This window comes from Rhinatrema bivittatum, chromosome 11, assembly GCF_901001135.1.
Source record: "Rhinatrema bivittatum chromosome 11, aRhiBiv1.1, whole genome shotgun sequence".
NCBI classification, from domain to species: Eukaryota; Metazoa; Chordata; class Amphibia; order Gymnophiona; family Rhinatrematidae; genus Rhinatrema; species Rhinatrema bivittatum.
In genome coordinates, this window is record NC_042625.1 from 94763946 (window position 1) to 94836034 (window position 72089).

Genomic DNA, 72089 nt, shown 5'->3' on the forward strand with positions numbered 1-72089 from the left:
GTTTTAGAATCTGTTGTAATATGTACTGTGTTGCCTTTTCATCAATAGGGTTGTTAGTATTGTTCTGGTATGGATGTTTTTTTTATTATATTGTAATTATATTTTGTTCATTGTTTTTGTATTACAATAGGCCTAAAACCATGGTTTTTTTAATTGTAATTTTTGCACGGTTTTCTGTTTAACCCCGCCCATCACTGACCCATAGTTTTTGTACAAGCTGTTGGAATGTGCCTATGTAATTTCTGTTCAGAGAGAGTATGCTTATTGTTAATGACGCAAGGGAAAGGTAAAAGTAATGCTTAGGTGCTTTTTTTTATTTCATCCGTGTTTGCAATGAGTGAGCAGTGTGTCCTGCACGTGAGCATTGTCTATCAGGTGTGTCATGACAGGAAAAAGGTTGAGAACCACTGCCTTACAGGAATAGACGGAGTGGCCTTTCAGTTTTGCAGCCTTAGTATCAGGGCTTCCGATTTTTACAGTGAGAAACTTGTGATTTCTTCCAGTAAAAGCGGATTGAGATGTCTGGGTTCTGCATATATACCGTGCTTTCATTTCCTGATTTCCATTAGTAATATGTTGTCATGATTTTTGATCCTGTGGGCATGGGTTCCCTGACCAAAGCAAATAGCATAGGAAATAGAGGTCACTCCTGTCTTGTTCCTCTGAACAGCTCCAACTCCTCAGAGGTGGTTCTGTTTATTTTCATTATTGCTTTGGGCCAGCCTATGACATTGTCACTGAAATTCTGTGAGTTTAGGAGAATGAATAGAACGTCCATTCTACTCTGCCAAAAGCTTTTTCTGCAACTAGTGACAACATTGTTCCTTTGATTTAATTTGTTTGGGCTCCATGTGTAATGCGGATCAGTCTCCAGTTATTGTCTGTCTAATATGAAACCATTTGGATTGTGGTGGACCAGCTTAGACAAATGATCTTTTCATGGCTTTTCACAGTTTTATAGAGTTACTGCTTAGTATTTCTTTACAGTCATCCTAGGTTTTTATTTTGTTTGTGGATCACTTGATCTGATCAGTTTACAGTCCATGAATCATGCAAACTCTGGGCATGGGTTATTTTTCCCATGATGTGTGAGTCACTGTGTATTTTTGCAAACCTGCTTGCAATCCAGATAAAGAACTATAAAGACTCACAATGGTACATAATTAGGATTCAGGTGAATGGACAACTGTTAGAGAGTAGCTTTAGACCAGAGGGAATGATGAGGGGTAGCCTAGTAATTGAAGCAGGGGCTGAAAACCAGGTAAGCCAGGGTTCATATCTTGCTGCCACCCCTTGTGACCTTGGGTAGGTCACTTTACCCTCCATTGCCTCAGGTACAGACTTACAGGCCGATACAGTAAGGGCGCGTAAGAAAAAGTGCGGCAGTGCCGGGCGCACAGTCCGGATCACATACTGCTCGATACAGTATTTAAATGGCATGCAAATGCAAGCCGCGTCCGTGAAGCGCAATCCGTTTTACTGTATAGAGCGCTATACAGCGCCTATACAGTATCCTGGGTGCGCTGGAACCTGTCATTTCAAATGACGTTTGAAATGACAGGTTCCAGGAAGTGGATGGCTCTCCTACAGACCCCGCTGCCTTCAGCGCCCGGCGCCAGCAAGCCCCAGCAGCCGGCGATCGGAGGCAGGGAGCGCAACAAAGCACCCTCCTTCGGACGGGCAAGAGAGACGAAATTTCACAGTCCCAAACCAAACCAATCCAAGCCCCAGCAGAGAGAGACAAAATTTCACAGTCCCGGGCAAACTTTCCCCCAGTCCCCCGCTCACCTCCCTGGCTGCGGCCACGCAAGCCCCCAGCAGCAGCAGCAGCAGTAGAAGGGCGTCGAGAGAGAGCGGCTTCAGCAGCCCAGGGCGGATCGGGTGCTCCCCATGCGAGGCGGCTTCCAGCAGCCCCACCGGCAAAGGTGAATACGTTCACGCCTGTACGTCCAATATGGGCGCTCAAGGCAGCAGGCGCATGAACGCACGCCGTGACCTGAGCGCCCGGCTGGACGTCGGAGGTCACGGCGTGTGCATATTCACCTTCGCCAGCGGGGCTGCTGGAAGCCGCCTCGCATGGGGAGCGCCCGATCTGCTGAAGCCGCTCTCTCTCGCTGCCCTTCTACTCCTGCTGCTGGGGGCTTGCGTGGCCGCAGCCAGGGCAGGTGAGCGGGGGCTGGGGGAAAGTTTGCCCGGGACTGGGAAATTTCGTCTCTCTCTGCTGGGGCTTGGATTGGGTTGGTTTGGTTTGGGACTGTGAAATGCCGTCTCTCTCTGCTGGGGCTTGGATTGGGTTGGTTTGGGACTGTGAAATGCCATCTCTCTCTGCTGGGGCTTGGATTGGGTTGGTTTGGGACTGTGAAATTTCGTCTCTCTCTGCTGGGGCTTGGATTGGGTTGGTTTGGTCTGGAACTGTGAAATTTCGTCTCTCTCTGCTGGGGCTTGCCTGATGATTGGGTTGGTTTGGTTTGGTTTGGGACTGTGAATTTTCGTGTGAAATTTCTTGTGAAATTTTGTAATTTACCGCCTACCCTGACCCTGGCATTAGTGTGAAACCACACTAATGCGGTAAATTAGCAGGTAAAAGATGCGGCAAGATAGGTTAAAAAGGAGATAGTCGGGGCACACGTTACTGTATGGGAGGGAATAGCTAATCGGATCGTTTACATGCCGCGGGCGGAAAGGGATACGCGTCGGGTTAAAGAAGCGGTAAGGATCGGTAAAAACAGATAGTGAATCACGGGTTAGACTTACGCGGCCAAATTGTGAGTAAACAGCGGGTTAGAAACGGGGTAACTGCGGCCGTGCTTTACTGTATCGGCCTGTTAGATTGTAAGCCCTCTGGAAATAGGGAACAGTCCTGCCAAGGGGTGGAGAGAGATCTCTGGCCTGGCTGTTGTGGATGCACAGCCACTTCTCCTGGGCACCTGATGCAGAGCACTAGGGACGCACAAATTATCCATTTTGGGTCCCTTTTAGCATTGCAGCTCATTTGCGTATTGCATCAAGTGCCCAGGAGAGGTGGATGTGTGCGTATTCAAAAACCGTGCATCCACTTTGGACACACATTTTTTACATTCGTAATATTGCATTGGCCTGAAAATGTGGAAAACATGAGGAGGGATCTAGTGAATCTTGAGGAATGGCAGCTGAGATTTTATGCTAAAAAAAAAAATGCAGGGCTGCAAAACCCTGAGGGAGTGGTACAGTATCAGGGATGAAGTTTTTCTGTGCACAAAACAAGAGCGGGATCTGGGAGGGATCATATCTAATGATCTTAAGGGGGCCAAACAGGTACACAAGACAATGGCAAAAGCCAGAAGGATACTTGGGTGCACATGGGGCGGTATAGCCAGCAGGAAAAGGTGGTGATAGTGCCTAATTTGACTTCTGTGTACAGTTTTGGAGACTGCACCTTCAAAAGGATCATTATCTATCTATTTTTATTTATTTATCAGCTTTTATAATCTGAAGTTTCTGCAATGCATTCAATGTGGATAACAATAGCCAGATTTATAATTTATCCACAATTACAATAAAGCTTTAACAAAACTTATGTACATTAAAAAGAGTAAAACCTGGATGGAGTCAATCCAGAGGGCAGCTACTAAAATACTCTATGGTCTCCATCACATGGAAGCAGACTTCAAGATCTAAACCCTGGAGGAAAGGAGAGAGACATTGAAATACCTCCAAGGACTAAGTGCACAGGAGGCGAACCTCTTTCAATGGAAGGAAGGCTCTGGAATGAGATCATGGGATGAGAGTAAAAGGGGGTAGACTCTGAGGTAATCTAGGGAAATATTTCTTTACAGAAAAGATGGTGGGCATATGGAACAGACTCAACAAAAGGGATGGTGGAGACATGATAATGCCTTTTATTTTATGCAATCTGCCTTGGGCCTTCATTTAGGAAAAGACACACTATAGAATGCTTTGCAAAAGAAAGAACAAAAGTATGGTACTAGAATTCAAGAGCACATAGGACAAACACAGAGGATTTCAGAGGGAAAGGACTACAAAGCTGAGCAGGAGGCTGGATGGGCCATAGGGTCTTTATCTGCCATCATGGTCTGTGCTTCTATAATTATGTGGCTATGGTTTTAACCTTGGATAGCAAAGAGTGCCAGGCAGTCTCCCATCCAGCTCCCCTCAGTTTGATTCAAGCTGATTCATTCTGGGTGTGCTAGTGAGGCTAAGGAGCAGCTTATTATACTTAACTTCAGCATGAGAACTAGTGTGTTTTACTTGTGCAATCTAATATCCATGTGTATGTGCCTCATGCAGTCTCCGACTCCTGTGCCACACCTCCAGTGAATCAGCTGTAAACATGCACTTGAAAGGAATGACATCAGGGGTTATGATTAATGGATGTTTCCTGGGATCATCCTCTTTCTCCTCTCACATTTAAAGCAAAAGTACTCACTAGAGTTTCAAGTTCCAAATAGCATCTCACATATTTCTTGTTTCTCATGCTTCCTTGTTTTGATCTGATTCCTGGGTCTCCTTGCAGTTTTTTGTTATTTTTAGATATATTTTCACAGCTTTCGAAATTCAAGGTGTATACATGTGTTGGTTTTTTTTTATAGCTGCTTTTATTAAAGCTTTCCTTGCCAGGTCTGCTCTTCAGCTGTTTGTGCTGCCTTTATGCCTTGCCTGTAATTGATGTGAGAGAGGTTCTGAGCAGCAGTGCCTTGCAAATTGTACAGAATGTAGCAGCATGGATTGTTACCGTGTATTTCCCCTATATTGCAGAAACTGCAATGGTTGCCTGTTACCTGGAGAGTAAAACTTAAACTACTGTCATTGGTGTTTAAAGCCATCCCTAGGATCTATCAACTTATAAGTTCTCTATGACTGGCTTCTCAGAATTTGTTCACGTCCCTTCGATAAGATAGGTTGGGCTCACCAAGTCCCAGGTATTTCTCTTTTGTGTAGTTAGGCCTAATTTGTGAAAGCATTTGTCTGATGAGCTTAAGGCCGAAACCTCACTTATGAGGTTTAGGAAGCTGAAAAAAGCAGGCCTTATAGGCAGCCTGTTCATCTCTGAATGATCACTCTGCATTAGCTCGTACTGTAAGATTATGAGAATTATAAACGCGTTAATTACTTTTAATATTTGTGTTGCTTATTGATTGTTATGGTTTTATGCCTTGTTTTATTTTGTTCAGTTGTTTTTTATGGATATATTGTTGTGAACAGCCTAGAAATGTTGACAGTGCAGGTTAGACAGTTTTGTAAATGAATACATGTATTTAGGTGAATCTCGGTGGCAATAGTTAATGCAAGCAGAAAAAGCATTCAGAAATTCTGACCTGTAACATTATCAGGAGTTAATCTAAAATCAGACTGAAGAAGAGGAATGTCGAAGCTTTTTTTTTTTTATTATTGCCAATTGCATGAGCTTGTAAAGTTGCTATACCAGCAACCATTATATTTCCATGGGAAGCAATATGAAACACCAAGGTTTATCAGAAGAAATTCCATCACCACTAATGGATTTTTTGAAACTTTATTCTTTGCATAAAGTGCACTTGATATCAAACTTCCCAGTAAAGTGGTCCAAGGCATAAAAGCGAATGTGTACATCCTCATCATCCGCATGGAAGGGCTCTGTATGTTTCAAAAACCTCGCTGTCGCTATCTGACCAGCTAAAAAACAAACAGAAAGTGTGCACAGGCCGCACTGTCTTCATTTTTCATGTGCTGAAATGGCCCAAGATATGACGCCACAGGAGACTACCATCCTGCAACGTTGCTGCTATTGTATTGCATGGCAACGGAGCAGTGCCCTGTAAGTATGGATGCGATTCTGCTGTTCGGCGCACTCGTTCTAGACCTCTCTGATGTCCCCCAAGCTGAACATCCCTGACCTCCTTAGCCTTGCCTCAGTTTTTCTTACAAACTACTCCGAAAGCACGAGCCCGGAAACAATGCCTTCCAGCATTTCTGCATTTGGGAGTTTGCCTGCGGACGAGGGCCCGCAAGATTCCTTCGAGGTGCAAACAATGCAGCCCGTGGCCGGCAGGGGGGAGGAGTCCGCGGCGCGGGCTCGCGCTCAGCTGGGCGGGGCGGGGCCTTCCTCGCGCTCCCCTTCCCCCGGCTCGGCGCACGCGCTCTCCTCCCCTCCGTCGGGCGCGCGCCCGCGCCCCGCCGCTCGCTCCCGCAGCGTGTGACTGGACTGGAGCCTCCTCGGTAGCGGCGGTGGCGGCGGCGGCTCCTCCGGCTTTCGGGCCACTCTCCGCCTTACCCCGCGAGGCGGACGGACGGTGACCTCGGAGGAAGGCCGCGGGGTTCGCCGTGTGCTCGGAGCAAATATTCGCGGAAGAAAAAGAGAGCATCGCGGGCATGGAGGCGCTCGGCCCCGGGCCAGGTGAGGCGAGCAGGGGAGCGCTGGGGCCGCGCAGGATCCGCAGGCCTCCCCTGCGCGGGGGCCTCTGACGGGGTGAGAGCGTGGCCGCACGCAGGCGCGGGGAGAGCAGCGGAGCCGCTCTTATCCTGTAAGAGGCGCTCAGGTTCGCTGACAGTAGCGATCGTAGCCTTGGATGCCCTTGGGTCCTGCTGGCAGGCGCACCTGGGGATCCCAAAAGCCAGGAGAGATGGGGCTGAAGTTCCTAAATGTTACCTGCCCCAGTGGAGGAGGAGAGATTTGATAGGTGCAGTCGAATACCGCAAAGGTATCACTAATGCACAAGGAGCAATGCTTTTTCAGAGGAAAGAAAGCTCCAGGGTACGGCATGGGGCTCCAAGGGGAGTAAGCTTGGCAGCAACATCTGCAAATATTTCTTTACGGGGAAAGGGGGATGGGTGCACGGAAGGGTCTCCTACTGGAGCTTATGGAGAGGAAAACAGTAACAGGCCTGGCATAAACTGAAGGGGTCGTCCCTAGTTGCAAAAAAGGTGAGAGAGCCAGAGATCAGCTGGGGGTCCATGGCACTGTGCCAGGTATTAAATGGGCAGATTTGATATGCCTAATGGCCTTATCAGATCTCATAATCTGTTCGAGATTTAATTTTTTTAAGTATTGTCATGGAGTAGAGGAGTGGCTGAGAACCAGGGAAGCCAGGAGTTCCAATCCTGCTGATGTTTTTTGTGACCCTGCACAAGTCATTTCACCCTGGGTTGCCTTAGGTACAAATTTAGATTCTTAATAGTCTCAGAAAAGGGAAATACCTGCTTTACCCAAATATAATTTGCCTTGAACGAAGTCTAAAATAAATAAATAGGGAGATGTGCTTTCACAACGCACAATGGAGTGGTTCTCCTACCACTCCAGGAAGTACTACACTGCATGCAGTGGTGGAGGAAGGGTCCTACCTGTTACTTGAGTAATTTGATTCTATGTATGCCACCTGCCATGGCCTAGCTTTTTGGAACTGTTGTATCATTTGTTATTTTTAAAGGAAGAACTATCCCCCAAGGCTGTAATGACAACAGGGAGGGTTTTCCTGTGGATGCTAAGGGATATTGCCTCAGCTTTCGTGCATCCTTAAACTGTGACTGCCTGAATATGGAAGGATATGATGGAGCTACAATGCACAGTCCCTGTTTAATGCTTTCTTTAAGCCCCCAGTACTTGCTGGAGACAGGATGCTGAGCTGCATGGACCTTTGGTTTGACCCTGTCTGGTAGCTCCAGTGTTCTGTGTTCCCAGCCATCATGCTGCTTCCTCTCAGGATTAAGGCTTTTGGCCCCGGTAGTGGGATGTTTTGATTTATTATTATTAATTTTCTCTGACTGCTGTTCAGCTTTTCCTGCTACTCGGTAAAAAATGCTGTACTGGGTTAAACCAAAGGTCCATCAAGTTCAGTATCTTCTCCCTGGCAGTGGCCAGCCAGGGTCGCAAGTACTCAGCAGGATCCCAAAGAATAGATCATATCCTCCTTGTTCATATAAGAAACATAAGTTTTGGGCACTTCCAGTTTTGTCATTCCTGTTGCACCTGTAGCCTTAATTCACAGGCCACTGTTCCCCACCCCCTCCATGTATGTGTCTCCTTTCATCCTGTCTTTGTGACGGTGATGGACATTTGCTGTGAGACATGGATTACAGCTCTCTTTGGTGCAGCCTGATATATCTATGGATATTCTACATCCCTGGCTCACCAAAGAATCTGGAGTCATGTCTGAAAGAGAATTTGGACCTCCAGTACAACATTGTGCTGTTACTGGGCCATGAGGTCAACTCCTCAGTCTTGAGATGTTTGGGGAAAGGGAGACACTTGTGTTAGCAGTTCAATATTATATCCAACCTTTAGCAATGGCCCCAAAAGGTATATAAAACCTCAGATGAGAGAAGGGGGTGCACATGCTTCGGCCTTACTTACAAACAATTATCCTATGGAGGGAGGAGAGTAGCCTGTGTGTAACTTGTTACTCACATTAAATGTACTACATATAGGAAGCTTTTTGTAGGCTGACAGCAGGTTTTTGTGGTATCTTGTATGAGAGAGAAAATATGGTGAACATGGACAGTTTATGAGATGCTTGAAAGTGTAGGATGAGTTTAAAAAGTGCATCTGAGTTTATCAGAGAAAACGGGAGGTTACTGACCAAGTGGAGTAACAGAGCACCGCCCCACACTACTTCTGTTTACATTAAAAACTGCAATGCACGCTTTCACCGAGCTTCGCTTTGTGCAGCTTTTGTGTGTGTGCATAAATTGTCATTGAAGTCCGTTTTCTTTCTCGGCCAAAACCTTAAGGTATTTGTAAGTTATTTTGGCAGATTGAAACAGGAGACTTTTGCATCACTCCTGTTGAGGTTCCTTTTGGAAGCTGAACGTAGTGTGAGCAGAGACTTGTGTTCCCCTTCTTGGTTATTTCTGGATCATCTATTTTTACATCTTCCCTTTTGTCCCATGCCGGTGATGGCTCTGAAATTCTGATGGTGGGCCTGACGTACTAAAGGGTTTCTCCCATTTTATGTCCTGGGGGGGGGGGGGAAATGCCGAGAACATCTGGCCCAGCTGAGGAAGTGGTTTCTGACCACCTTTATCAACCGCACGTTCAAGCAAAGACGTGAAGCAATAGAAATGGGTGTGAATAAAACTGATGTCTGTGGCCAGACCTCTGGGGGTGGGCTCACAGTTTAATTATTTAAAATACCTCCTCCCCAGGCTGAAGTAAAAAATTGCTTGGCCTTTTTTTTTAAAGATAAAAAAAACCAACCCCACAGATTTCATTTGAGAAAAGGCTTCCATTCCCAAAGAGCCATTTTTTTCTTGATCCCCATATGAACTTCTTGTTTTTTTATCCAGTGAGTTGTGGTCATTTATTATATTACTATGCCATTCCCACAGTTGTTTATTATTATTATTTGGATCTATTGCATACCTTTTTGGATAAGAAATTCACCCAAGAGGGGCACTTTCCTTGTTGCTTTTGTTGATGCCATGGTTGACCCCTTGGTGATTTCCGATTTGATGGGTTTCCATCTTCCTCTTACCTCACCCTTTTCTGCTTACAAGTTCCTCAGCCAGTTTCTGTTTGTGTGTGACTTTGTGGGTATTTCTTCTTTCACTTTGTCATTATACTAATCAGACTTTAAACAAAGGCACCACTTGGTGGAAAAACTGGAGTCTTCCAGGGTAATTTGCAAGTGGAAAAAATCAGCAGTAAGACTTGTCTGTTGCTGGTGTTTTTGTTTAGCTGGGGAAGAAGCCGCCTGGTGTTTCACAATGCGTTTGTTGTCCTTTAGCAGAAACTATGAATGTATTGAAAGTAACTGGTTTCTTTTATGCATATGAACACTTTTTGAGGAAGTCATGCCATGCCTGGGATATTTTCTGGTTATCAACAGTGGTTTTCACCCAGATTTAGAAAAGAGCAGCCTGGAAGTTTAACTGTAGAGAACTCTGTTCTGCTGGTAAGTGCATAGAGCACCACATAATGTACAAAATGAGCTGGGGTTTGGATTAATGAGGCACCTTTTATTCAGAAGGGATCCTTTGCACATGTAGCCATCTCTGAGGTGGCTGTTCCTCCTGTTAAATTCTTTCCCAGAAGGGAGAAACAAAGTTGTTATCCAGTTCCAGCTGGGTAAATTGAAGCACAGGAAGGTGGATTGATCTGTCCAGGGTCGTTCATGGTGGCAGCAGTTCAAGAGATTCAAACTTGTATGCTAGTTGTACTCCTGACTCTTAATTCTCCTCTCTATAAGTATTCTTCCATGTACTATACATATTGACATATTGAAATGACTGCTGTGGATTATTATGCATTTGGTGTAATACAGCATTGTAGTTTGTTATTCAAATTGTTATCCTTTACATAATTTTGAAAAATGAGGCAGACATAGATTCATAAAGTGACTGACTACAAATGACTCTATCCTAGTCGGTTGTTTTTTTGTATTTCAGATTTTGGGAAGCTTTCATGTTTCCTGTCATTTTGCTGTTTAAATTCACTTAATACTCGGCAGTAATTCCTAAGCTTTGAAACGTGGATAGCTGCATATTTCAGAATCACTGATTTCCTTCAAGGACTAGGGATGGATTAAGGTGAATATGTAAGCACTAGCAATGTTATATCTAGAAGCCCATTCTTAAGAGACTTGCCAAAAACCGTTTTTTATTTTGAAGTAATCAGGTTTGCATTTGATAGGGTCTTGTGAATACAGCAGATAAGGACCAAAACGGCCCATCTAACCTGCACAGCAAGGTGTTCAGAGTTGTAATTGCTGCTCCGTGCAGGTTACACCAAAAGTTACCACATATTACCTTTTTTTTTTCCCTTCATTTCCATCTCTTAGCCATTAGGGATCCTCTGTGTTTATCTCACGCCCTTTTAAATTCTCTTACCGTTCTTATCTTTACCACCTTTTCTGGAAGCCCATTCCAGGCATCCAGCATCCTTTCCAGGAAAAAATGTTCCTGATATTGTTCTACCTCTTTGGCGCTTCGTATCGTGACCCCCGATTCTGTAGCATACAATATGACTTCCATGCAGCAGGATGCAGGTGTTGCTTTACCTACTGAAAGAAGATCTGTATCTTATTGCTTTTGACTGGTAAAGTGAAAAAAAAAAAAAAGGTTAGTCAGTTAAATGCAGTTGATAACATTGCATCATCATCCTGTACATTCAGAATTCCTCTATAGTCGCTCATGTGTAAACATGGGAGTTTGTAGTCAGCTTATTCCTCTCTGTAAAGCTGTGGGCAAGTTTTTTTTTGTGCTTTTTTTTTTTTTCTTTTTGTTTTGTTTGCCAGTAAGCAAAAAATAGAAGAAAATTCCAAGAAAAACAATTGCTCATCTTTCCACCATGTTTAGTAACTTCTGTTGAGTGCCTTCAGTATTACAGTACAGTGAAATCTGTGTCAAAGACCATCTGTTGAGAGAGGACATATGGCTTTCAAGAACATCCGTTTTGTGTACCACATATTCTAGCGCACAGATATTCTACATAATATGAGATCTCGCTAGTCAGACCACCCATTCGTAGCAATCAGTTATTTCTAGATAAATTGCTTTAACACACAAGTTATACAGAAAAGTTAAACAAAAAATCAATTTGTTTTATTGCAAGAAGCAAACAACTGATTTAGCTTAGTTTGCTGTCTTCATGGCCTATTATAAAAGCACACAGAATTTTTCAATAGATAAAACTGTCTCTGTATAAATTCTCCAGGTAATATACTTTTAGTGAATTGAGCTAGGAGATGCAGGGAAGATGTCAAGCTGTGCCATAGGTCTACACATGACACACGAATAAATCTTGCAAAACTATGACACACTAGTACCTTTGTAAAAATGAGACCTTTTTATTTGCTTGTGAAGTATCTCCAGCTTCTAAATTTTGTATTTTCTTTGCTTCTCACAGTTTAATACTAGTAAAAATGCTTCTCAAGTTGCATTCTTCCTGCCCCTAGTTTCATTAGACTAATCTGCTTTTCTGCAAGGACCCACAGGTTAATAATCTTTACAGGCAGTTCTTCTGCCATTAAACATTTCAAAATTGTTTTTTGCAGATTTCTGCAGTGCACTTATGTGTCAAGTTTTTTTGCATCTCATGTTCTGATGCATCCATGCATGCTAGCTAATTCTCTGAGGTGGACCAGGAGTCAGAAAATACATCAAAGAACCAGCTGGACAAATGCTAACAATTTGAGCAAGGTTTTGATTGCTTCCAGAGCTGGAAAAGAATACAGGGTGTGATCCTTACTACTGCCTTGAAAACTGTAGACATCTGTACAACATGCACAGTTGGGTACTGGAATTTGTGTTTCTGTTGCTTATTAGGAAGCAGAATGCAGATTTTTATTTAATGCTCCTTTGTGTGTAGTGTTGTATATTAGATATATTTGTGATTTTAATTGAAAATACAATAGGTGTTTGCTGCAAAGGAAAAAAAAACTCAGTGAGAGACAGATGAAGATCTGCAAATGCAAAAGAGAACTGACAAAATCATATAGAAGTCTGAAGCAGGGCTACAAAAAAGTGGGTGACAGATTGTCTGGATGCCTAAAATTTGAGTACCTGGTGCTCACCCCTGCCTCACCCTGAAAGGAATTGCCAGAGAGGAAGTGATAGAGAGACAAGCCCCAAAACTTCGACAAAATACCCCGAGAATTTCTTTCCCTTGGCTTCTAAGAATTTTGTCTAGTGCCTAAGTTTTCTAAAACTCGTTCCACCCATACTGGATGCACTTTGTACACGAGAGTCATGCCCATGGTATTAGAATCTCTTCTCCAGGAGAGAGGAAGCATTCTGCGCTATGAACTGGGGCCTTTTGAGTGAAATTAATAGGATTAATGTCCTGCCACCTGACAGCTTTAGGGACAGGATTACATTGTGACCATTACCAAAAATAAAGATTGGCCAGCTAAACTTTGTACATGCTCTAGTTCTCGGAAATAAGAGGAAAAGGGTAATGCAGGTAGTTGTGCATCGAAAGCAGAGGTGACTTGTGCAGAGTCGTGGATGTCCTATCACCAGAAACTAATTAATTTTGTTATACACGTGATAGCTGAGAGCTAGCATATTATCACAATTTGAAATAGTTGTCACATCCTTCTCAAATACCACACATTTATTTTACAGGGCACATAGCAAGATCACAGTAAAGCGGAAGGGGAAATGAGATAGGGTGTGACCTTTAACAGCTGTAGGCTGAATGTGTTGAGCTTTTCCCTAGAGCAGCAGTTCTCAACCGGTGTGTCGCTACACTTCCTGGTCCCCCGCTGACCCAGCTGCTCCCCCGGCAAAATAGGAACTCATCCTCCGCCCCGGGCTTAAAATGCTGATAGCCCGGGTGGAACGCAGCAGGAGAGCTGGAGTCAGCGGCACCGGCATGGTCTCTTCTTCCTGTCCCCCACAGCCTGGAAGAGGAAGTGGGGGAAGAAGAGACCATGCTAGTGCGTGCAACATCAGCCCAAAGAAGAGAGGTGCGGCCTGAAGAAGAGCAGCGTGGCGCGGAGCAGATAGGAGCGACGTCAGCCCCCGCAGCCGATGGGACTCCTTTCTCGAGGCCGCGAGGGCTGGAAGCGGAAGAGGCTGCTGCTGTCACTAGTTCGGGGGGGAGAAGAGTGAGTGAGTGTGTGTTTGAGACAGTACGTATGTAAGTGAGTGATTGAGAGCCTGTATGTGTAAGTGAGAGAGATCATGCGTATGGATGATTAAGAGCCTGTCTGTATAAGTAAGAGAGAGAGTATGTGTCTGTGTGTGACTGAGAGCCGGTGTAGGTGAGGGAGCATGTGAGTATGTGATTGAGAGCCTGTGTGTAAGTGAGAGAGAGACAGCATGTGGGTAAGTGTGTGAATGAAAAACTGTGTGTGTGTGTAAATGTGAAAAGACAGACAGCATATATGTAAATGTGTGATTAGAGAGCCTGTATATATGTGTGTAAGTGAGAGAGAGAGAGCATGTGTGTAAGTGTGTGATTAAGAGCCTATATAAGTAAGAGAGAAAAAGCATGTGTGTGTATGAGCAATTGAGAGCCAGTGTGAGAGAGAGGAGAAAGTTGCAAGCAGACCATCCCTCCTCCTGCTAATTCAAAACAATCTCAGGGCACCTGGATATCAAACGATCCCAGGTATGCAGAGCAAAGCATTTTTTATCCTTATTATTTTTCATTATTGGGTCTTTGTATCTGCTATTTTGAAATATTTTATTGGTATCTAGGAATTTTTGATATGAGTTTTTAATTATTGGATATTCCATTCATCAGCTATGTTGAAATCTTCTTTTTGTTAGTATGGTTTTCTGCTATTGATTTTATAGTTCTTGATTTGTTTTATGAGCACTGGTGATGTTTCTTTCTTTCCTTTGTTGCACTGCATACAGTCTCTCTGGCTTGTTGCAGTTCCCAGTTCAGTCTCTCTGGCTTGTTTCTATTTATGCTTTATGGTCTCTTTGTTAGGCGAGGGTCAGCACACGTGACTGAGGCGAGGTATTGTGCTGGCGTGTAGTTTCTATGTAGGGCTCTATAGCAGCCTGGCTTGGTCCGTTTTCCTAATAGGAGGAGTATTGGTGTCTTAATGCCTGGTGTAATATTTTCAGTGTTGCCTTTTCTTAGGTAAGGTGGTTACTGTTTGAGAGCTGGAAGTTGGTGCTCTTTTGGTATGGGAGGTTTACTACTTATGCAATTCCTGTTCCGACAGAGTACTCTTATCTTTCCTTTGTGTCATTCTTAACAATAAAAATAATAGTGGGCCTTTATTTTTTACTTCCGCCATGAATTGTACTGAGCAGTGAGTCACAGATGTGAGCGTGGTCTGTCAGGTTGAGAGCACGTATAGGATATTGTGAGCCTGTGACCCATTCTTAGTGGAGGAACGGAGTACACTCAAGTTCTTTCAGGTTATTTCTTCTCTATCTTCCTGCCAGATATTTTCCTTTCTCTTTAATCTCTATCTTTGAAAATGCATGATCTCATTGGATTACCGGAATGCAGTCCCTGGGGCATTTTTTTCCAACAGTGGAACAAATCTGATTTGGCTTAAAAACATGCGTTTCGATATCACTGGATCCCTTATTTTGACTGTAATGACCAATACTGGGAGGAGGAAGGATGTGGGGGTTTTTCTGCATTTTCATCTAATTTGCCTTTCAGGAGATTTTTGTGAAAGTTATGGAATAAGCTCTCAGTGGGGGGAGGAAGCGTAATGATATCTGGGCACATCTGGTAAAGGTTTGTGTGAATTCCTGATGTTTCCCCCACAAAACCCTTCCCGATCAAAGAAGCAGTGCCTCTTTCCTTCACAGCTGCTCCTCTTAGATTTCCTAACCATATTCTTGCAAAGGGGACAAGATCTGGAACAGGATGGCAGACTTGCAGCTTTCTTCCTTGAGGGAAATTTCAGGCAATGACTACCCAAGTTCCTTGCGTAAAATTAACACAGGCGCGGACCAGTTTAATCTTATTTAGCAGAGTACTGGTAAATGGTGGGGCTTCAACTGTTCATAAAGCTGTTTGCAGACCAGGTCATGATCCCCACTCCATGGCATAAATTCAGCAATTGCCGGTAATTCTTCTGACTTTGTGCTTTATTTATTTACTTTTTGTGGTAGTGATTCTACTTGAATGTGCCAGATAGAATTATAAAATGAAAGTGTGATCTGCTGTGCAGGTGAAGAGTCCGTGCAGCTAAATCCGACCCCTTGCCGTCACTTTAGAACAGTTCTGGCGATTTTGCAGCGCTGCGGATAGATTTTCTGGTCTCTAAGCTCTGGGTCACTAAAGGTTCTTGTAGATTGGTAAGGAGACGTGTAGGTGGACTCCTGAACTGTGCAGCTTCTGAGCTCTTTGAGGGTGCATTCCCTTCTTGCTTTTTCTCGCCCTGCCAAAGAGAGAGCTCTGTAGCGCAGGTATGAACAGCGGCTGCTGCTGCTCACTGTAGCGCACTTTTCACGATGCACGGTTTTCATCTTTTCCTCACTGAAACGCAACAATGTCTGAAGATGCATTTGTGCTATAATACAAGGCAAGCTACTAGGAGTAACCCAGTGGTTAGAGCAGTGGCTGCAAACCAGGGAAGCCAGCGTTGCTCCTTGTGATGTTGGGCAGGTCACTTCACCCTCTGTTGCCTCAGGTACAAATAAATGACGAGCCCTTTTAGGACGGAGAAATACCTACAGTGCCTGAATGTAATTCACTTTGATGTGCCAAAAAGCAGAATATAAATACAAGAAAAATAGAAGATTACATAAATTATTGCCCAGAGCTTTGGCCAGAATGCAGATTACTTGCTGTTTTTTTACCTGTTGCTTCCTTGGAGTCCTTCACATTTGAATTGGGCATCGTTGAGGGTTTGGGTGATTACTGCTGGGATTATAGAACATTATGGATATTTAATACATCAAATCACTAAACATTTTCAGATTACCAGCTAATGATGCAAATATTGTTTATAAAGTGCTAACCAGTTAAACCATTGACATTTTAAGCAGTTGCTGTATATAAGGGATAATATACCCAGAAGAGCTCCCTCGGACTGGCTCTCATTAGCCTCATCTCCGTGTTCACGTGCTCCCCGGGCTAGCTAATAGAGGCCCAGCTTGTCCCACACCCACTGTGATTTAAAGCTGCATTTCTAAGCCATGTACGATGCAGGAATAAGCTTCAGGGGCATAAATTGATTCAGCATGTATGGGAAGATGAGTAGGAACAGTAGAACAAATGATAGCAGAAGTTTCTGGAGAAGAATCATTGAATGATCGAGGTAATGGGGGGGAAAGGAGGAGGAGGTGATGGCAGCGTAGCAGCAGGTACAGTTACAGCAAAAGGCGGACGGAGCATGCTACAATAATATAGAGCTTTGACACAAGCTACAAAGAAAGCTAAAATTGTACAGCCACCAAGACCTAGGGCAAGATATAGGGGAGATTTCCTACCCCAGCCCAGAGTGATAGAAGGGGTCGGCTAGCCAGCCGGAAGGTAAATTGTAATTTTCTGCCAAGCATTTGGTTAAATTGAGAATGATAGGAGTACGGTCAGTAATTTCCACACAACCCCTGCGGATAACAGGAGCAAATGCAAAGCTAAACGGTGATCCTAAAGGATTTCCGTAATCTCACATAACTGAAGGGCGGCGGGTCTTAAAAATCTCCACAATGTTTAAATGACTAAACGGAAAGACTATTGCCAGCAAGAGATGTGAAGGCTCAGGGTGGGGGAAAAGTTTTTGGAAAATGTTCGGACTCTGGAGGAGCAGATAGGACGCACACAGAGATGTAAACGTTTAGGAGCAAGCCCCATTCTTGGATGTACTTTGAGAAGCAGTTTGTTTTGCTCTGTGCGATTGTTAATTTGACCTAAATGGATGGCTGCAGCAGAGTTCTTCTCATGGAAATTGATGATGACGTCAGGGCACCTTTAATAAAAACCAAACCACATAGCTTTTAGCTGGATATGTGCATGCAGATATCCAGCTATCATTTTATCTTCAGTACCAGACGGGAGATATGCAGTATTTTGTTACTCAGTACGTGCAGAGCCCGCCTCGCCACCCTCTCATGCTATCTCTGCATTTTCAGCAGCGTTGCTTGCAAATGCTCTTCAGCTGGGGGGGGAGGGCGCTGGGGAAATAAGCAGGTTAAGTTGTGACGTCCAAGTATCTCTTGATTTTTATTCTTGAGTTGTTGATTTGAGTTTGGAAAATTGTTGCTGCTATGGAGCTCTGAGGAGAAATGATTAATTTAGCTCGTGCACTTGTGTTAATTCCCTTGGATGACAACTGAACTGGTAGCTTGAGCTTGATCATGCTTTTTTTTTTCCTTCAGTGTGCCCTTTTTCTTTGAGGGAGATGGGGCAATGCCCAACACATTTGTCTGCTTTGTCTCGATCTCTCTGAATGTCACTTTTCAATGTATTTTCATATTGATGCCATTTAGTGACCATTAAAGCCAAGACAGAGCATCAAAACAGTCCAGTAAGACACCAATATCACCTCTGAAACAAAAGAGAACTTACTTGTAAATTTCAAACCATGTGGAGCAGGAAGATGCTATGAAAGCTTCCAGTGTGTGCCATGTGTTTGACAGCTCTTACCTTTCTGAACCATTTTGCATGTCTGTGCCCATTTAATTATGGCCGGGTATCTCAGGACTGGTTTTTCCAACCCAGACATCTAAATGCTGCTGCTGCTACTAATTAACATTTTTATATATACACAGACAGCACACAAGGCAGTCCCTGCTCAATGGAGCTTACAGTCTAATCAACAAACCTTCAGGGCAAGCGACTTGGGGAGTCTCATACAGTAAGGGAACGCTTAAAATAAGCGGACAATTCGGCTTAAGATTTAAAGGCGACCTCAGAAAGGTGGGGTTTTAGATGGGATTTAAACAAGGCGAGAGAGAGCATGACGCACCCGTTCAAGAAGTCTCTTCCAAGCACATGGAGCAGCCCAGTTGAAAACTTGGAGTGTGGACCTGGCGGTAGCATAGAAGGGCATAGATGGGAGTGACTTGTCTGTGAGGAGTGCACGAGGAGGGGTAGAGCTCTTTGACCTAAAATGGCTCCACTAGGCCTCTTAACAAATGTGCAGTTATTAAAAGAAAAAAGGGGTAGGAGTGTTTCTGGGCCTCCCACATATCCCCTCCTTTCTGTCTTAAGGTTTAGATATTGAGCGGTTTCACTTCTTGAGCTGCAAAGGAGCTGGCACCCTGGCCTCTCCCGCCCGCTGACTTTCTGTTGCTGTTTGGGCACGGAATTGCGTGAGCTAAAAACCTCTGGAGATGTGGTGTCTTTCTTCACTCCGGTAAAAGCATTGATAAGAAGATAGGAAGATGACTGGAAAGGGATCGTTTTTTAAGTGTGGAAATAAATTTCCAGATTTGGAATTGCCACACAGGAACTTTCCGGAAAGTTTTGAAGTCTAACAGGCCGATGCAATACCATGTGCTCAGGCTAGTGCACAGGTTAACCCGCGGTTGGCTGCACATTTTGGATGCGTGTCCATAACCCCCGATGGAATAAGGGCATCAGTTCATGCAAAACACGCATCAGAACCAGTGCATTGATAATAGCGCTCATCACGTGTAAATGCCATGTTGATGAGGCTATTAGCTAGTACCCACGATGTAAAGAAATAACCATCTGCCCGACACGCACATTTTAACCCTCAAAAATTGTCAGCCCCGGAGCTGGCGTTAAGTCTAGAGGAGCCCCAAAAGTTGAACAGAAAATACTGCTTTTCTGAGGTTCTCCCGACCTAGTATTGCCCGTTTTTCGTGCACCCATATTTCATCAGCCGGTATTTTAAGATTATTATTAATTCAGCTTCATCACTGTATCTGGGGACTGTACAAGTTGAGGTCCCACGTTCACAAAATGCTTTCCCTGGCGGGCTCATGGTCTTGGGAAGGGAATCTCCTCCCTGTTCCCTAACATCTGCAGGCTTGCTGACTGTTCCTGCAGTCTGTAATGACCTTTGCTTTGGGTTGCACGTGATGCTTGTTAATACCGGCTGGGTACCTGCTAACCAGGGAAACCTCAGCCCTATCGCCATGTCCATCGCCCACACACAGCAGCTGTCAGTCTATTTCGGCTGGGAAGGTTGTCTTGATTTATATTTTTTTTCCCTTCCCTTTTTTCTACCATTATGAGTTTAGCAAGGTGGTGTCTTTTTTTTTTTTTTAAAGACTGTTGGGATCGACAGGTTAGATATCTAATAGCTCCGTCCCCAGCCACATTTTCGTGTGTGTGCCTGTGCGCTGTACAGAAAATAACACATTTAAGGTCCCTTGGTTTGCAGATTCATTTAGAGGAGCATTAATGCTTGTGCAAGTAATTTGACAGAGGGTAGAATTCTTTGCTGTTTATAATGACTTCAGCATAAAAACTAAATTCTGCAGCACAGTAATATTTGGGTTTTTTTTACACAGATTAAATACCAAATGGAAATGTTTTTCTTGCAAAGAAAAGCAGAATATTTTGTCAACCTTCATTGTGTAGGGGTAACAGCATCATGAGTGCACTAGCCATGGAGGCGACCACTGTGAGAGCCTTTTGCTTATATAAAACACAGCCTTGGTGTTCATAAAATAGCAGTACAGGAACGGGTAGGATAAATCTGGGTATGTGGGTAGAAACCAAGGCAAAGCGATCCATTGAAATGTAGTGCTCTGCTCTTGGTTGTTATGAGTTTGCCTGCTTTGCTCGGGTCAGCAGATTGATTGATTGGTACTGTAGAACTTGTATGTAATAGAAAATGTGCGTCCGCCCACCCGCCCTTTCATTTTGGAGAAATACCCCCTTTTTTTTTAAATATCTAAAATTCTTTATAATGCTTCCAGCTGCAATCTGCTTCTTGTGCAGAATTGTGAGGAATGAGAGAAGCCTTGGTTGATAGGGGATGATTTTTTTTTTTGTGAGGATAGGAGAAGGGTGAGTTGAGGTAAGGGGGATCTGGGCGTGGAGCTCTTAGTACTTCCATTGTCTGTGTGATTCAGACTATTATGTGACATGCTGCTTAGACCATATTGTAATGCATTTGTAATTGCTGGCAGCTCCCTAACAAAATCATGGTTACAAATCCACATACAGATGGATGTTAAAGAAACTGAGTTCTGAGGGCTCTAACAGTTTGACTACAGTTGCACATTTTAAGCAGAGTTTATTTTCTGTATAAATATGGAGGATCAAACAGACTCCTTTTACCTAAAATAAACCGGACTGCTATAGCTCTGTGAATCTGTAGTTCTCCTTTCAATAACTCAACAGCAAAAGAAGACTTTGGCACTATAGGAAGCAAATGTGCAACAGTAAAGATTCATTTTGATATAATTAAATCAGCTGTGTCATTTACTCCTTTCACTTCAGTGAGAAAATAATTGCTATATCCCACGCTGTTTGTGTTGACACTTAGCGTGTGCCTTTGCCCTAAACACATGGTTGAAGTGTTTTTTTTGGAAAGTGTAAAAGGTGTCATGAAAACAGTAGGTTTAGAAAAAAAAAGTGATATGGTCAGAAGATTAAAAAAAAAAAAAAAAAGTCCGTGTGATGCCAGTAAAAGTTGTGAGTGGTGCATGCATGATTTGTGGAGACTCAGGGGGATCCTTTCATACATCCCCCATGAACACAGCATGAGCACGGCAAACCTGAAGTCTGGGATCCAGGTCCAGAAACAGGGAGGTGAAAATTTTACAGAAAACACTTCTGTGACTTTTGATTTTGGGATTTCCCTTGGTTATAAAAAAATAAAAAACCCCATAGATTTCTTTTTGCTTTTAATTTTATTTAATAAAGACTAATATCACAAAAGGCAATTTTAATAGTGTTCATATGATTTCCTGGGAATAGGCTGCAGGGAAAAGCAGTAGTAATTCAAGCCAGATGGTTTGGGCCCTGGCTGTCTTGTTCATATCAGTTTCTGATAAACCTTTCTCCTACAGTAGACATGGCAATATCCTGCTGCTTTATATGCAAGGTAGATGATACCTCTGGTGCACCTTTAGGAAGGAGGACTGGTCTCCCTCACACTGTGAAAAGACTTTTATGCAAGCAGCCATTCTTTACTCGTATGTCAATACTTAGCTTACCCACTGACTATATTTTTAGGTGATGGCAGCAAAAAAAAGAGTGATAGTTGTATAGACTTACTAATTAGAAGCAAAAGGCAGTGAGATTAACAGCAGTGAACCAGCCTTAAGAAAAGAATGTATGTATGTGTTTCCTTCAGCAGCCGCTGTCTCTCATAGTTGTCGGTGACAGTCAGGAAATTGTGTGACTTACAGCAAAGAACCTTGCTCATGGCTGCAACATGTGATTAATGGGGAATAAGTTGGCTTTGTAGTGCATTCAGCAGGTGAGCCCTGCCATGTATTCAGTAGATTAAACTGGATAAAATTAAAGCTCTGTGGTGCTATTGGCAGCCAGTTTGGTTTTAGGATTATTTTTTTCTTTGCTGAACTAAGCTCTTCCATCTAATCATGTCTCCTGAAACCCTGTTATATTGCATCATGTGAGTTGCGGTTGCAGCTTCCTGAGGTCTCCCCACTGGATGTTCTGCCTGTACTATAAAGCTGTGCTAGCTCCACTGCACCTTGCAGGAGACCAGGTGAAGAGAGGGACTCCTAATGAAACTTACAAACCTATAAAATGAACAAGATACACCGGGTGTGGAACTCATGGGGGTGGTTTGTGTGTCGGGAAGCTGTACAGCCAGAGCCTGCTGTCAGACGTGGAAAGAAGAATGGGCGGGGTTCAGAGGGAACGTTTGAACCAGGTAAATGACCTGTATGTTGGTACCACGCATGGGCTACTTTCTTTTTTTTTTTCACCCTGTAACAGGATTTAGAATACAGTGTATTGTGTGTGTGTATATATACTTTTTTTTTTTATCATCTCTAATAATTTTTCAGTTACATCAAGAAAAACCTGACTCCAGCAAATCAAAATCACTTGCAAATACAAGAAAAATATCAAAAGAAACAAATAAACACATTTAGACTCCAATATGACTGAGTGCTAGAGACTAAAAACAAAGCAAATAAACATCAGGTGAAATTAAACTTAGCTCTATACATCCTAGAAGTTATGAGATGATAGATGGAGTAATGGTTCTCATCTGTAAAAAGGTTTCAAACTGTTTGGGGTCGTAGAACGTGTATCTAGTTTCCCCAGACTTCACCAAACATTTATAGGGAAAGTGGAGCATAAAGGTAAAACCTAAGGCAATAACTTTGTCTTTAAAAGTGACAAAAACCCTTCTCCTAGCCTGTGTCGCTCTAGAGCAGTGATGGCGAACTCCAGTCCTCTAGTGCCACAAGTGGGCCAGGTTTTCAGGAGCTCCACAACGAATATGCATATGAGAGATTTGCATGCATTTCCTCCATTGTATGCAGATGTATTCCATGCATATTCATTGTGGATATCCTGAAAACCTGGCCCATGTGTGGCACTAGAGGACTGGAGTTCGCCATCACTGCTCTACAAACATCATAGCTACTTGTGTGTCCAATAAACATTTTGGATTGGGAGCGAACAAACCTTTTTAAAGTCTAAACCCTATCAGTCTCCAAAACATATACTACTAACAAAGCTGCTCTAGATTCTGTCATGGAATTATGTAGGAAATTGGACAATTGAGTTAACTGAGAAATCATCAACCTGCTGCCCAGCTACCATTCAATACATTGTCTCTTTCATTATAGTTTGAAACTGAATGATGGCTGATTTTGTTTCGTTTTGGATTTGTGTTAATATTTTGTATCTTACATCAGATTATATATATCGGAGCATAATGCAGTGAGCTCAGCATGAAGGCTCAATTTCCAATTAAATTGTATTGCAGTTTCATGTAGAGTAAAAGTCCCTAGAAAGGCTGTTTCCAGAGGAAGATCTTGTCAAACTTGATCACGTTCTTTGAGGTGATTAGAGTATCGGGGAAGAATGGTAGATTCTGCTTATTTGAACTCCAGTAAGGCCCTTGATAGAGTTCCAGACAGACTGGTGAGAAAACTTGATAAGTTATTAGCTGGGTGAGGAACTGACATAGGAAAAGTAAAACAGGCTTGAGGACTGCCAATACGTGTGATATCAGGGAAAGTTAATAGCATCCTCGGGTGTCTAGCAGAGATCACCCGCAGGGGAAAGGCAGTGATAGAGCCCTTGTGTAAGTCGCTAAGACCCCACCTGAAATACGCCACTGAGCTGTGGAGGGCCACATCTTTCATAGGATGGAAGCAGTTCAGAAGAGAGTCACAAAAAAAGTGAAGAGCCTGCAGTGCAAACCTTATATAAAAGACTTAAGGAACTCAAAACGTAGGATAGCGTTTTCAGTAGATGAAGCTGAAGAACGATGGGTTATGGAGGCTCCGAGGCAATATGAGAGCCTACCTTACAGGGATGACAGGCTTAGGAAGCGCAAATGACCAGAGACTGAGTAGGGTCTAAGGAGGGGTTTCCCAGATCAATCCTGTTGGCTCCACACCTGGTCGGGTTTTCAGGACATAAATATGCTTATGTTAGAGACCGCATATCTGCAAACTTCTCCTGCGTGTTCATTGTGGATATCTTCAAAACCTGGCTGGCTGTGGGATGATCTGGGCAGGTTTAGGAAGCCCTAATCTGCAAGCACAACTATGTAGAGTGGGAGGGGGCTTCTGGTTTGTGCTGATCATGTTTCACTGAAGTTTATTGAGGGGGGGGGCGGCAGAGAATTGGTTTTATACTCTTAGGATGATATGTGGACGTATTACAGGCCCCCTCTGGTGATAGTTGCGGCACTCTGTTTATGTGGTGTATCAGACAGGTAAAATTTCAGGCTTTCTCTGGTTAGTAACTTTATTTCTAAGTGCATGAAATTCAGCATTCCAGCAATCTACTAGTGAGAAATCAAAACTGGAGCCCATTTCCTGCTTCTCCGTCAGAGTCCAGCAGACTCTGAAACACGTCAGGCTGACCGGTGACTCTCATGCTTTGCTGCTTAATCGGCATGTTGAATTCCCTGACACAGTGAAGGAACAAGTTACCAGTATAAATAAGCCTGTGGAATGCTTGTCACCCCCAAGCACTGGGATTCCCCAGCACAGCAGAGGGCATTTGATCCACGGTGGGGTTGTATTGTGCTTTGATGTATTGATATATGTGCTTGAAGCATCTTTGGTTTACTGGTAAAACAATGAAAATCCTAACCTAAGCTCATGCCACTGCAAATGTTGTTATTGTTTATAGCTGCACAGTACTATAAATCGGATTAGATGCGACATGGATACTTCTAGTGGAAGTAGGCTCTAACCATGTGGTTTGTGTAAAAGGCAAGGGTCTTAACTAGAAACTGTTCTAACACAGTCTTGTCACATTGGGAGGTGTCATTGAGCGCGTATATGCTAAATGAGTTGAATTCCTGGTGATCACATGGGCAGAGGACGAAAGCTTGGCTTGTCCTGCAGGCATTAGAGCGAAGTGCCAGTGCTTATTGCAAAGGTGTTTTTAGCAGCCACTGACTGGGAGACCAAATGAGCGAGCTCAGGATTTGGGGTTTTGTTTTAAAAGAGGTAAGCTGTGTGAGTTTAAGTTGGTTATCGTTGTGGTGGTTTTTTTTGGCTCTCAGGCATGCCGGTTCCTGGTTATAATTTGTTCACACGATGGGCATAGATCTTTGTGGCTGGACGATGGCACAACACAAATTCAGTAATTGATACAGTTTATGTTGAAAGTGAGAGTTGTTGTACACTTACCGGTACTAGTTTACTGATTTCAAGAGCATGTAACAAAGCCACACAGCAGGGTTTGCTGAGATCTGGCATGGGACTTAGCTTCCTATGCCTTTCTAGTACTTTGTGTGAATAGCACTGTTCTGTACTCTGAGGATGGTCTGTACCCTCCTGGATTGCACAGGCTGTAGCCCCTGATTAATACAATAGAGAGCTGGCTCCAGTAAGAACTGCCTGTGACATGTAAGTAGGTGGAGGCACTGATGCATCATCGAGTAAAAAAGCTTGCAGTACCAGACAGGGTTTAGCAGAAGGGAGCTAGCGAGCAGTTGCTCAGACTAGTGTCTTTTCTTGCTTTCAAGAGCTAAGAATGAAGAGGAGAGCATCGGACAGAGGAGCTGGGGAAACATCAGCCCGAGCAAAGGCACTCTGCACAGGGAGTAACGCCAAGAGAGCAGGACCTTTCATCCTAGGTAAGAAGTGAAGCTTGCTTTGCCTGTTCTAATCCCTGATGGGGAAGGCTTAGGGCTGGGAAGTTTGTACATGGAAATGTATATGAGCTTGTCCGAGGGGGCTGCACGTTCGATAAGCCATAAAATTCCTGTGAATATCCTGCAGTGCAGACAAAATGAGCTTTGACACGTCCTGTATTTTATATTCTAACATACTTCTCAGTAAGCTCCACATTTCAAATCGCCTCTGTAGTGCATGATAGCAACACACTGGTGACAGTGATTTCATGCGGGGTTTTGTACTAGGAAATTCAGCTGCTAAAGCCTCCTGCCAGCTCTTGACGGATTTTAAATGGTGTGTACGGTGAATCCCGATACGTGCATCTCCATGTAGAAGAAGCACCTTATTTCAAAGGCTTTGAAGTGGGAGGAAGAGGAATTTTAGTGGATCCGCGTTGTGTTCAGTTCCGTTAAACTCCACTTGCAGGCTTGTATTGTTGTGGGACCTTGCAGATCTTCCCTTGCACTGCTGCAGCTAGTGATAATCTGGGAGAGAGCTCTTTCTCTTTGTGTAAGAGAAGCCCCACTTTGGGAGGCAGTCAGCATATGCACTGCCTGACAGCGCTGTGATCACTTTGAACGTATGGTGAAAGCTTATAGTATGTGTGTGAGGAGAGGGTGGGGAATAGGCATTGTCTTGTTCCACTAAGAAAATTAAACTTGATTTAGACGAATGTAAACTGCGTGACAGCTGCATATTTACATAACACTGCATTACTCATGGCTTTCATTCCTGCAGAGAAAATAAGAGCATTCTGTTTTGTGCTGCTAGGTCCCCGTTTAGGTAACTCTCCAGTGCAAAGCATTGTTCAGTGCCTGGCAAGAAAGGATGGCACGGATGATTTCTACCAGCTTAAGGTAGGCTAACCTGTGAATCAAAAAGTTTCTCCTTTTTAAATCATCTCCCCCATCTTTTTTTTTTTTTTTTTTTTTTTTTTTAAACACAACTGATTTAATAAGGAAAAAAGACAAGAGCATGGATGCAAAGAAAGCACAAGCAATCTGTTTTATACTGAATGCTTTTACCTTTTCTGTCCTGTTTTGTTCCTTCCTTTGGAATTATTTTGCAGTTTTCATCCACTGTTGACGTTTGTGCCCTGTCAATTAATTTGAATGTGCCTGCAGCTAGATCTTTTTTCTGTTTACCTCTTCAACATCTAGAGTTGGTATCTTTCGACACTGAAGATATATTTTTTCAGTTCAGCAGTAGGAGCTGTGTGGTTGTAAGGCTCCAGTTCAGAGCAAGTCCGATCTGCAGGGACAGTTAGTGCGTAGGAAAGGAGCCAAAACTTGTCTGAAGGAAATAAGAACAATTAAAAAAATATATTTTCCTATACCTTTAAATAAACTTTTATTTTTATAAATGCAGCGCTAACATTTCAAAATAGCTGTGATGTGTGAATAGTCTTACTTAACCTAGCAAACCTGTACAGTGCCAGAAGCTGACTGATATGTAAACTTAGCATTGTGATATAGTGAGGTTATGTGTCATTAGTAAGAGGACAGATGGTGCTAGGATAACCACCTACCTTTTGGTAAGCCCAGGCACAGCCGTTATCACTATGCAATAAAGCATTTACAGTGTGTACTGAAATAAGAGATGGCTCATGCATTACATGCTCTGCTTTTAAACACTGATTTTGTCACTCCTTGTGATCTGTTTCAGATCAGGTGCACTATATAATAGTTTTATGATCTCAACAGGCATTAGGAGAGTCCCCTTGCCAAAGAGCAAACTCTGTGCTTTTTTGGCTGACTGTAGCAAGGTAACAAGGTTCAGAGAATCCGTTCCAGTCGAACAGGCTGCAGGGTTTCACCAGCCAAAAGAACTGTCACCTGAAAGCACACACTGTCTTTCTAAAAGCAAAGTTTATTTATTTTGCTAAGCTACCAGTAATTTGTTTTAAATGAAAATGATAGCTTGCTTGACCAACAAACCCCCCCCCCCCCCCCCCAAAAAAAAAACCACTTAGTAAAATATGTCTTGTACAAAATAGCTTGACTTTCCCTGCACGGAAATGGAAGTCAGGAGAGCACATCTCTTCCCTAAGAAGAGAGGTGAGCTGTCACCAGCTTCTCAGGGCGAAAAGTGCCGTCAGTGCTGAGATTATCATAGGGACCCAGGCATCCTTTCTGCATGAGCCTTTGGGCAAAAAACCAGGCTCTTCTGTTGTAAGCATTTATACTGTACAGTCACTTTAGCTTAGAAGGAATAATTAAAATGCCTGATATAAAGCAGCAGTCCTGTGCAGGTATGACACTGCAGAGGTAGCCCTTACTCGCTTTGATATGGTATTGGACTGTGTTTAAACCATGAAAAAAAAACATTTTTTGTTTCTCTCCTGTAAGATTCTCACATTAGAAGAGCGGGGAGATAAGGGAGCAGAGACACAGGAGGAACGGCAAGGCAAGATGCTGCTGCACACAGAGTATTCTCTGCTTTCTTTGCTCCACAATCAGGATGGTGTGGTTCATCACCATGGACTCTTCCAGGTAAGGAGAGCAAACGAAGGCCATCCCTTGATAGTGTCCGAGTCGGGTTTCATTTTGTGATGAGAACTTTGGAAAAACAGTTTTACGATTTGATCCATTTTGAGCCACGAGGATTTTGAAAAGAATATGGATTTAGGAGGAACATATTTGAGGGTAGTCTTTTGACTACATGATGTGGGGGTATGTTAAGGGACATTTTGCTATTAACTGTTAGGTTGCATTAAATGAATGCTGCAGACCACTCACTACACAGCTGATTTTGTTGATGTAATTAAAAGAGATGATTTGTAATGCTTAACTAAATAGTATTTTTTTTGGACTATTTTTGAATGCCTTCAGAAGTGGTTGGCACTTCTTGTTTATGCAGAAGCATGGGTGGTACTGCTGTCTTCCTATCAACCCACACACAAACAGGGTCTCTCTCTCTCTCTCTCCTTTACTGAGCCTTGGATGCCGCAGCGAGTGAGACTCTGACTGCGAGGGATGTCAGGCAGGATGTCTGGGGATCGCAAGGTCTAAGTGGATGCTCACATTGAATATTTTAATAAGACAATTCTCTTGTATCTTTTGCATGTCCATTATGCTGCTCTTATTCCTTTATCTGGAAGTTAAGTGAGGAGAAGAATTGGAAAGTTTCCTGTTCATTGGTCTCCGCCTTCCCCCTTTTTTGTGCATCCTCAGCTAATTATTCCTTTGGTCATGTCTTCTTAATAAGATTTGGGATTAAAACAGCTCTTAAATCTATCTGATCCAAAAGTCTTAGGCCAAAGTGCTTCCCCATGGATGCAGAGTGCCAAAATATAGTGCAATAAATTCACTGCAAGAGAGAATATTTTTCTTACAAGGAGAATTTAGATTTTACCTACAATTTTGGAGGTTTTGTCGAGCTGTTGTATAGCTGATAGCTTCTTACCTTACTCCTGGCACGAGGTATGCATTTTTATCCTTTGCAAGGCTGGCAGGTAATGTTACTGTAACCTAAGAGAAAATGGAGGGTTTTGTGATAAATTCCAAATTACTAAATGACTGAGTGTCTAGTAGGATCTGCAGAAGAGCATTTTAATGTCTTCAGTTTCTGGGCTAGCAGAGGTGAAATGCTGCATGTATTTTTTTTCACATCTGGAGAATTTTCCCAAAGGTCAGATAACCCAGAACATATTTTGGTTGTGGCATTGGTGACATTACCTCAGGCAAAGCAGTATTTTAATGCATCTGTTTTTCCCTCACCTCTTTCCCTCTAGGACCGAACTTGTGAAATAGTTGAAGATCTAGAAACCAACAAACTGGTCCGAAAAATGAAGAAGCGAATTTGCTTAGTGTTGGACTGCCTCTGTGCTCACGATTTCAGTGATAAAACCGCAGACCTGATCAACCTCCAGCACTACGTTATTAAAGAGAAAAGGCTTAGCGAGCGAGAAACCGTGGTTATATTCTATGATGTGGTACGGGTAGTAGGGGCGTTACACAAGGTAAGAGGCAGATGATTGGGGATTTTCTCCCTGCTGTGTTAGACAAGATGCGTCCCGGGCATTTACTGTGCAAAATGGCATGTTGCAATATTTTTAGGAAGCAGTATTGCTGGAAAAAAAAACCTGTAACTGCCTTTTAAAGTCTGCTGGGGTGCTTGGAGAGCAGTAACAGTAACTTTCATGTTTTAGGGAACACTTTTTAATGTTTTAATGTTTGAAACGCACAGAAGACTTGGTGGCACTAGTGACCCCATCCGTACCACATATCTGATCCTATGAGCATATGCTACAACCTTTACTTTATTTCAAATCATTTTTAAATATAGGTGTATATGTGAATTAGACTAAAAAAATATATAGTAAAATGCATAGATCCTAGGAAAATTTAAAATAGTAGGAAAAAATGTCTTGGGTGAATACATAATCCTCCAAATATCAAGCTTTCCTTGAAGCTGATCCCTTTCGTTTCAGTGGAAGTCTGATATCAATTGGTAGCATAGCAGAAAAAATAAACATTTTGGCATGAAGACTGGAGTGCCATAAGGGCAATTTTGATTCGTCATAAAGTTCTGTTTGTTCAGCACTGGGGCAATGAAGCATAAATCAGGTAAACCACAAAAATGTTCAGATGAGCCAATCCAAGCAAATACAAGAGCAGCACACAGCGCTTAGACTAGAAAAGTGAATCATAGGGGCAGGAATAAATGATTCAGATACCAGCTTGCTTCTGCAAGACTGACCTGGATCCAACTCACTTAGGGGCCAGCTCGGTGGCAGTGCTGCACAAGCCATGCAGAGGAACCAGAGTTTGAGTCCTGGTTCTGCTCCCAGTTCGGTTGCTGTGGAGGCAGCGTTTACTGCCCCTGGGGGGGGGGAATGGAGTTTGTCATCATTTGGGACCTGCAATTGCAAGGTTCCGGAAGTAGCCCTGGTGCACGGTCCCCGATTGGATTGTTGCAGTGATGCTCGTATATAAAACGGGGAAAAATTCCCTGGGTAGTTATGAATGAAGGCTCACGGTGGCAGATTCCAGCCCTGGTTTCGATTTGAACTGGAAGTACTAGGAGCAGGAGGAAACTATCAGGTCAAAAGAATAGATTAAAATCTGATATGAGAACCAAACAATGTTATAGAATCTGTCCTGTGAGTTTTGAGGGGAATTCCTGAAATGAAAAATTGAGGCGCTGAGTGCAGTTCCTTCATTCTGCTCTGTCTCTCTCTCTCTCTAAGTGCACGTTGTGGATGCTTGAAGTCTTGTATACAAAGGAGATTTTCCTGCATGCAGAATGCGAGAAGCCATTAAGATGAACAGTTCCCCAGTCTTGCAAGATCCTTTCTTTTCCAGCACTGGCAAAGAAAGAGTCCCAGTATGCCTCCTGACGCTTGTTCAGGGTACCGACCCTTTGACTGCACTTCTGTGCAGCGTGAGAATCCTCTTCTCTGTTGGTTTGCCCTGTTAATTGAATGAGGATGACTATGACAGTCACAGGTAGTGGTCCATCTCGTGTTTCTCCTTCAGAGGTTTTTTCATGCAGTCTGATCACTTTCCGGCAATGTTCTGCCAGGGTGCCCACCCTCAGGGATGGCTTTATATCCATTTGCAGCTAATCAAAAGAGCTTCAATAAAGAAATGCAACAGCTTGTCCTGGGGGAATTCTGCGTTACTGCAGGGTGCATAATTTGTGCATATTCCCAGGAGAGCCCATGCCACGAACGGAGCGTGGGTGTGTGTGTAGAGAGGGGGGGAGGGGCTTGAGTGTGGGTGCCAGAGAAGAGGGATCCTAGATGAGATTGTGAAAGTGTGTGTGTGTGTGTGTGTGTGTGTGAGAGAGAGATTGGGAGCTAGTGTGTATGAAAGGCATTGTGTGTATGTGAGGGTGCCAGCCTATGTGAAGGGATTGTGTGAGAGAGAGAGAGAGACACACACAGGTAACCTGTGTGAGGGTGTATGCGTGAGAGAGGGAGCTTGTTTGCAAGAGAGAGGGACCCTGTATGAGGGGATGTGCATGTGCGAGAGAGTGAGGGAGCCTGTATGAGGCTGTGTGTATGTGCACTAGAGACCGGGACAGAGGGAGCCTGTGTGAGGGGCAGTACTGAGAACGGGGTCAAACTCTGGGAGTGCTGATAGAGTGGAAGGGGTTGAGCCTAGAGGTGGAGGGGAGAGATACTGGCAGGTGGAGGAGTTGGGGCCTGAGAGAACAAAGTGGCCAGGGGAGTACGGAGAGTGTGAAAGGGACACTCTTACAGTGAATTTCTAGAGAAATTCTGCTCAGAATATTTAAAATTCTGCATCTTTAAGTAATAATTTTTTCTGCATTAATTTAAAATGTAATTACATTCTGTCATGTAAATTATTTTAACCAATATAAAATATGCAGAATTTTAAGATGTTTTGCACAGAATTCCCCCAGGAATAAACAGCACAGAGTGTGCACTGCCAACCACAGTGCGACTAATCTTGTCCCCATATTACACAGGCCAGGGGAAATTGGCCATGAGTAATATCAGAGATGCACGGTACCTCTGAAGGAAAGATTTTCCATTAATTCAGATCATCATCCCTGATATTAAAAGCATATATCCAAATAGATCTTTTCTTTCCCCACATTCTGTTTTATTTTTTAAACACATGTGAATACCCTTTTAAGTACACCGTGAAGACCCATAGGAATCTGTTCTGGGACCATTCCTTTTTAATATATTTATAAATGACCTGGAAATGGAAACACCAAGTGAGGTGATCAGATTTGCCAATGACACAAAATTATTCAAATTTATCAAATCATGAGGACTGAGAAGTTGCAAGAGGACATTGCAAAACTGGGAGACTGGGCATGCAAATGGCAAATGAAATTTAATGTAGATAAGTGCAAAGTGATGCACTTAGGGAAGTGAAACCCAAATTTTAGATACACAATGCAAGGTTCCACATTGAGTCACCTCTCGGGGAAAAGGATTAAGGTGTCATCATTGAAAATATGTTTAAATCTGCTCAGTGTGCAGCAGCAGCTAAGAAAGCAAATAGAAGGCTAGGCATTATTAGGAAAGGAATGAAGAATAAAACAGAATATCCTAATGCCTCTGTATCACTCCATGGTGCATCCTCATCTTGAGTATTGTGTGCAGTTCTGGTCACCACATCTCAAGAAAGATATATAGCAGACTTAGAAAAGGTACAGAGAAGGGTGACCGAGATGATACAAGAGATGGAACGATTCCCTTATGAGGAAAGGCTAAAGAGGTTAGGACTCTTCAGCTTGGAGAAGAGACAGGTGAGGGGAGATATGATAGAAGTCTATAAAATAATGAGTGGAATGGAATGAGTAAACATTATTTAGTTGTTTACTCTTTTGAAAAGTACAAAGATCAGGGGAGACACAGTGAAGTTACTATGTAATACATTTAAAACTAATAAGAGAAGATATTTTTTTACTCAATGCATAATTAAGCTCTGGAATTCATTGCCAGAGGATGTGGTGAAAGCTATTAGTCTAGTTGCATTTAAAAAAGGTTTGGACATTATTAAGGTGGAGTTGCAGAAACCACTTCTTATCCCTGGGATAAGTGCTTGGAGTCTGTCTACCCCTTGGGATCCTGCCAAGTACTTGTGACCTGGATTGGCCACTGTTGGGCTTGATGGACCCTTGGTATGACCCAGTATGGCAAGCCTTATGTTCTTATGTAAATTCTAGGGACAAATCGCTTGCTTTACCATTTTTCTTGCCAAATTTATTTTGTCTTAATGGTGTCTTGTGAGATAAAATGTCTTAAGTGTAGCATCACTTAGAGATGAGCGATCATGTTGTAATGGACCAAACTTGTCCAGATGATAAAGTTTTTCTTCAGCTTCACTAGTTTTCATTCAGTGAGTGATAGAATCAAGATACAGCCATTCTCATTTTAATCTGCTTTTCAGAATTAAAATATGAGTTTACAACTGTAGCAGTGCATACATAGTAAAATATATATATATATATATATATATATATATATATATACATACACCCAGTACAAGGCACCCAGGATTACACAGTAACTTGCGACTCCCAGCTGCTGAACCAAATGTTCATCCTTGAGTGGAAGTTCTATAGGGAACATTTAGGGGTCACAGCCAGAAATTGCAGATAAATGACCCTTTCTCTTAATGAAAGTACCTGTGCTAGAAGATTTTTTGCTTTCACAGGATTAGGCTGAAAACGGGTGTTTTATTGTTTGAGATATACTAAGACAGACACTTTTTTATTTTGCAGAAGAATATTGTACATAGAGACTTGAAACTTGGAAACATGGTGCTAAATAAAAGGTAAGTTGTCATACTTGTGAATTGTCCGGTTTTAGCTGCATAGCACAGTTTCAGCACTCACCCAAAGTACTGTAATGCATATGTATCTGGAAGCAAGGTTCGCATGGAGTTCTGTGTTTGTATTTATTCTAAGAACCTTATTTTTCATTGTTCAAGAATTCATGGCAAAAGAGAAACCATTTTATGAAGTAGGTGGTTATGAATTCTCTGGTTATAAAACTTACATTATTATTTATAATTCCGCTGTGCTTTACCTCTTCAGTTTAATTGCTTTGTCAGTGATTCAGAAAGGTGGCGTGTTACTGTCCCTGCTTCATGGCAGCCGCCCTGCTTGCCCACTCCTAACGATGATCCCGTTGAAATGCATGACTTTACGTTACACTTTTCCACTTTTAATTTCATCTGCCATTAAGATGAACAGGTCCCCAGGCTTGCAAGATCCTTCTGAAGGCTGCTTGTATGTTAACTACTTTGAGTGATTTTTTTGTCATCTACAAATTTGTTCATATCACTCATTGCTTCCTTTTTCCGATCATTAGTGTAAAAGTTAAACACCAGGCCCGGTGCAGATCCCTGGGGCACACCATCATTTACGTCTCTCCACTAGGAAAGTTATCCTGTCATTTAATCGGTTACCAGTAGGACATTGTTGCCTATCCCTTGGCTTTTTTAAATGCTGCAAGGACTCTCATGAGGGGCATCCAATGTCATCTGAAAATCTAGATAAAATTATATTGATGGGTTTGGCATTATCCCTGCATATTTACACCTTCAAAGAATTTTAATAGATTAGTAAGCCATGACATCTCTTTGCTAAATTCATCTTGGCTCTTTCCTATTTAGTCATATTTATCCATTTGATCAGTAATTTTGTTCTTAGCAATACTTCTGCCATTTTACCTGGCACTGACGTCAGGCTGACTGGTTTCTAGTTTCCTAATACACCTCCGGAGCTTCCTTAAAAATTGGCATTACATTGGCTACCCTTCAGCTCTGAGGTCCAGTGGCAGCTTTAATGAGAGGTTACAGATCTACAGTTTCATATTAGAGTTCCTGTGGAATTCTCTCGCTTTCCTTTTCCAGATTCACACCGCTCTCTTTCAGCTCCTGGTTCTGGTGTGGCTATCGCCTGAACATCGTTTGCAGGCAAGAGTGAAGCAAAGAATTAATTTACTTCTTCTGCTTCAACCCTTATCCCTCCTCAAGCTCCACTTTCACCTCTGCTGTCCTCCCTCTCAGTCCTTGAAAAAGATTTTAGCAGTTTTGCCCAATTACAGGGGCCACATGGTCCTGCAAACACATTTTCAAACTCCTTACAGAGTTTCCCCTCTGAAAATGTGGGGCAGGCCAGCCCAGCAGGTCCTCTAAAGGAGGTGCAAAATCAGTGCCATGAATCATATGCAGAGGTTTCAAAACTGAATCTTGTCTGGTGTTTGCTGGCCTCTCCTGCCTCTTTGTGGGGAGGGGGAAGCAATTAACACCTGAGGATTTTGACTGAATAACTATTTAGTTTGCTGGGAAAAATGGTTTGAAAATTGCCCTCCTTGTGTTTTGCATCTAAGTTTGCCAATGGCTTGCGCCTTCGTGCGGCCTCTTTCACAGCTGCTACTTGTTTTGGGCCTTTCATCCTTTATCTGGTGGCTTGTAAGATGCAATCTTTAAACAAACTCCATAACTCATGCCATCTTTAAACCTCTGCAACTGCTTCTCTTTCAGTTTCCTTCTGGTACTCTCCCTTTTTAAAGTTGCGTGCTGCTGCAGTAGTTTTATTTATTATCCTACCTTTAGTGATTATGTCAGTTGATTGCATTATGATTGCTCTTGCCAAGTGGCTCCACATCCCCTTATCCCTTGCACCAGGCCATTGAGAATTGGCTGTAACGAGGCTGCTCCTTTTGTTAGACTCGCTGCTTCAGGAAAGCCAATTATGGCATCTGGAAACTTTACCTTCCCTAGCATGCCCTGAGGACACATTCACCCAATCAATATTGCAATAATTGAAATCTCCCATTATTGTGCTTCCATTTTTACTGGCCTGTTAGCATTTCGCAGTCTGTTTGACCACCCTGGTCAGATAAATGGTAATACATCTCCGCTGCTGTCCATAGAGTTTATCTCTGTTTCCTGCTTGACTCTGTTCCATCCTTAACATATTGGCACCACTTCTGTCTGCTAGCAGTGTCCCAATGGTTATCCTCCTCTCCACAGTTAGGGTCGTACATTTGAACTCCTTTTATTTTTTTAGATTTTCGGCATTTGCACCTAGATACCTCTTTTATTTATTCCGTTCCTGTGGGCCTTCAGCTCAATCAGAATCAGGACCGGGGTCCTGGCACTGCAAGCTCTGATTCACAAGTACCCGGGGATGCCTTTTCTCCTATTTTATATCCCCTCACCCCAATATACCTATAATAACTTTTCTAGCCCATCAAAGGGCCACTCAGTGTTTACAACAACCCAAAAAAAAATGAAAATAGGTGAATTTTCAAAGGAGAAAAGCATGTAAATGTAAGATTCTAATGTGGCAATTTTCCAAAGCTTGTTTACCCGCGTTCAGTGCACTTAACACGAGTAAAACTAAAACCTATGGACGGTTCAATGGCATAAATTGTGATTTACTTACATAAAATATATTTGCATATTTAAAGTCCAGTTTTAAACACACAAATGCTTTTAAAATGCAGGCCCTAAATATGTAATCACATAAAATAATCAGATATAGTAAAAAGAAAAAAAGTAAATTCAAAATATCACAGCACTATACAAATAACTCCAACCGCCAAAAGACCTACTCAGACACCCCCCCCCCCCCCCAATCACAGATGGCTACTTGGGTCAGTGCACAAAGGTGACACCTGGCTCTGTCTCCCGTGGCAATAGCCAATTCCAGCCGACCCAGGGATGAAACCAGGCGCCTTCTCCATGGCAGTGGCCCCTCTGTTCCTTTTATTTCTATTTACAGCGCACTCTTAGGTGAATTTTAAAAGCCCAGCGTGTTTCCAAAACTGGGAGGGAGATACGTGCAGAAGTTGGGCCGGCGCACACTCAGCGCATTTTAGATTTTAGAAGGCACCAGAATAAGCGCGGATCTCCTGCTACACGTGCACACTTTTTTTTTTTTTTTTAAGAGAGAAGGGTTGTGGGCGGGGCACGGGCGTTCCTGAATTTCTCGATGAAACCACTGCTAAATTCTTATGCGCTCAAGCTCGTGCTGGGGTCCTCTGCCTCGTAACATTACTCCTGCTCTGGATGGCGTGCGAGTCATAAAATTAAAAAAAAAAAAAAAAATCTAGGCATGTCAGCAGGGAGAAGAGAGGCTTTTAAACCTGGGGGGCTCGCAAGTCCTATCCCTTCCGTGGCCAAACTGGGAAAACCGGTAATTGCGTCTGTGCACGTGTCCACTAAAATCCCTCCGCTTACACGGTCGAAGCGGCATTAGTGCACACCCACTTAAAACTGTGCACACTCGCGCGCACCTTCAGCCTGTTTTATACCAGGTGCGCGAGCAGGCAAACGCACGTCCATGTGCGCCCGCGCGGCAGTTTCAAAGTTACTGTTTTTATTTGTAGTTATTCAGGTACTTTGGAATCTCTTATATTTGCTTTTTCATTTAAATCCACCGGAGCTACTTTGGCTTTTCCCAGGCCGATCTAATTTCCCTGTTTTAACAGCATCTCTGGAAGATGCCATGGGGCCCCTGAGCATCTGTCAGCTTGTCCTCCTGTTTCGATTACAAACTGCGCTATCTCCTTTCTGATTCTTACCAGCAGCATCCGGGTTCCATTCTGGATAAGATTTCTTCTGCTTTTCACGGGGCTCAGTATGGGAATCCCAGCACGGTTTTCTTTCCATTTCTGGAAGCTTCTCGTTCTGTCATGCCAGGTGTGTGGTTATAACTAGCTAGAGTCACGTGGCAGAGGTTAAGAACCTAAGAAGATAAGAAATTGCCATGCTGGGTCAGAGCAAGGGTCCATCAAGCCCAGCATCCTGTTTCCAACAGTGGCCAATCCAGGCCACAAGAACCTGGCAAGTACCCAGACACTAAGAAGATCCCATGCTACTGATGCAATTAATAGCAATGGCTATTCCCTAAGTAAAATTGATTAATATCTGTTAATGGACTTCTCCTCCAAGAACTTATCCAAACCTTTTTTGAACCCAGCTACACTAACTGCACTAACCACCTCCTCTGGCAACAAATTCCTGAGCTTTATTGTGCGTTGAGTGAAAAAGAATTTTCTCCGATTAGTCTTAAATGTGCTACTTGCTAACTTCATGGAATGCCCCCTAGTCCTATTATTCGAAAGTGTAAATAACAGAGTCACATCTACTCGTTCAAGACCTCTCATGATCTTAAAGACCTCTATCATATTTCCCCTCAGCCGTCTCTTCTTCAAGCTGAACAGCCCTAACCTCTTCAGCCTTTCCTCATAGGGGAGCTGTTCCATCCCCTTTATCATTTTGGTTGCCCTTCTCTGTACCTTCTCTATCGCAACTATATCTTTTTTGAGATGCGGCAACCAGAATTGTACACAGTATTCAAGGTGTGGTCTCACCATGGAGCGATACAGAGGCATTATGACATTTTCCGTTTTATTAACCATTCCCTTCCTAATAATTCCTAACATTCTGTTTGCTTTTTTGACTGCTGCAGCACACTGAGCCGACGATTTTAAAGTATTATCCACTATGATGTCTAGATCTCTTTCCTGGGTGGTAGCTCCTAATATAGAACCTAACATCGTGTAACTACAGCAAGGGTTATTTTTCCCTATATGCATCACCTTGCACTTGTCCACATTAAATTTCATCTGCCATTTGGATGCCCAATCTTCCAGTCTTGCAAGGTCCTCCTGTAATGTATCACAGTCTGCTTGTGATTTAACTACTCTGAATCATTTTGTATCATCCGCAAATTTGACAACCTCACTCATCGTATTCCTTTCCAGATCATTTATAAATATATTGAAAAGTAAGGGTCCCAATACAGATCCCTGAGGCACTCCACTGTTTACCCTTTTCCACTGAGAAAATTGTCCATTTAATCCTACTCTCTGTTTCCTGTCTTTTAACCAGTTTGTAATCCACGAAAGGACATTGCCTCCTATCCCATGACTTTTTAGTTTTCGTAGAAGCCTCTCATGAGGGACTTTGTCAAACGCCTTCTGAAAATCCAAATACACTACATCTACCGGTTCACCTTTATCCACATGTTTATTAACCCCTTCAAAAAAATGAAGCAGATTTGTTAGGCAAGACTTCCCTTGGGTAAATCCATGTTGACTGTGTTCCATTAAATCATGTCTTTCTATATGCTCTACGATTTTGATCTTGAGAATAGTTTCCACTATTTTTCCCGGCACTGAAGTCAGGCTCACTGGTCTATAGTTACCCAGATCGCCCCTGGAGCCTTTTTTAAATATTGGTGTTACATTGGCCACCCTCCAGTCTTCAGGTACAATGGATGATTTTAATGATAGGTTACAAATTTTAGCTAATAGATCAGAAATTTCATTGTTTAGTTCCTTCAGTACCCTAGGATGCATACCATCCGGTCCAGGTGATTTGCTACTCTTTAGTTTGTCAATCTGGCCTACTACATCTTCCAGGTTCACAGTGATTTCGTTCAGTTCATCTGACTCATCACCCCTGAAAACCATCTCCGGAACTGGTTATCTCCCCAACATCCTCATTAGTAAACACAGAAGCAAAGAATTAATTTAGTCTTTCTGCAATGGCCTTAGCTCCCCCCCGCCCCCCCCCCCCGCCACACACACATTGTATTCTTGAGGGGTGTAGGAGGGTCGTTGAAATTTATAGCAGCTGTCCTGGTGGGTGTGAGGGGAGGAGAGAAGAGCTGGTGCTACCACTGCAGTACCCCCAGCTTTTGAGGGCTGGGAGTACCACAGTGGGGAAGGTGTTGGTGTTTTGTGATGGCAGCCGCTGGCCAGTAAACCTAGCTGTTGCATACTATGTTGGGGAGGAGGCTGATGCCTGCTCCCCTGCAGTACAGTGAGAGAGAGCAGGAAAGCCCATTGGTGCTGGTGGTGAAGCAGCCAAAAAGCGATCGGTCCAGCCTGCCAACTGCGTTCCAGGGCACCGTGGATGAGAATTCAATGAAGCTATAAGGAAATGAGAATTTGCTTTCTCATTTGGAATCCAAAGAGTTAACGTCTGTTTAATGACTGGGAACAGCGTGATTTAAAAAAAAATGTTTCTGGGAAAAGAGGAAAGAACCTCTTGTTTTAAGTGTCGATAAACATTTGTAAGAAGTGCTACAGTGCGTTTTGTCTCACTTTTTCTGGAAAAAGTGAAATGTCTTGAGTTACAGGGAAGGTTGTGTGTGGTTTGCCTTTTTTTTTTCTTTAAGAGTGGGAGTAGCATACCAAGTTCCTAGAAAAGGGAAACATGAAAAAAAACAGAGCAGTAGCCAGAAGGGACCCGTAACTGGAGAGTGACTCATTCTCAGCAAATGTTGCTTTACTGCCCTGTTAGAATGGGTTATTGATTCCCTGCATGGAGCGTCTGCCATCGCTTACCTAGAATTAAAGGGACCTCTAGGTATCGGTGACTCCTGAAACATAGCACTATACACCCCCAAGCAGAGAGAATGACATTCTCAATCAAAAGGATATTTTCTGGACAAGAACTTGGTGAAAACCCTGCCAAGGGACTGATGAGAGCAAGCCCCAGCCTACAGTGAGGGGCAGTTGGCATGTACCTGTGAGGACTGGTAGCCAAGCTACAAAAATATTAAATTTGCAAAGTGACATTTATTCTCTTTGCAGTGTAAGCAGATGTTGATTTTTCAGCCCATAAGCAGAACCGGCCTGATTCCTGCAATGATACAGATGTGTGATATGTTTATGTAGTGTGTGCAAGCCTATGTTAATTTGGTATTGTTATGTATATTTTTCTTTAACAGTAAAGATTTACATGACACTCTCTGCTTTTGCAGTGTGGGAGCTGTAGGCTAATATTATGAATATGGGGACTATGCTTTAGCTAACAGAAAAGAGCTGCAAGAGAGAGCAATTCTCGAGGGGGATTGGTGGGTAGAAGGGGCCAATATTTTAACCTCAGCTGTGTTACTCGCTGACATGCTCTTAGTGCCTTGTTTGAATTTCCAAGCACATTTAGCTACAGGGAAATAGTGCTTGGCTATAAAATTGTAGTTTTATTAACCTGGTGACTAATACTAACTCACCTACAAGGCTTGTGCTAGAAAATGTCGTCCTTCCTACTTGTGGAAAAGGTGCATTTGGTGATGCCACTAATGCTTGTTCTCTTGCTTCTTTCCAGGACTCATAGGATAACTATCACAAACTTCTGCCTCGGAAAGCATTTGGTTAGTGAAGATGACCTGCTGAAAGACCAGCGAGGAAGCCCGGCCTATATTAGTCCTGATGTTCTTAGCAGTGAGTTCACTAAATAACTGGAGCTATCCATCTTTGCATGCAATACTGGATCAGTCCATCCCTTTTGACATGATGCTGTCTGCACACCCTGTTCTTCACCAGTCTTTGTACTGTGCATTCCCAGTTATCTTTACTGATGAAACCTGTACAGACTATCATAACTACCAAACTACAGCCAGCTGTTATAACAGCTGTATCCTAGACTAAATGTTCTGCAAGCCTGTAGGAAAATGTCTTCCACTTTTGTAAATGCACCTTTTACTTTTTAACATTCCCACTATTTGAATTGTAACTCTTATTTCTAAGTTGCCAGTTCAGATCCTGCCCAGGTCACCAGTAAAGTGGTCATTGCATTGGGCTGTTTGGTTACTCGTGTGAGGTGAATTTGGCACTGTTGTCTGAATTGGCACAGTCAGCTGACATCAAGTAATAATGGAGCTCAGATACTGAATTGGACTTTCCCATGTATGCTTTCAGGGCAATATAAAGCATTTGTGTGTGCTGTCCTTTTTTAGATTAACAGGTAATTTAAATTTGCTTGTTTAATTAAAAAAAAAAAAGTCTTCTCACTCATTCATTTACCTTTTGTGCACAACATTTTTGAGCTGTGAAGCGGTGCATAGCAGGCCAGATACTGGGAAGGTTGTGTTTACTAGAGAAAAGGCTAAGAAGAAAAATTAACCTCGTGGTGCCTGATGGCTGATAAAAAGGCCATTGACAAATAGCTGTGCCTGGAATCTTCCAAAATTATTCACAACCCCAGGCACTTAATCAAGGAGGGCCCAGGTTTCCCAGCTGCCTGCTGACAAGGAAAAGTAATTTCTAGTGCAGAGCTGGGCAAAGCATAGCTAGAAGAAATGATGAAACACTGCAACAATGACTCACCAAGTGAGTCAGAACGGAAACCTTGCACTTAATCCCATTTGGCTGTGGTAGGGCGGCTGCAGCCTTTCTTTGTTTTCTAACCCTTTAGGCAAGGATCTCATTGGTTCTTTTATCGGGTGATGGGGATGTACTCTGGCACTTTGGAGCTGGTTTGAAAGAAATGTGAACCCTACCCCCTATGGCACCATAATAAATGGCTGCAAGTTACAGTATTTTGTATTTATTTAAAATATTTTTAACCTGCACCCTCCTAAGCCCGGTGTGGGGAGCAAAGTAACCTACATAATCATGAATGCCAGATAAAACACCAACTCATAAATATAATTTAAATCAGGCGTAATAAAAGAACAATGCGCAAAGGAAAATAAAAAGGCTAAACATAACATAACATCAGATGAGATGAACAGCATTACATTCCCAGGGATTCAGATTGAAATCCAATCTTCAAACTATTCCACTGAATCAAATGCATCCCTAAATAAAGCAGTCTGTTTATCCTACGTAAAGGGAAAGGTTTTTGAAGCGTCTGTGGCTCCTGTTGCTGACATGGGGGCGCGGCAGGAGTGACAGTACTTTTGTCTCAGGATGTGTGTTACATTTCTCACAGGATTTGCATCCCATATAACAAAAAGATTGTGCAGTGGAGCAATCGTGTACAAAACTGAGTTTTGTCATAGCAAAACTCCTAAAGGTGTATTTTAAAAGCCGGACGCATGCCAAAACCGCAAGATATGTGAATATGTCGGGCCAGTACACGCTGAGTGGATTTTAAAAACCTCGATACGCACAGACATAAATATTTTTCCAAAATGGGTGGGACGTGGGCTGGGCAGGGCATGGGCGTTCCTGGATTTCACTTTGAAATCAAAGCGTAAATACTTACGCGCGTCGGGGGTCCCCTGCTGCGTAACTTTACCTCTGCTATGAATGGCGTGTGAGTCATAAAACCCAAAAAATACAAAGATCAGCGGGGTTTTAAGGATCGGGGCTAACTTGGGAGAAGGGAGGCTATTTAACTGGGGGGGGGGGGGGTGTTAGGAAGTCGTATCCTTACCTGGGCGAACTGGGAATGAACTGGGAAAATGGCCAATTGCGTTGGCGTGCGTGGCTTTTAAAGTCCCCCCACTTATACGGTAGAAGTGGCCTTGGCATGCATAGGCGCGCACCCCCTTAAAATTGTGCGTACATATGCGCGCGCTCAGCCTGTTTTATACCATGTGCACATATACACGCAGATATTATAAAATAGCCGCATCCATCGCTGCAGACGTGTGCCCATGGACGTCCCCCTGTTTAAAAGTTACCATCATAGAGTTTGGCATGCCAGTATTGAAACATTTCCTAGCGTGTAGCCAGATGGACTCAGGACCAATGGGTTATGCTCCCCTGCCAGCAGATGGAGTCGGAGTCAGGTTTCAAAGCTGACGTCACCCTAGATACTCCCCTGCAGTGACCTCAGCCTTTTAGTGTTTCTCCGCTCCAGCAGATGGTAGACGTACCTCTCTGTATGGGGATTGCTGTACTTTCTGGAAGGAGAAATTCTACACTTAAATTGGAGAAAAAAAACAGAGTCCTGCTCTCCTGTGGTGATTCCTAAAGATCCCTCCCCAGTTGAGAATTCCTGAGGTGATTTCCGAGATCCCTCAGAGATGAGCCTTGGTAGCCGGTTCCTGGCGTGGGCTTTGCTGCCTAAGCAGCTGAAAGGCAGTGGGTGCAGGAAACCGAGCGCAGCAGTGACGGCCAAAGCCCTCTCCCCCCGCAGCCGGAGACCATCTCTGTACTCAGCCGGTAAGCACTGAGCCCAGGTAAGTTTAAAAAAAAAAAAAAAAAAGGGAGAAGATTTACCCCCCGATTCAGAGACATTTGGAGGGGTTTTGGTAAGACTTCCTCTGGTCTTCTTGCGGGCTTCCGAGCAGCCTCCCAGCGGGCTAGGCCTCACTTTAGGCTTGATCGGCACACCATGTGGTAGGGCATGGCGGTGCCATCTTTCGCGCGTGCCATATTGCCCTCCATAGAAGGTACATTGCATCGGCTCTGCACACGCACTGTGCACATAATGTCGCACGCGTGCATACGTGCACAACCTACTAAGCGCAGAATACAGGTAAAGAGAGCGCGCCTTGCTGCATCCCGCCTAGGTGCCCAAAATCTGTGCGCATAAAATTTTAAGCGCAATCCAACAACACACCCAGTTACCGCCGCCAATAGCTCTGACAGCCAAGAAACACAAGCACCTTTCTCTCTGCGCTGCTTGTAATATTAGGGCTTTACAGTCTGACCTTGATTCCAACTTATGTCAGCACTGTGAGGAAACCCAGGGAGAGTTGGCCTCCCCGGACTTTGCTAAGCCTGGCTCCTCCCATTCAGAGCATGAGTTAGCCACAGCCTTAACTGAAAGTACCTTGGATCCTGGACCGCAAGAGCGTCAACAGACATCTATGAGTGAATCATTTCCACATGGAAACCCTATTCTCCGTGATAATGACTGTACAATCGGGACAGTTTTTAACCTCCCTAGACCTATCCGAGGACTAATTACATATTCCAATCCATCAAGAATACCAATGTTTCCTATGCTTTGCAATACTGGGTCGCCATTATCTGTTCCGGGCACTGGCCTTTGGCCTAGCCACCGCCCCCAGAACATTTTCCAAGATTATGGTGGTCATACCAGCAGCATTGAGAAAAGAGGGAATCCTGGTGTACCCGTACTTGGTCGACTGGTTGATCTGGGCCAAGTCCATGGAAGGGAGTCTCCAGGTGACAAACAGGGTGACCTCCTTGCTTCAGGAACTTGGTTGGGTTGAAGCCCTCCCAGTCTTTGGAATATCTGGGAGTCCGGTTTGATACCAAGCAGGGCAAGGTCTTCCTTCCGACCACGTGGATAAGGAAGTTAATGTCCCCAGTGCATCAGTTGATGAGCATAGTAGCTCTACTCTGCCAGGTTATCTCCAAGTTCTCGGTTTCATGGCAGCAACCCTGGAGGTAGTGTCACAGATGCAACAACTTTCAACGCTCACTACTATCACGTTAGAACCCACAGTCTCAAGACTATTTGATTCGCCTCCACTTACCAATGGGAGTATGCTCTCGACTCCCATTGGTATGTAGGAAGCTCATCTGAGCAGGGGTGTACCCCTGTCCTCTGCAAACTGGCTAGACCTCACAACAGACGCGAGCCTCTGGGGCTGGGGAGCTCACTGTCAGGAACTGACAGTCCAGGGACATTGGACCAAGGATGCCCTCTGGAACATCAGCTGCCTGGAAGCCTGGGCAGTCAGATTGGCATGTCTACAATTCAGCCACAGACTCCAGGGTCAAGCAGTCATGTAATGTTGAACAATGCAACAATGATAGCCTCCATCAGCAGCCAGGGTGAACCCAAGAACCAGCAAGTGACACAGGAGATAGATCTTCTTATGGAATGGGCATAAATACATCTACAGGTGATCTCAGCCTCCCACATCACAGGAAAAGACAACATCAGAGCAGACATTTTTTAAGCAGGGAGAGTCTGGATCCAGGAGCGTGGGCGTTGACAGCCAAAGCCTTTCAGCTGATGATAGATCCCTGGGGCAATCCCGTCCTTCAACCTGCTGGCTGCATCTCACAATGCGAAGGTTCCCCGATTCTTTAGTCGCAGAAGAAATCAGTGGACCCTTGGAATGGACACTCTCGTTCAGACCTGGCTGGAAGAAGAGTTGCTGTACGCCTTCCCTCCATGGCCCCTGCTGGGCAGGGTCATTCACAGAATCGAGCACCACAGGAGATTAGTACCACTAGTAGCTCCAGATTGGCCTAGGCATCTCTATGGTATGCGGACATGCACAGACTCCTGGTGGAGACCTCCCTGTACCTCCCACCACACAGGGACCTGCTACAGCAGGGACGAGTCCTTCAGGAAGATCTGACTCGATTCTGTCTTACGGTCTGGCCCTTGAGAGGGCTCGCCTCTTGAAGCGAGGATATTCTGTGGCTAACTTACTCCGCTTGCAGAAGTTCTTTACATCTCTGGAGAGTATTTGAGGGCTGGTGCGAGGAACACGGTGTCGTCTCCCCTCAGGCGGTCAAAATCCCACTAATTCTGGAATTTTTGCAGGTCAGTTTGAATAAAGGTTTAACCCTTAACTCCTTGAAGTCTGGGTAGTAGCTGTCTCCAGTTTCAGGGGCGAGGTGAATGGAACCCACCTGTCGGCTCATCTGGACATGGCCCGTTTTCTGAAAGGAGTGAAGCACCTCTGGCCACCCCTACAGTGGCTGATTCCCTTGTGGAATCTTAATCTAGTACTAGAATTTTTGACAGGGCCTTCCTTTCGGCTGCTGCGCAGTCTTCCCTTGCATTTATTAACCTTGAAAATGGTGTTGCTGGTGGCGAAATGCTCAGCACATCGCATCTCTGAACTGGAGGCATTGTCGTGTCAGGAACCGTTCCTCTGGATGACTCCAGGAGCGTTACAGCTTTGTACTGTTCCATCCTTCTTGCCAAAGATAGTCTCAGAGTTTCACTTGAATCAGACCATTCATTGCCATCCCTAGATAAGCACAAGGACACGGAAGAATACCGCCTCCTCCATCATTTGAACATCAGTAGACTTTTGGTGCGGTATCTTGAAGTTTCAGAACTGGTCCAAAAGATGGACAGTCTGTTTGTCCTTCATGGTGGAAGGAAGCGGAGCGAACCAACTTTGCGGGCTACCATAGCTTGCTGGATTAAGGAGGTGGTCATTCCACTAGGGCTCAGACAGTCTCGTGGACGGAAGCTAGACTGCTGTCTCCCATTGACATCTGCTGAGCGGCGTCGTGGTCTTCCTTGCACAACTTCTCCAGGTTCTATCGCCTGGACGTTCAGGCCCAGGAGGACACAGCTTTTGCAAGGGCGGTATTAACTGGACCACAGGCAGCCTCTCGCCCCAATCCAGGAGTACCTTTTGTACAATCAATTGGTCCTGAGTCCATCTGGCTACACACTAGGAAATGGAGAAATTACTTACCTGATAATTTTGTTTTCCTTAGTGGACTCAGTATCCTGCCCACGGCTGCCCAAGAATGGTGCCAAGGATTCACCCATGGAGTGGGTATAGATTCCAAGAGATTACGGGTAAGCCATCATCCAGTCCCTAGGTCAGGGCATCTATATTCTTACTGGGATTCAATGTTTGATTGGTTGACTACAGTTACAATTATCTGTTTTTAATCATGTTTTAAATCAAGCTTGTTCAATAGTTTGTCCACAGTGGCCTTTGAAGAGAATACTGGAGGGCTGAGGTCACTGCAGGGGTGGATGTAGGGTGACGATAGCTTTGAAATCTGACTCCGTCTCCATCTGCTGGCAGGGGAACATAACCCATTGGTCCTGAGTCCATCTGTCTACTCTTAAGGAAAACAAAATTATCAGGTAAGTAATTTCTCCATTATCAAAACTTTTGCTATGGCCCAGTCTGAATATGTCCACAAACAGGTTTTTTACATTTTGTATATTAGGTGCATAGCACGGTGATTGTAACATCGTGAAACTCGTATTTTCTCTTTCTGTACAACATTGTGTACACCAGTGGTGTGTTGTTACTAATCTGTTGCTTAGAAAGTCAATGTAAGGTGCTGTCTGCTGTAAGATGAGCACAGTTGCTATAAAGAAAACAATCTCCTGGGTATGTGAAATCTGCTGACTAGCTGGGCCAGACGGGATCTGCAATCCATGGCTGAGTGTCTGCCTCTCTGTCTGTGTTACCCCAGGTCGGCCATATCATGGGAAGCCCAGTGACATGTGGGCACTAGGAGTGGTGCTCTTCACCATGTTATATGGACAGTTCCCCTTTTACGACAGCATACCTCAAGAGCTATTCCGAAAAATCAAAGCAGCGGAGTACACCATCCCAGAGTAAGTACCTCGCCCCAGCCAATGTTAATGTGCTATTAGCCCCTAACTGAAGGGACTGACTTCTCTTGGCCACAGCAGTGTTAGCAAAGTTTTAATTGTTACTGCAGACAGACTAAAATCTTCCATTCACTCTTCTCATTTTGATTTTTGAGATATAAAATGAGACTGAACCCATTACATGGGTGAATCTAGCTCAGCCACTTATTGGACAAGGACGAAGGCTGGAGGCACTTTTTTAAATTCCAAAAACAATATAAAACCTTGAGAGAGAATTTATTCCTAGGACATCTTTTCCTTTTGTTTTTTTTGGTTCAGTGTAAATCCAGGCGAACCGATCTGTCTGACTCTTATGCTGCTCTTATGTTGCGATAGCGTGTGGCGCATGCTGTGCAGGATGCTTTGAGCCCGACCTGGAACACAGAGTTCAAGATGTTTTCACTGAAGAATTATTTGTTCATTTGTTATGAAGACTCAGAGATTGTCCTTTTAATATAACTGAGTTTGTAGCTCGACCAGTTGCAGCTGTGCTTGATGTGCTCTGTATTACGTAGCTCAAAGTCACCTGTTGCTGTAGTTTTTTTACAGTATATTTTAAATTTGTATAAAATCCTAGTCAGGCTTGGGAAAGCCACTGCTTATCCCTGGGAATAAGCAACGAGGAATGTACCTACTTGATGGAGATTTTCTGCCAGATCACCAACCTGAAATCTTTTTGAACTTGCTTTCTTTTTTCCATTGGCAAAAAGTAGAAGGCGAGGCTGCTGCTGGAACCCAATCCAGGTGGTCTTTTTATGTAGAAAATTACCACTGAACCCACTCTTTGGGTATTTGTGACCCAGATTGGCCAATGTCTGCTGGGCTGCATAGACCTTTGGTCTGATGACAAATGGCATATCTTATGTTCTTAACTTGCTTCTCTCCTTTCCCTGGTCATATTATTCAAAGGGCATGTGCCCTTAATGTATGCTTTAATATGATAATTTAGAAAATCCCGCAGGTGCCTCCTGCATTCTCTCTCATTTTTCTTTGTCTCCCTGACAGAGATGGCCGGGTTTCTGAAAACACAGTGTGTTTAATCCGGAAGTTGCTTGTTTTGGATCCCCAGCATCGGTTGACTGCCTCTGAAGTTCTGGATTCTCTTGGCTCCGTCATATCTTCGTGGTGAGTTTCCTGCTCGCTGCCCTGCCAGGAGCACAGAGAACGATAAACTGTACGTGTGAGCTCAGTGGAGATCTGAGTAATGACTGCACTGGCTCTTATGTCTCTTTTACAAAAAAATAAAGTAATCGGAGTTCTAAATTTAGCGAGGAAACAGAAGCAAAGATCTGATTTATCATTAATTTTGTATGTGTCAGGAGGTAAATAGAAGAAACAGAGCTGCCAAGTTATTCAGTTCCAGGAGGGAGATTTTGGGGCCAGTCCTGGTGTTTAACTTGCAATTTAAAGCAGTATGATAGTTGTATTCCCCGATTCTACCTATTGAAATCGGTGCCGTAGGTCCCAGAATTCCCAGACTGGCCTAAAATCTCTCCCTCCTGGCTAACTTGACAGCTGCAAAGAAACCAGACAGGGCTTCATGCTACGAGTTTAGAAGACTTGGGGGAAATACTGTGCCTGGAATCGCTGACCAGCAGAGGGCGCTGCTGTCCTAAGCAGTGCCAGAATTCAAGCATTCTTGGGGGCTGAGAGCGGGGATAATAGCAATGGCACGGATGGGGCAACTGGGCTGGACCACAAGGCTTGGTTTTTTTTAAGGTGGGAAAGCTGAAGCAGCTGGTTGAATTTTCACCGATGGGTCATCTAATTTGTTCCTTTTGGGTTGAGCGTGTACTAACCCTGATATGTGTGCGCACTCTGTCAGGTCTTATTACTCGAGTCTAGACTGATGAATGCCGGATACTCCCCCATGTAGCAAAAAATAATTCCTGTGCCTTTTCACTTTCGACAGGCAATCTATGTCCTCATTAAGTGGCCCTTTGCAAGTGGTACCAGATATCGATGACCACGTGGCTAACCCAGAAAACTCGCCAGAGGTAAGAATCTGGTGACTTACTTCTCCTATTTGATTTCTCACCTTACTATCCCAAGAACCACAGGGTGAGTTATAAACAGGACACAACATGGCACAGCTAATACAGCAACATGAAATCACCAATAAGAAACTAGCTCAGTTCCTTCCCCTCACTACTTGAAGGGCTAATTATTTCCAGTGAAGTGGATTGAAAACTGAGGTTATGTGAATCTCGTCTACAGTTAATTTGGTCCTTGAGCTACCCATGAAAAGGTGCAAGACTTAGAAAATAGTCCAAGAATTCCACTAGAAATCTTCTCGTTTTACTTGCACAAAGTGCAGGCCCTGCCACTCAGGCAGCAATTGCTCCGAGCCCTGCAGTGCCACAAAGAGGGCAGATAGTGCTCCAGGAGTGGCCTGGACAGAGTCTCGGCTGTTGCCCTATAAGGGCCTCAGACTCCACTCATCCCTTCAACTTCTTAACCAATAATATTTTATGGGAAGAATATTAGAAAGACTGCTCCTGTTTATAAGTAGATAACGTCTTAAAAGAGCCAGCGTCTCATTGCAGGTCATGCCGGTTACCCTCTGCCCAGAGTACATAAGATTAGTCGGGTAGAAGACTGTCCTTTGTTCACTGCCAGATGCAGTGTTTTTTATTTCATGAAAGACCAGGAGCCCAGAAAAGATTACATTCATTAAGAGAAGCAAGAGCAGTTGGGTTGAGATGATCCTTTAGAAGGCCACGTAAACCCCACGTTTATGTGCAAAGGGAAGTTGAGTGATACCGTCTCTTCATTCATTCTGTTTTAGATTCAGGCCTGCTCGTGCGAACCTGATTTGCATGGTGTTGGTGTAAATATCTTGAATTGTACAGCATGTTGACTAGCTTATCAGTGTTATTCCCTTTGCTAAACATTGACCAAGTCCTTTTCATTAATCAGTTCAAGCTGTACCTTGCCATTTTTATGTCTCGCGCATTAACATGGCGGGACTTGAATTCTGGTGCTAAAGAGTGATCTTCCGTTGAATCCTTTGAGGGTCAGACATGCAGAAAAGTGGGGTACATCAGCTCAACACATGTGATCATCAGAGCTCCAACCTGTCCAAACAGACATTCACCTCCTCCGCATCCTGCCCAGCAGGAGTTAAAAGTACCAGGCGCCTGGTAACTGTCCAGTAACCTCTGAAGCCTAGATAAGCTTCAGACTTAGGTGAAAGACTACGTGCATCTTCTAAATATCTAAACTGCTCATCTGGGTGGTCTTCGGCTATCTAGTAACAAGTTAGAAATCAGCACTCGTGGGTATGCTTTTGTTTGTGGTCTGGTCACGTGAGCTCCCATGATTTACTGTCACTTGTATACACTCGGCCATTGCAATAGAACTCAGGCCAACTGGACTCTAAGAACTGAGCTCAGGTTTTTTATCTTAACAATACCTTCTCTGTGCTCACAGCCCTATTAAGGGTTTTCTTTAATATAGATTGGTTCGATTTCCTTCCTTCTGTAAAAAGGGTACTGGTAACTGTGCAGTACTTGGCTTAATTCTCTGAAGCAGATTCACATCCTCGTTCCTGAAAGCCGGGAACTGGTCAGTCAGTCATAGTCAGGATTGCCAGCCGCATGAGGATGATGCAGCGTAAAACTAGCATGCTGACCCTGGTTTACCAAGCCGAAATGTAACTCTGCTCTGCAATTCTCCTTTTTATAGATGGGAATGTCTTGTTTTCTGCAGGCAAAAGTGACCGAAGAGTCCTCACAGTATGAGTTTGAGAATTATATGCGGCAGCAGCTGCTGCTGGCGGAGGAAAAGCACACTATCCACGAAGCCAAGAGCTTCCTGCAGAAGCGACATTTTGGTAACATCCCAGCCGTGCGGCGCCTGGGCCACGACGCGCAGCCCGTCAACCCCCTGGATGCGGCCATCCTCGCACAGCGCTACCTACGGACATAACGGCTCTGCACGGGGGCCCCTTTTTGTTGCCCTCTCTCTCTTTATTTTTAGTTTTTTAAGCTTCACAGCACAAGTAACATCTTTCAGTACACCCGGTGCACATCCTGTACTAAAGATTTTTTTAACAGCAATATTGGTGTTCCACGATAGGGAATAAATGTAGCAGCTTTACCAACTCTATTCAGGACACGCTGGAGAGAAAAAGAAAAAAAATTCTCTGCAAAGGAAGAAGGAACTTAAAAAGCTAGCTTCAAGAAGCAACGAGAACTTTGATTATATTCTACAAGATTGCAAGTTTAAAATCCGAAAACTGGCATAACTAATCTGCTTTTATAATCTACCTCTGTCTTTGAACTGTGCTGGTCTCGGAACTTAAGTAAACAGGAGAGAAGAAAGAAGCATGAGAAGGTTATTGTGGATCTGTGTATTCATCCTCTCTTTACAGGGGCACCTGGGGTAAACTTCACTTTAGCAGGTGGGGACTGCAGCTGCTCTTCTCTCTAGTTTGAATAAGCTTTCTTGGCCTGGTTTTTGGAGAAGACCGTCTCCTTGCCCTGGGCGGCTGGCCCCAGCCGCGCTGCTCGTCCGCAACGCCCTGCTCTTTTTTTTTTTTTTTTTTTTTTTTAAGTTAAGATTAATTGTTCTGTAAGCCACAAACAAGATTTCTGTGGAACCAAAATGGAACAACCTCCCCCTTACCAAAAATTGTAAAAGAAGAAGACGACTCTGCCTCTTGTTTCATGACACGGGGGGGGGGGGGGTATTTTCTGCTCCGAATGAAATACGGGATAAAGTTGCAGGCTTTAGGCTCCTGTGTGGGTTGGATGCCCCTGAACCTCTCTGCTCCCACAGGTCTGCTGGTTTGGGCCTTGTCCCTGCCTGCTGCGGCAGGTGCTGCGAGAGAAGCAGATGTGCAGTGCATGCCGGCACTTTCAAACACTATACACACCTGAACCCGGGGAAGGAAAGCGCTTTAGCTCATGGTCTGTCAGGCACTCACTACTTTACCAGCTGTTTCTTTGTTTTTGCAGCTTCTTGTCCTGGGACCTTTTCAGTAGCTTATCTGAGGTGCTGTAAATTTGCATTAATTCTGATGTTTGGTTGTAATGTTCCTCACAGTGTATTGTGGTACAGATATGCTATTTATAATGTGAAAATATTCCCCAGAATATATATATTTTTTTTCTCCTAAACCTCATTAATGCTCTCAACCCAACTCCCTAAGACTCTCACTCTCTTTGTTTTGTTTTAATGACATAATGGGGGGAGAGAGGGGTTAATTAAATCTCCTGCTTTCTTTCTAAGCTGCTTGATGCAGGTCCTGGGAGTACACAGTATTGGGAGGCAGGGTTAGGGGACTCCTGCAGTCTTGGACAATCCGCCCTCCTGCGGAACAACATGGGGGATATTCCCCATTGAGCCACCCTTTTCTGAACGAACGCCTTTCTTGCCTCATCTGTTCTTAGCAGGAGGGGCTGCATTAGTGATCCCTGCAATCTCCCCCTAGGCATAGTGCAGCTGTATGAATCACTGACGCTCGCCCACAGCCAGATGTGCCTGCCGTAGTGTCACTAACTGGTCACGTTTCTGTTATCTCTTCGTGCTGCTGTTCCTGGTAGGATGTAGCAGAATGCCAGCATCCAGCCTCAGCCCGTTTCTTTATGCATTAAATAAGCCCCCAAAGCACAGAGACAGGATCTATTGGGGAAGGTGCAGATTTTTATTTAAATTAAAACCCAAGGGGCCCCCAGTCAAGGTAGAGAGAAGGTTCTCATTCATGGCACATTTATATACAGCCTGACTGTACGGAATAAATAAAAGCTGCCTGTAGGAACACTCGGAGAAGCAGCCGAGAAAACAAAATGAAGAAAAAGTTGTAAAAGATGTGTATATTTTTCTCCAGCTCTGTCAGGGTGAGTGTGACTTCATCACAATAGCCACTGACCTGTAACATAGTCAAGACCAGTCTGTCTAGCAAGCTGCTTTTGGTAGTGACTGCTGCTCCGTGCGGGTTACCCCCTTGCCTTCTGTTAAAGGTGGAAGTGACTGCCGCTCCATGCAGGTTACCCCCTTGCCTTCTGTTAAAGGTGGAAGTGACTGCCGCTCCATGCAGGTTACCCCCTTGCCTTCTGTTAAAGGTGGAAGTGACTGCTGCTCCGTGCGGGTTACCCCCCTTGCCTTCTGTTAAAGGTGGAAGTGACTGCCGCTCCATGCAGGTTACCCCCTTGCCTTCTGTTAAAGGTGGAAGTGACTGCCGCTCCATGCAGGTTACCCCCTTGCCTTCTGTTAAAGGTGGAAGTGACTGCTGCTCCATGCAGGTTACCCCCCTTGCCTTCTATTAAAGGTGGAAGTGACTGCCACTCAGTGCGGGTTATCCCCTTGCCTTCTGTTAAAGGTGGAAGTGACTGCCGCTCCGTGTGGGTTACCCCCCTTGCCTTCTGGTGGAAGTGACTGCCGTTCCGTGTGGGTTACCCCCTTGCCTTCTGTTAAAGGTGGAAGTGACTGCCGCTCCGTGCGGGTTACCCCCCTTTCCTTCTGTTAAAGGTGGAAGTGACTGCCGCTCCGTGCAGGTTACCCCATTTTATGATTCCCCTGCTCTAGCCTGTAGGGATCCTCGGTATTTATCCCTTGCCCTTTTGAATCCCATCACCGTTCATTCCATGCACGTCACGCTCTCTGTGGAGAAATAGTTCCTGATGTTGGTTCTGAGTCCCACCCCATGCCCATTGGAGTTTCAGTTCTGCAGTTTCCAGCGGAAAAGGTTAGTTTGTGCACCATTAATACCTTTCAGGTATTTGAAGGTCTGCATCTTGTTTCCCCTGCACCTCCTCTTCTAGGGTGTACATATTCAGGTCCTTCGGGGTCTTATGGCTTTTGATGCAGATGCTATACCATTTTGGTCACTTCTCTGGACCACTTCCATCCTGTCCTCTTTTTTTACCTAAGATCTGCAGAACTGAATGCGCTATTCCAGGTGAGACTTCACCAAATTTTCACCTTTTTGTTTTTTCCTGCTGGTCATGCCTCTTTCTATGCAGCCCAGCATATGTCTGGCTTTTGCCACTGCCTTGTCACGTTGTTTCGTTGCTTTCAGATCTGCAGACACTGTCACCCCCCTTCAGGATTATTGCTTGGTGTCAGAGCTACACATCCACTTGTACACCAGGTCACTCTGCTTGGATTGCTCACCTGCTGTCTTAGCTGGACATGAGATTGTTTTTGCTCTGAAAGTGATTTCTGGATCTCAGTTCCTTTCGTGAATACCAAGGAGGATTTGCCGTCTTTTTCCTGTAAATTGCCGTTCATAATGTCTATACCAAAGCTCATGCCGTGAACAGGCTGATTTGCTGCTCAGCATAGTCCGTCCCCATTGGTAGGATCTCAGATTTCATACCTGGTTGGTGACGGCTGTAAATGTTAACGTTACATGATAAAATGATTCAGCTAATTCTAAGTTTCCGCCTTTCCTGGCTAGCCTGACTTCCTTAGCATCCACTTGAAGGTGGTGCATTTCATGAATTGCCTTCAGCTTGGATAGTGTAGGTTCAGGGAGGGGTAAGATACCCCATATCTTATTTACTCTTCCACTGGATGGGCTGGGGCTTGGAGAATTAGTCTAAAAAAAAATAAAATAAAATCCTGCTAGCACAGATGAACCCTTCTACTGGCATTGTTACTTCAAGGCTGATTTCTCTCACATCCTTGTGCCGCCTGGTCTATACTACAAGAACCCAAATTTATGGGGTGGAAACATTGGCTCATTATTGGGGGAGAGGATACAGCATTATGCCCCTATTACAGCAGGGTTTAAACATCCACTTTCATGCAGACACTCTCTTCATCTTTCCTGTTCTGTCTCTAATGTTAAAGCAATATTCTGGGGAACCAGCTAACTTGTTTATTACGTTATGCATACTCATTTGTTCCATCCTGGGCATGTGCTTGCATTAATTACTGGAAAGCCCTAGCAGGGCCTGGGAGAGACCCCCATTTCTTGTTGACGAGCTGCTCAATTTGGTTTTGAGTGGTCTGAGCTTATGATATGTTGTAAAATCTGGATTGTAAAAAAAAAACAAAAACAAAAAAAAAATTTGTATAAAAGACATATTTTTGTACTACATCAACCCTATCCCTGCATGTCCAGCAATAAAAATTTCATAACGTAGAGCCTACCATTGCTATATGTGACTCGTATTTGGGGAGGTGGTACATGGCTACGTTTTTGGGAGGGCTGCCAGGGGGCAACACTGCTACTGCAAGCCCATTCCAATGAGAGCCATTCATACCCTACAGGAGATGCTCTTAGTGGCCTTCTGGCCCTAACTGCACATCTGGAATCCTTTACTAAGTCCAAAAGCTATTCTTCATGGGAGCGTGTGATTGGGGGCCTTCATAGCGCCCTCCTCGAATGCCCTTGTATAAATGTAGCACCAATAGAGGATTTTAACTGCCCAAGTGCTTGGTTTGGGTTTTTTTTTTTTTACCCCATCCTCCTTTGCTTCTTCATCTACCGATTGAAGCTCACATTCCTTAACATCCAGGTTACAGAGCAAAGTCCGCCTGTACTGGTTACCAGTTAGACCTGACTGGAAGGGGCTGATAGGGCAGAGAGATCCTGGACAGTCTACGTCAGCCTCTTCCTGTCCTGTCATCCCTGACTGCCTCTGCTGCAGGAGTTGGAATATCCCAGCTGTGTCTCTGGCATTGGCTGTGAAACATCTGGAGGGGAATTATCTTGCAGATTTTACCTCTTTTTTTTTTTTTTTTTTTAAGTGAGAGAACAGGCAACCCTGGTAAAATTCTTTATATTCAAAAAGAGCAGACTGTCCTGTTGGTAAATGTTTTCCCTGTTCAATCGCATGGTCTTGTGAGCTCCCTCTTCTTTAAAGATGGGAGACCGTGTGTGCTCCCATCAGCAAGCGAGAGCTTGTTTGGAGATGTGAACTGGTTGAGTGAGGCCTGGACTTTCACCTCACAGCTCTTAAGCGTGGAGTCTCCCCCTCCCCCAAAAGAGAGATTCTAACAATTAAAGTAATAGTGCTGCTTAGAATATTTTACTTAATTGACTCACCAGTTAGAATGATCACTCGGGCTTTTATCTGTGAAGAGAGAGACCTGTCTGAATATTTTGAAAGCCACTCATGTGGGCACTGTGCAGACCGTACTGTATGTGAACTGCACATGGGACCTTTTTGTGGTTCAGAAGGTCCATGCACCTCATCTTTAGAAAGGAGCAATTCGAGGATTAAAGGTCTGCCCTGTTTAAAAGTTAAAGATGAAATGCATTCCACAAATTGAAAAGGTGCAAAGAAGAACCATAGCTAATTGGTGCTGTGAAAGAGGCCATTTAAAGCCCAAAATACATCCTTTAAAAAATGAAAAGCAGAATCTAATGAGGAAAATAAGGCAACCAGCACTGGCAAATTAGATGTAAAACACTAATAAAATAGGCCAAGAAGGCAAAAACTAATCTTAAACGTTTTTTCAAGTACATTAAAAACAGGAAACCTGCGAGGAAATCAGTGGGCCCTGTGATGCCTGGGAGGAGAGGGGGAGATAAGAGACCGAGAGCAGATAAAGCTATAGCAAGAAAACAAAATTCTTTCCTTCAGTTTTTACTGTGCAGGATGTTGAAGACCTACCCAACCTGTAACCATTCTTTGTAGGTGATTTGGAAAAACTGAAACAAATCACTGTGAAACTTGAAGAGGAGCTCAAGCAAAATGACAAACTAAATAGTAACACATCACCGGGACCTGATGATATTTACCCCAAATAAGCACTCGCAGACCTGCTACTGGTAATCCGTAACTTATCAGTCACATTTGCCTCTGTACCTGAAGGCCGGAAGGTTAGCCAATGTAATGCCAACGTTCAGAAAAGGCTTCAGGACAGGGGCAACCCAGGTAACTACAAATTGGTGAGCCTTAGGTGGTTCCTGGCAAAATGATGGAAGCTGTTGCTAAGAACAAAATGGATAAACATACGGATAAGCATGGTTTACTGGGGAAGAGCCAGCATGAATTGAGCAAAGGGAGGTTGTTCCTTATTAATTTGTTAGAATTCTTTGAAGGTGTGAATAAGCATCTGGACAAAGTTGAGTCAGTGGACAGAGTATTTGGACTTTAAAACGGCATTTGAGAGACTCCGTGGGAAACTAAAAAGCCATGGAGTAGGTGGTGAGGACTTACTGTGGATAAGTAACTGGTTAAACGATAAAAAAAACAGAGTAGGAATAAATAATCAGTTTTCCCCACAGAAAGAGGTAAATAGAGCGCCTCAGAGATTTGTACTGAGACTGGTGCTGTTTAACTTTGTCATTAAATGCTCTGGAAAAGGGAGTAATGAGTGAGGGTAATCAGATTTGTGGAAGACACAAGCAGCCTGTGAGGAACTGCAGAAGGACCTTGCCAGCCTTGAGAACGGGCCATGTAAATGGTAGGGATGTACATTCGTTTCATCCGTTTCAGCGGTGTGCACGTACCTCAGGGTAAAAACGGATAGTATGCACAGAACTCGTTACTAAAAATGCACGCATACTATCCGTCTTTACCCGTGCTCTATAAGGTCTGCAAAGGTGTGCATGTACTGCCAAAATGGATGAAATGAATGCACATCCCTACTAAATGGTAGATGAAACTGAATGTGCACAAGTACAAAGTGATGTGCTTGGGGAAAAATCCTAAATAGAAGGACACAAAGCTGGGCTCCATATCCGAAGTCACCATCCAAGAAAGGGACATCTGAATCTTTGTAGGCAATGCACTGAAATCCTCAGTTCAATGTTTGGCAACAGATAGAATTATAAATTATTTGGGAAGGAATGGAGACTCCATTGTGTGACCACACCTTGAGTTTTACATTCATTTCTGGTTGCCCCATCTAAAAAAAAAAGAAGATATATATATATATATATATATATACAAATAAATTAGAAAAGGTACAAAGCAACAAAAATGATAAAGGGGATGGACTGGCTCCCTTATGAAGAAATGCTAAACAGAATAGGGCTGTTCAGCTTGAGAACAGATGGACAGAGGTCTCTGGTATCCTGAGTGCGGTGGAACAGATACATAGGGGACTGTTATTTACTCTTTCAGATGGTTTCAGGATGTGCCTCCTGGTCCTTGTACTGACAGGTAGCAGGTTTAAAACAAATTGGAGGAAATATTTTTTCATTCGACTGACAGCAATGCTGTGCAACTTGTTGCCGGTAGATAACGATCAAAACATCTACAAGTTCATGGAAGAAACATCCATAAACAATTGTTAGCCACATGGAGTAGGAGAGAGCAACAAGAAAGGGATCCTAGAGAGCCAGATTGGCCACTGTTGGAGACAGAATGCTCCATGACCCAGCAGGGCACTTCTTATGTTCTTATGGATAATTCTTTAATCGGTCTACTAAAAAGGTATCAAAGCCGGCAGTAAATAGTTTTCTTCAAGACTAACAAAGCTACATTTAGCATTAGCATTTCAGTGAGCAACCAAGCAGCTGCTGCCAGAACCAAAACAAGCCCAAAACATAGAGGTCAGTCCAGGTCATTAAAGAAGCTGAGCAATCTTAAAAACAAACAAAGGACCATTTTGCAGGGGTTGCTATTTAAAAATAATTGGAACGTGCAGAGGGAGCCATGACAGAAATCCATCTGCTCGATTTAATTAGAATTATACACAGGTTCCAGGAAAGAAGAACTCGGCCAAACCAAGTGAATGAAGACTCTGTTCCGTCGCGTTGGCTCCCTGCATACCAGCTTGCAACTCTGATTAAGTCATGGCAAGGGCTCCTGGAAGGCACAGGGAGCCTGTTCCCAGGCACCAGTAAGGTGACGTCAGTCTGGGTGTGCCCTGCTCTGGGCTCCTTTGCGACATACTGTAAAGTAAGTTCTTCAGCTTGCTCGTATATGTGCGTGGCTAAAAAAGTGACTTCCCTGTTTTAAAATCAGTACTGTGTGGTCACCTCTTTTGGAATGAAATCACCAGAAATAAGGAAATATCTTATCTGGCCAGGGAAGGAACAGCCCATGCTTTGCGGTCTATCTTCTCTGAAGTATTTGTGTTGGAAGTAATTTCCTTAGAAGAACAGAGAGGTAAGAAAGCTTCAGTCTAGAGGACGTGCAGACTGTAAATTGGACTTGTTAGGAAAGACCACTTAAGGGCGAATTTTAAAAGCCCTAGGCGCGGAAGATCTGGGGGAGACGCGCATGTTTTAAGAGGCCCGCAGCCACGCGTCTATCTCCCGCTATGCAGATAAAGAAGGTTTGGCGAAAAAGGGGTCTGGGTGGGTCTTGGGACCGCACCCATGAAATTAGTTACGCACCGGGATCCCACAACCGTACAACTCGCTTCTGCTAGGGACGGTGTGTAAGTAATTAAAAAATAAAAATGTAGTCCGTGAGGTTTTAGGGGTCGGGACTAGTAGGGTAAAAGGGGAGGCGAGTTAGGTAGAGGGTTTAGGAAATCCGCTCCTTTACTGGGGCGAACTCGGAGAAAACTGGGAAATAGGCCTATTGGGTCGCCATGCGTAACTACTAAAATCCCCCCCCACACACACACACTTACGCACTCGAGATGGGATTCGCACGCAGGTAGCCATGCGTGCAGAAAGGCGCACGTGTTATGAAATTGGTGCGCACGCCGGCAAATGCACATGCCTCTTAAAATCTACATAAGAACATAAGAAAGTGCCATGCTGGGTCAGACCAAGGGTCCATCAAGCCCAGCATCCTGTTTCCAACAGAGGCCAATCCAGGCCATAAGAACCTGGCAAGTACCCAAAAGCTAAGTCTATTCCATGTAACCATTGCTAATGGCAGTGGTTATTCTCTAGGTGAACTTAATAGCAGGTAATGGACTTCTCCTCCAAGAACTTATCCATAGAAACATAGAAATAACGGCAGAAGAAGACCAAACGGCCCATCAGTCTGCCCAGCAAGCTTTCACACTATTTTTTCTCATTCTTATCTGTTACTCTGACCGCTGAGTTCAGGGCCCTTATTGGTAACTTTATGATTTTAATTTCCTTCCTCCCCCACCATTGATGTAGAGAGCAGTGCTGGATCTGCATCAAAGTGAAGTATCAAGTTTAATTGGTTAGGGGTAGTAACCGCCGCAATAAGCAAGCTACTTCCACGCTTATTTGTTTACCCAGCCTGTGCAATTCAATCCTTGTTGGTTGTTGTCTGAATGTAAAACCTCTTATCTTCATTCCCCCCTGCTGTTGAAGCAGTGAGTTGAGCTGGATATGCATTGAAAGTGCAGTTTCAGGCTTATTTGGTTTGGGGTAGTAACCGCCCGAGTATTGCAAAATGGCGCCGGCCGTATGGCCATATTGCCGTATTGCAAAATGGCACCAGCCGTATGGCCGGCGCCATTTTGCAATACGGCAACACGATTCGAGTGCAGGAGGTCATTCCCAGACCCCCGCTGGACTTTTGGCAAGTCTTGTGGGGGTCAGGAGGCCCCCCCAAGCTGGCCAAAAGTCCCTGGGGGTCCAGCAGGGGTCCGGGAGCGATCTCCTACACTCGTGACTTCGGGGGACAGGAACCAAAATGGCGCTGGCACTACCTTTGCCCTGTCATATGACAGGGCAAAGGTAGCGCCGGCGCCATTTCTATCAACGCACCCGTGGCCCGAGAGTGGAAGATCACACCGGGACCCCCCCACTGGACCCCAGGTAATTTAAAACATTTTGGGGGGGTTCGGGAGGGTGGGGGATTTATTTTAAAGGGTTGGGGTGGGTTTTAGGGTTGTTTTAGTGTGCCGGTTTTCCCGCCCTCCCCCTTCCCCTCCCCTTCCCCCGATTTACGATTTTTGATGATAAATCGGGGGAATTCCTATTATATATCGCCTCTAACGATTTATGACGATTTAAAATATATCGGACGATATTTTAAATCATCAAAAAACGATTCACATCCCTACTAACCACATCCCCTGGCAACAAATTCCAGAGTTTAATTGTGCATTGAGTGAAAAAAAACTTTCTCCGATTAGTTCTAAATGTGCCCCATGCTAACTTCATGGAGTGCCCCCTAGTCTTTCTATTATCTGAAAGAGTAAATAACCGATTCACATTTACCCATTCTAGACCTCTCATGATTTTAAACACCTCTATCATATCCCCCCTCAGCCGTCTCTTCTCCAAGCTGAAAAGTCCTAACCTCTTTAGTCTTTCCTCATAGGGGAGCTGTTCCATTCCCCTTTATCATTTTGGTAGCCCTTCTCTGTACCTTCTCCATTGTAATTATATCTTTTTTGAGATGCGGAGACCAGAATTGTACACAGTATTCAAGGTGCGGTCTCACCATGGAGCGATACAGAGGCATTATGACATTTTCTGTTTTATTCACCATTTCCTTTCTAATAATTCCCAACATTCTGTTTGCTTTTTTGACTGCCACAGCACACTGAACCGACGATTTCAATGTGTTATCCACTATGATGCCTAGATCTCTTTCTTGGGTGGTAGCTCCTAATATGGAACCTAACATTGTGTAACTATAGCATGAGTTATTTTTCCCTATATGCATCACCTTGCGCTTATCCACATTAAATTTCATCTGCCATTTCGATGCCCAATTTTCCAGTCTCACAAGGCCTTCCTGCAATTTATCACAATCTGCTCGTACTGAATACCACTCGTTTGATTGTCTTCCTTTTGGTGAGAGATTGTATATGTGCACATGGTGCAAAGAGCTCCTGGCTCTCTGGAGGTCAGAGTGGCAGACTTGGAGGAGCTGAGGCAGACAAATATATATAGGGGAGACCTTCAGAGAAATAGCACAGTCCCATTTCCAGTCAAGCAGGTTGCCTGCTGCTTTGGAGAAGCAAGGTTAAGTGGTAGAAGACAATCACTTTACTCTATGGCAAGAAGTGAACCTTTAGCTAGGACCTGCCCACCAGGTGATGCTTTATCCTCTCACACGGAAGATATGTCTCCAGGACCATGTGTCCAGAAAAGAAGGGTTAGGACAGCTGGTGTAGTAGGTGATTCGATCATTAGGAATGAAGATAGCTGGGTGGCTGGTGGCCATGAGGATTACGTAGTAATTTGCCTGCCTGGTGCAAAGGTAGTGGACCTCACATGCCACTGACATAAGAGTTTAGAGAATACTGGGGAGGAGCCAACTGTTGTGATATATGTGGGTACCAATGACACAGGGAGGTTCTGGAGGCTAAATTTAGTCTCTTATGTAGAAAACTGAAATCCAGAACCTTCAGGATTCCAATCACAGGGCTCCAGAGTCTCAATGCATGGATGAGACAATGATGCAGGGAAGAGGTTTTCAGATTCGTTAGGAACTGGAGAATATTCTGGGGAAGAGGGAAGCACTTTATCCAGAGTGGAAGCAGGTTGCTGGTGCTTACTTTTAAAAAGGGAAGAGAGCAGCTTTTAAACTAGATCCTGGAGGAAAGCTGCCAGTTGCTCAGAAGCAATTGATTTGGTGCAAGATATCTTCTAAGAAACTTGCAAATAGTGAAGTTAGAATATCCTAGTAGAGAGGTTATGTTTAAGGCTGAAGTAGCCCAGACACATGTAGAGCACCCAGTTGTGAATGACTCTGAATTGCCTATATCATTTGCTAACAAGTAGGTTGTGAATACAAGGGAAACGAAAGTGCAAATTTAAAAACATACTTTAAAATTCCTGTATGTGAATGCCAGAAGTCTGAACAAGTAAGATTAGTGAGTTAGAATGCATGGTATTATACGAGGATATAGACATTATAAGCATTTCAGAGATGTAGTGGAAGGAAAATAGCCAAAGTAGATGGAAACCTAAAATCACTGGTATACTTAAGTAGCAGTAATAGTGGTTGGGGAAAAAGTTAAAGGCCACAGAAACTCAAATAGCTGTTCAAAGAGGTGTTTTATTCATTAACAGGAGATCACGTGTTAATGAATCATGTTCATGGTCCCCTGACATGGACCTTGTTTCATGTGACTGTGTCGGGAGGGACCAGATCTCAGTATAGTGGATGCAGTCACTCACAACATCTTATTGTCAAAATGACTTCGATGACTTGGCAGAGTCTTGCTGCAGAGACCTCTTTCCTCAATTTCTTTGGGAACAGTGCGGTGGTTTTTCATCAGTCATTTTGATAATAAGCTGTGCCTTTATCTTATCAATAAGCCCCTGCATCCACTATACTCAGATCTGGTTCCTCCTGATACAGTCAAATGAAACACGGTCTGTGTCGGGGGACAATGACTGGTTTAATGGTGAAGTAAAAACCAGCAAGCGATATTCATGCTCCTGTGAAAAGGTGAAGTACAGAGGCAGAGCCTAATGATTCGACAATGGGCCATACCGTAAAGGGTGCACAGGGTCAAGCAAGATTCAGCCTGCATAAAAAAAAACTTTTTTTTTTTTGTTTGCACTTATTTAGTGAACTTTTCCCCTGCAGCTCTGTGTATGGCTACTCCCTGGAAAGTCAGAGTAATGTAGAAAATGTAAAAAAAAAATTAATTACACGTGCCATGTGGCTTATGAGTGCACACTACAGACCAGGTTGAGCTTTGATTTATATAAAATCAGCTCGGGGGTGGGGGGTGGGGGGTGGTTTGTGACCTCAGGAGGGAAAAAAATCAGGGTTTCAAACCCGACTGGAAGCCTTTCATTAATGATTGCTATCAGAATTTAATTCTTCAGAATTAAATTGATCTTTACTTTTAATGTTGCAATTTCAGAACTGGCCACCAGAGGGCACCATTGGTTCATGTTAAACATGCATCCTGCTTAAAAAGTCCAACCTGCCTGACAGGTGGCATTAAGGAGTCGGCTAATGAAATACATTAAAATTAGGATTTGGATTTTTAGAACTTGTTCAGGGAAAGTGACATTGATCCTACTGTACCAGGCGGTTTGGAGCAGTAAACCTTGGGGAAGTCACTTCACCCCTCCGTTCCCTCAGGTGCATACGTAGGGCCTTCTCCCAATCTGTGTCTATGGGGAAAAATGCTTAGTAAATGAGGCCTTCAGATTGTAAACCCTCTGGGAATAGGGAAATACCTACAGTATCTGAATATAATCCACTTTGGTGTGCTGAAAAGCAGAATCTGATCAGTCTGATTCTCACTTAAGCACACGAGCAATAGGCGGGCCATTCTGGGACAAACCAGTGGTCCATCAAACCCACAGTGGCTAAGCTGGGTCACTTGAAAGAACCCAGTTCATGTGATCATTAGTGCACATTTATTTTAAGAAAAATGTCAGGAATTGTACACAATGGAAAAAAATAAGCTGCCAGTCACACTCGGCCCTATAACCTGCTGCGTGTGTTATTAGTGAATAGGCCTCATTACAAATAATGGGGCCAGTGGCAAACAACGCACGTTAATATGTGCCACGCATCAGTGAATAGGGCTCTAAATGAAGGAGAGAGAGCAGATTCTTGTGTTAGGCTGTGACTACCACTTTCTGCAGGTGCATTACAGACAGACAGAACAGTTTTTGCACGCTAAGTTCAATCCACATCAACCCTGTAATTCCAAGTCTTTCCATCAAGACCGAAGCATTCAGTGAATATCACCCTGGGGAAAATAAAAAGGCCGCAATGTGCTCTTCTGAATCTTCTTCACTGGATTGTGTCCTGGAAAAAGAATGGAGACAAGCGGTTGCAAGATTTAATAGAGTCCTGTATCGGAAAGAAAGTTACTTGACATCTTGGATTCTGAGGGAAGAGGGCATCCGATGGGAATCTTGATCTGTGCCCATGGAAACCCTGTGAAAGGATGGCCATCTCTGCCCACCTGTCAGCAAGGCGGGTGAACTCTGACCCACTGCAAAGGTGTCTGCCATCCAAGAGGCCACCTGGGCTCTGAGCTCTAATCCTGAGTAATTGGTCATCAGTAGAGCTGATTCTCTTCTCAGCCTTTAGAGGCTGCATGGAGTCAGAGAGAACAGAGAATGCTCCTCAGCTTCTGAGTCTGGGAAATGATGCTCAGATTATGGGGGGGTTTGGAGTTACATCAATTGGGAAGTTGTGAGCAAGACATAAGCCAGAAGTGTCAACCAAGATTAGAGGGTTTTGCTTCTGGGGAGGGGTGGCAACTTTGAAGGAATTTCATTTGGTCATTGGAGATATTTATGGAGGTAATAGGAGGAGTCACTTGTGTGCCATTACAGTAGGAGCCACTGAGATGGTATATAAAACACAATTTGATAAGGAATAGTTCCTCAAGGTCTCTGAAAAAGGCCTTAACTGAGCCTACATCCAGGTAAGATGGAGAATTTCAAATTTGTCTGTTTTGAGAAAACTGAAAGAGTGGAATTTTTGGACGCCTTGCAGTGGTTTGATTGTTTGCGACCTCCTGTTGCCGCTGAATGAGATATCCGGAGAGGGGAAGGGTCAGGGAGAAGACTGTCGTCCTGATTTGCCACAGAATGTTCTTGACTGTTTGTGAATGGCAGGTTTACATCTCATTTGGTCAGCAGAGGTCAGCAGGTTCAAACTGGGGACTCCTATTCTTGACAGTGTCCACTTTCGTGGGGAGTTCCACAAGGCTCCGTCATCTCTCCTTACTTATTTCATCTTTATGGTTATTTATTGTAGTCACTTTATTTTAAGTGTTTTTTTTATGATGTATTGGTTTCTTGTGCTTTTAGTTTTGATACGAATTTTAATGTATTCTTATCCAGTTGCTATAAGTCACTGTGAGAAATTGAAATTGTGGCTTTTGTTAAATTTAATTAAATAAAGTTACCCACAAGCCCTAATTTCTGCTTTTCTCGCCTCGTTAAATAAAACAAATTTCATTTCCCATTGAAGAGGAGGATTTAATTACAGTTTCTGCAGACATGGCTGTCACACCACTGTCAGCTGATGTGCTGCATTTAATGGCAGAGGGTTTCTCAGGGAACATTAACATTCACAGCTGGAGGGAGGGGAGGGATGGTGGGGATGCAGAGTTTCACCCCCCCCCCCCCCAACCTTGCCCCTGCAGTAATAGCAGTTTCCTCCACCATTTCCTGTCTAATAAGGAGCTGCATCTGTCCGGCAGCTGCATGACCTCAGCAATTCACAGGGATGAGTGAAAAATCTAAGCTCTAAAGAAAGTTGCACACCCCCCATCATCTGCTCAGGAGCAATCTCAATGGCAGATTTCAGAAAAATATGGCCTATGGAAAATCCTTATTCCAAGACGTTTTTATCAAGTCCCTGAATGCTCTCAGCCATGAGCCACTACCCAGCCACAAACCTGGGATTTAGAGCACAGTCACAAATTGTGGTGCACCTCACCTTTCACTCAGTCAGGGCGTGATCCACTGGTTATGCGCCTCTATGCAACCCTGCAACCTTCTGGTCTTAGCCACGTGCTTGACATCTTGCTTTGCTGCCTTCAGATCATCACTCGCTGTAACCCCAAGGTCTCTTTTCCTGTCCATGTATATCAGTCTTTCACCCTCCCACCCTCCAAAATCACTTACAGCTCCTTTGGATTATGGCACCTCAGATGCATGACTCTGCACGTTTTGGCAATGAATCCCAGCTGCCAAAACTTTGACCACTCCTCAAGTTTTCTTAGATTGCTGCTGCTTCTCTCTGCTCCTTCTGTTCTGTTGCAAATCTTAGCGTCATCCACAACAAGGTGAACTTTTCCTTCTAACCCTTCCGCAATGTTGCTTACAAAGATATTGAACAGAACCAGCCCCAGAATCGATCCTGGAGGCACTCCTCTCCTCAGAGTAATTCCATTTACCACTACTCGCCGTCATCTGTCCATCATTCAATTTGTGATATATTCCACCACCTTGGGACCCACTCCCAGGCTTTTCATTTTGTTCCTGAGCCTCTGGCACAGTACCGTATCAAAAGCTTTGCTGAAATCCTGGTATATTACATTAAGTGCTGATCCTTGATCTAATTCTCTAGTCACAAATAAAAAAATATCAATCGGATTTTAAAACCATGTTGTCTTGGATCCAGCAACCTACCAGATTGTAAAAAGACTTCTTTCCTTCAGCAGAGTCTCCATTCATTTTCCCACCACTGCGGTAAGGCTAAGTGGCCTGTAGTTTCCAGCCCCTCTCTGCTACCACGTTTTTGAAACAGGACCACATCCGCTCTTCTGCAATCTTGCAGAACCACTCCTATCTCCAAATATCTATGGATCAGGTCCTTCAGCGGTCCAGCCAGGATATCGCTGAGCTCCCTTAGTATCTTAGGATGCAACTCATCCAGCCCCATGGCCGTGACCATTTTCAGGCTTGCTAGTTCCACCCTCCTCTGTAAATGAGGTGGTATCTACCCCACCCCCATTAGTACTCTCTCCAACCAGCAATGGTCCTTCTCTAAGGTCAGCTTCAGTGAAGTATTTGTTTAATATCTCTGCTGTTTCTTCATCTTTCTCCAACCATTGTTCCATATCTCCTTTCAGTCTTCAAATTCCACCTCTGGCCTTTCTCCTTTCTCTGAAAAATGTTGTCACCTCGCTTTCCCTCCTTGGCAATCCTTTCTTCCGCTTGACCTTTTGCTATCCTGATTTCTTTCCTCATCTCTTTTCAGCTTCTTTCCTGTGGTCCTCTTTTTTGAGTTTCTTTGTACTTTTTTTTTTTTTTTGAGTTTCTTTGACTTTCTTTGTACTTTTTTTTTTCTTTTTTGAGTTTCTTTGTACTTTTTGAATGCTGATTTCTTAGGTTCCACCACCCCCACCCTCTCCCCAGCCAAAAACTGAACAGGCATGGCTGGCTAGGGAATTCCCTTCTCACCCTGAGGCACATTGGCCAAGGTTTGTTAGAGGACGGAGAGAAGGTTGCACGACTGCTGCCCATTCTCTACCCATTTTGTAGATAAATGGAGAGCCTTACTGTCCAGTGCCCTAAGTTCAGCTGATTTCTCAGCAAAGTGTGCAAATCTGACCGAGCTGTACGTGAAGTGTTCCAATGTCTCACGCTTTGAGAGCGGCTTCTTCCCTCAAGGCAACTGTAAATATTTCCTCAGCTGCTATCATGGAGCTGTAGGATGATCTTATTTTTGTATACTAATTTTTGCAGCTGGTTTAATCTTTCTTCTTTGGCGATGGCGTTACATTGATAAGACAAACGAAGAGAGAATTTGAATTGAAGTTGGCCATAGAGGCAAAAACTCATAATAAAAACTTTTTAAAATATATCCGAAGCAAGAAACTTGTGAGGGAGTCAGTTGGACCATTAGATGACAGAGGGGTTAAAGGGGCTCTTAGGGAAGATAAGGCCATTGCAGAAAGACTAAATGAATTCTTTGCTTCCATGTTTACTAATGAGGATGTTGGGGAGATACCAGTTCCGGAGATGGTTTTCAGGGGTGATGAGTCAGATGAACTGAACGAAATCACTGTGAACCTGGAAGATGTAGTAGGCCAGATTGACAAACTAAAGAGTAGTAAATCACCTGGACCGGATGGTATGCATCCTAGGGTACTGAAGGAACTCAAAAATGAAATTTCTGATCTATTAGTTAAAATTTGTAATCTATCATTTAAAATCATCCATTGTACCTGAAGACTGGAGGGTGGCCAATGTAACCCCAATATTTAAAAAAGGCTCCAGGGGCGATCCGGTAAGTATAGACCAGTGAGCCAGACTTCAGTGCCGGGAAAAATAGTGGAATCTATTCTCAAGATCAAAATTGTAGAGCATATAGAAAGACATGATTTAATGGAACACAGTCAACATGGATTTACCCAAGGGAAGTCTTGCCTAACAAATCTTCATTTTTTTTGAAGGGGTTAATAAACATGTGGATAAAGGTAAACCGGTAGATGTAGTGTATTTGGATTTTCAGAAGGCGTTTGACAAAGTTCCTCATGAGAGGCTTCTAAGAAAACTAAAAAGTCATGGGATACGAGGCGATGTCCTTTCGTGGATTACAAACTCGTTAAAAGACAGGAAACAGAGAGTAGGATTAAATGGTCAATTTTCTCAGTGGAAAAGGGTAAACAGTGGAGTGCCTCAGGGATCTGTACTTGGACCGGTGCTTTTCAATATATTTATAAATGATCTGGAAAGGAATACGATGAGTGAAGTTATCAAATTTGCGGATGATACAAAATTATTGAGAGTAGTTAAATTGAAAGTGGATTATGATACATTACAGGAGGACCTTGCAAGACTGGAAGACTGGGCACCCAAATCAAAGATGAAATTTAATGTGGACACATGCAAGATGTTGCACATAGGGAAAAATAACCCTTGCTGTAGTTACACGATGTTAGGTTCCATATTAGGAGCTACCACCCAGGAAAAGAGATCTAGACATCATAGTGGATAATACTTTGAAATCGTCGGCTCAGTGTGCTGCAGCAGTCAAAAAAGCAAATAGAATGTTAGGAATTATTAGGAAGGGAATGGTTAATAGAATGGAAAATGTCATAATGCTTCTATATCGCTCCATGGTGAGACCACACCTTGAATACTGTGTACAATTCTGGTCGCCGCTTCTCAAAAAAGATATAGTTGCAATGGAGAAGGTACAGAGAAGGGCAACCAAAATGATAAAGGGGATGGAACAGCTCCCCTATGAGGAAAGGCTGAAGAGGTTAGGGCTGTTCAGCTTAGAGAAGAGACGGCTGAGGGGGGATATGATAGAGGTCTTTAAGATCATGAGAGGTCTTAACGAGTAGATGTGACTCGGTTATTTACACTTTCGAATAATAGAAGGACTAGGGGGCATTCCATGAATTTAGCATGTAGCATTAATCGGAGAAAATTCTTTTTCACTCAACGCACAATAAAGCTCTGGAATTTGTTGTCAGAGGATGTGGTTAGTGCAGTTAGTGTAGCTGGGTTCAAAAAAGGTTTGGATAAGTTCTTGGAGGAGAAGTCCATTAACGGTTATTAATCAAATTTACTTAGGGAATAGCCACTGCTATTAATTGCATCAGTAGCATGGGATCTTCTTAGTGTTGGGTAATTGCCAGGTTCTTGTGGCAATTTCTTATGTTCTTAACATTTTGACCCGAACGAGGTCGGGCGACAGGGCCTTAACCCATCATATTGTACAGATTCTGAATCTCAGCTAAAGAGCTAAGAAGGACCATCCTCAGCTCATAGTTCAGCCCAGATGCTTGAATCACAGCTAAAATGCCAAGAGCAATCCGTTTACTCCACCTGGTGAGAAGCACAGTAGCTGCACGAAGGGCATGAAATGGGCTTTTTGTATGATAGGATTGGCAGTCCATAAGCTGTGCATTAACCTGATATATACCACACATTTCTTCAATGCACAGCACTGTAAGAGTTAACCACATTTCAGATCTCTGCTGGTTTCTCTCCAGTTCAAATTATGTGAGCTTTCAGGGATGATACAGCAGAGATGTCAAACTCATAAGAACATAAGTTATGCCATACTGGGAGAGACCAAGGATTCATCAAGCCCAGCATCCTATTTCCAACAGTGGCCAATCCAAGGCACAAGTGCCTGACAAGTACCCAGACATTAAATAGATCTCAAGCTACTATTCCTTAATGATTAATAGCAGTTTATTGATTTTTCCTCTAGGAACTTATCCAAACCTTTTTTAAAACCCAGTTACACTAACTGCTATAACTACATCCTGTAGCAATGAATTCCAGTGCTTGGCTATGTGCTGAGTGAAAAATAATTTTCTCTGATTTGTTTCAAATTAGCTACTTGCTAACTTCATGGAATGCTCCCTGGTCCTTCTGTTATCTGAGAGAGTTAATAACCAATTTTACATTAACCTGTTCAAGACCTCTCATGATTTTGTAGACCTCTATCATATCCCCCCTCAGTTGTCTCTTCTCCAAGCTGAACAGCCCTAACCTCTTTAGTCTTTCCTCATAGGTTCCATTCCCCTTATCATTTTGGTCACCCTTCTCTGTACCTTCTCCATCGCAATTATATCCTTTTTGAGATGCGGTGACCAGAACTGCACACAGTATTCAAGGTGCGGTCTCACCATGGAGCGATAGAGGCATTATGACATTTTCCGTTTTATTTTCCATTCTCTTCCTAATAATTCCTAATATTCTGTTTGCTTTTTTGACTGCTGCAGCACACTGAGCCGACGATTTCAATGTATTATCCACTATGACGCCTAGATCTCTTTCCTGGGTGGTAA

At 43.8% G+C, this 72089-nt stretch overlaps 1 protein-coding gene across 2 annotated transcripts; it reads left to right on the forward strand.

Annotated features, from left to right (window-relative positions):
• Nucleotides 1-6126: 6126 nt before the first annotated feature.
• On the forward strand, nucleotides 6127-52361 carry STK40 (serine/threonine kinase 40). Of its 2 annotated transcripts, none has more exons than XM_029619668.1 (11): nucleotides 6127-6373; nucleotides 25461-25571; nucleotides 26383-26468; nucleotides 27960-28103; nucleotides 29345-29572; nucleotides 33823-33875; nucleotides 41178-41293; nucleotides 47912-48056; nucleotides 49098-49217; nucleotides 50005-50089; nucleotides 51804-52361. In XM_029619668.1, exons 1-11 carry the CDS (start codon nucleotides 6349-6351, stop codon nucleotides 52020-52022), a joined length of 1332 nt encoding a protein of 443 aa, XP_029475528.1. In that variant the 5' UTR covers nucleotides 6127-6348; the 3' UTR covers nucleotides 52023-52361. The 2 variants fall into 2 exon arrangements, with proteins under 2 accessions (XP_029475528.1, XP_029475527.1); XM_029619667.1 differs by having other exon boundaries at nucleotides 6128-6373; nucleotides 51780-52361.
• The last annotated feature ends 19728 nt before the right edge of the window (nucleotides 52362-72089 follow it).

Bases quoted from the DNA above. Each gene is read 5' to 3' on its own strand.
- STK40 (XM_029619667.1), top strand. From the start codon at position 6,349: ATGGAGGCGCTCGGCCCCGGGCCAG. The intron at 25,572-26,382 runs GTAAGAAGTGAA...TTGTGCTGCTAG, and splicing joins AGCAGGACCTTTCATCCTAG to GTCCCCGTTTAGGTAACTCT. The intron at 48,057-49,097 runs GTAAGTACCTCG...TCTCCCTGACAG, and splicing joins GCGGAGTACACCATCCCAGA to AGATGGCCGGGTTTCTGAAA.